Source organism: Daktulosphaira vitifoliae, unplaced genomic scaffold (genome assembly GCF_025091365.1).
Source record: "Daktulosphaira vitifoliae isolate Bord-2020 unplaced genomic scaffold, ASM2509136v1 Scaffold_3, whole genome shotgun sequence".
NCBI classification, from domain to species: Eukaryota; Metazoa; Arthropoda; class Insecta; order Hemiptera; family Phylloxeridae; genus Daktulosphaira; species Daktulosphaira vitifoliae.
The window spans coordinates 20,120,118-20,192,206 of NW_026099574.1; the positions used below are offsets into that span (position 1 = coordinate 20,120,118).

Below are 72,089 nucleotides of genomic sequence, written 5' to 3' on the forward strand. Positions count from 1 at the left end.
TTTGAGAAAACAGCTGTTAAAGATAAATAGTGCGTTTCGTCAGTTTCTCCCTAGCTGTTCTCTTTTCTCTGTGTTGCACAGTGTTACTTATTGTTCAAAGACATCAAGTGAGGTACAGTGTTGCCTTTGCTCCTAATATTATTATCGAAAATCAAGTAAAAAATAATTTTTTGAGTCGTAAGCCACTTTTTCATAGACCGGGTAACATTATTATATTATAGACTAGTATATTTTTGATATACAGGGTTCACGTTGGACATTGCAGGCAACATTAATGAACGGAAAAATAGATAACCTTAATTGGGTAATGAAACCCGATCAATTACAAACGGTCGTGCCGTTTTTTGCTTTAGTTTTTCTTTTGACATTTGATTATTCATTATATCCCATTTTAAAGAAACTTGGAATAAAAAAACCGTTACAACGAATTATCTTTAGCTATTTCCTAGCTAGTATTGCGTTTATAGTCACTGCAATTTTACAGTGGCACATATTTGTAAGTACGTTTATTAAAAACTAAAATTTTGTACTATACAAACATTTTTATTAAAGGGAGAAACGACAGTTATATCTCCTAATGAAGGACTTGTTAAAATTTACAATGGATTTGACTGTAACGCAACCATATCATCTATGAAAATATTAAATATCACATCAAAATCATTAGATGTGACCGATATTAAGTATTTACCGATTTTAGATGTAACGGCAGATGATTATACACTGAGTTTTGATCCATCATGTAGTCCATTGAAAGATAGAAAAATTAAAACCAATATAACAATTCTTAAAGGAAAAGTAATTATAAATTTAATATAGAATTAAGTAGTGGCGTTGTCAGGGTTTCATCTTAAATACTTGATAAATATTTTAATATCCCCTTTAAAATACATCTTAAACATATATTTATTCTAATTTGGAAGAAATGGATTATACCCCCATATCACCTTCGTGATGTGCCCATTGGCGTAAACAGGATTCATAACAAAAGAAAGGGAAATACATCGGTAGTTTGAAAAATTTATAACAACCTAATTATATCAAATAAGGAGGAGGCCGAGGCATAGTCCTTGTATTAACCCAACTACGCCACTTGAATTATGTACACATACTATATAATTATACAATTAAATCTAATACATTTTTATTATTATTATTATTATGTGTTAGTCAATATCATATTTTCTTACAAGAAATTTCGAAGAAAATGTTGTTTTGCTCCGCGTGAATAAAGAAAGTGACAACTTTTTTAAACCTAAAAATGGAAACCCCCAATTAAGGTATAGTTACATTATTTTTGAAAATCAAGATCAGATTTATTAAATAACACTTCATTGTTCATCACATTATAAAAAATGTTATGTGGTAAAAGTGTAACAAGTACATAGTTATATAGAACCATATATTATCAATCGTTCATTATAAAAGTATATAGAAATTTGTACATAGAGTGATTTTTTATTATAACCCATTCAATTACTCACAGAATAAGAATATTCTTTTTGGGTACCCTTTTAGATACATATTATTCTTGAATTATTAGCTACGTAATACTTTTTAAGTTCATCCCTTATGTTTTCTAAGGGTGTGAACTTTGTTTTTCAGATGGGAATAAATATTTTGAATTTAATAAAATGTTTTAGATTTTATTTTAATAGTAAATAGTATTTGAATTTTTAACATAACTTTATTTGTTTATTAGATATAAAACACTAGAGTTACAAATTTTTAAGCTATATGCATGTATATTATACGAAGAATTACAAATACAGGTAACTAATTGGATTTTATGATATTGCTATCACAGATACGAAGTGTTTATTATAAATCATTACTTTATGAACAGATATGCTTAAAGTGCGCTTGTAAGGTACATTATTGGGAGAGTATTGAACATTTATTAATACAATAGTTAAGTAAACTTGTAACTAAATAAAAAATATTCGTGAATTAAGTCCCAGGGGCGGCAAATACTCAAATCTTTCCTTTAGCTCCACATAGCAAAGATATAATAAATTCAAAAACATATCTAAAAAATCAAAACAAAAAAAATTAAATTGTGAATTTGGACATTTTAATGCGATGATGTATGACGATTCTTTCTTAAATATTTTGTAAGCATCCTTTCTACGTAGCATTAATTATAATTTAGACAATTAAATAAAGCTAAACCGTCCAGAGGCAGCAAAAAATGTTTTTGCAGCCATCTTACGTAGTTTTGCAATAATAACTTACTTAACAAAGTAAAGAACAGTAATAATTGAAGTTTTAATGTGTTTATAAATCACTTTTAAAAATAAGATTATGCAAAAGGTTACCTATATAAAAAAAAAATTAATTTTGAAACATTCATATATAAATGTTTAACTGTTTTAATTTAATTACTGTAAATTATCAATTTAGACTGGTTTTAACTTTATTTAATAATAACTTAAATTTCACACGTGGTGTTTAATGCTAAAACAGAAATTTAAATTTTTAAGAATTTATGTGCATTTTATTTTATTTTTTTAAGGATTCTAACAAGTGAAAATATTCATAACAATGAAACATTTGAAATAGTTTATGCAGATAAAGATAACATGAAAACAACTTACAGCTTATCTATGTATCTTAATGGATTTTTTCGTGGAGTAAATCTTGGAAAGTAAGCTAAACAATTTTTTATCTTGCTTTGATATTTTTTTTTATATCTCAGAAGTTTCAAATTGGTGATTAATAATAATATAAAATTAATAACTTTAAATTGTCAAAAATTTAAACCAATTAAGTCATCAAAACTTAAAAATTTTTAATAATATTTTTATTTTTTCAATCCATAAAAAAATCCACACTTTACTAGTAAAAATTATACTTACTTAATATCTAAATATAAACTATTAAAAGTTGCATCAGGTCTACAGCCGGCATAAAACTCTGTCAAATCGTTAAGGGAGTTCCGATTCTAAATAGTTGCGATATAGGCTATAGTGACCCGCAAGGCCATTTCTTAGAGTGACAAATGTAACAACCCTGCGGACCCTAGTTGCGTTGGGCCCCCCATTAATAGAGGTTGGGCGTAGGGCTAATTACCCTGCCCTTTAAAAGACTCTTTGATTTCGGAACAACAAACATTGCTTCGGAACGTGGAGCTTACGAATTTATGTATAGAACTGGAACCATGACGATAATCATATCGTGTCTTGAGCGATACAAATTGAATATAACAGCAGTTCAAGAAGTAAGGTGGAACGGAACTGGTAGTATACGGTCATAAGGAAACATAATTTTTTACAGTGGCGAAGAAAAACACAAAAGGACAAAGTTTTACCAGGTGTTGTCAAGTTTGAACCAATAAGTGATAGAATATGTTATGTGGAGTTTAAATCCAGATGATTTAATATTATAATAGTACATTGCTACGCACCTACAGAGGATAAAAATGAAGAAGTTAAAAATGCTTTCTACGATGAGCTAGACAGAGTATGTAATGAATTACCGTCGGGAAAGCTAAAAATCATTATTGGTGACTTCAACGCAAAAATCGGATGAGAAAGGGTATACAGACCAGCTATTGGCAACAACTATTTGCATAGTGAATCCAATGAAAATGGAAACAAATTGATTACCTTTGCAGCAACAAAGAACATGGTCGTAAGCAGCACAATGTTTCCACATAGAAACATTCACAAACAGACTTGGATATCACCTTGTGAGAAAACAAGAAACCAAATAGATCACATAGTCATCGATTAGCGAATAAAATCAAGCATAGAAGTTGTAAGAAGTATGAGGGGTTGCAGTGCGATTTCTGATAATTTCCTGGTAAAGGCAAAGTGCAAATAAATATTTCGACGGGTTGGCTACTAAAAGTAAACCAAGCCAAGGAATATCAGAAAAAATTAAATAAATAACTTTCAAATTCTGTACACAAAACAAATATAAACGAGTTGTGGGAAAGAGTTGAAACAGCGATGAAAAGGACCGCAGTAGAAATATTGGGTCATGAGCCTCCGAAACGAAAAAAACCTTGATTTAATGATCAGTGTTAAAAGGCCACGGAAGAAAGGGATAAAGCCAGATTAAAAGTATTAAAGAACCCAAGAGAAGAAAATAAAAGAATACTAGCCATAAAACAGCGAGAGGTAAAAAGGACAATAAGGATGAACAAAAGAGCATGGGAAAAAGAAAGAATACAACTCATAGAAAATAGTAGAAAGAATAATGTGCGGATTTTTTTGAAAAAGCGAATGAAGTTAAACATGAATTTAAACGTAAATCATTAATTATTAGAGAAGAAGACGGAACGTTATTAACCAAAAACAGAAAAATAACAGAAGAATTTAAAAAAATATTTAATGCACTATTAAACCAACCCAGTGAAAGGACAATTATAGAAGAATAGACCTTAGTAGAGCAAAACATAAAACCACTTTCAAGAGCAGAAGTAGAAATTGGTTTGAACATGCTCAAAAATCGAAAGGCGACTGGAGAGGATGAAATAATTTCTGAATGCCTCAAAAAAGAAGGACAACAATTAAAAAATCAGATACATAATCTGATTATTAAAATGTCGGAACTTGAAGTAATACCATGCTCGTGGCGTATATCTATTCTATGTCCTACTTTTAAAAAAGGAGACCCTATAAACTACAAAAATTATATGGAAATCTCGCTATTGAACACAGCGTATAAAATACTATCTAATACACTAATTTTTAGAATAAAAGAAATGATTAGAGATTACCAGGGAGGGTTTATGGCAGAGAAATCAACCCAAGATTAGGTACACGTCATTTAGCAAATAACTAAAAAACGTCACGAATTTGACAAAGATATACACCTATTATTTATAGATTTCAAGGCCGCCTACGATTCGATGAATACAGAGAAGCTATGGAGCGTAATGTACCAATTCAGGGAAACCTGAAAAGTTTGTTAGAATAATCCGTGCATATGTACAGGGATCAAAATGTAAAGTGAAGATCAGAGATGTCGTGTTGGAGGACTTCGGGGTAGGGACAGGACTTTGGCAGGGTGATGCATTGTCCCCAGCTCTGTTCAATGTAGCTTTGAAATCAGTTGTAAGAGAAACCCTAGTATCAGCGAGTGGAATTAAAATTTGAATTGACAAACAATTAGTAGTGGCTGCATATGCAGATGATTAGTCATAATGGCAGAAAATGAAGTGAGTTTAAAGAATACTACAAGAACTTTGCTGGAATATGGGAAGAGAATTGGGTTAACAATAAACGAAGATAAGGCAAAATACATGGTCGTAACTAGGAATAATCACAGAATAGGACACTTAGATATTAGTAATTATTAATTCGGAAGAGTAAATAATTTTAAATACCTCGGAGTAGACATCAACTAGGACGCAAATAGCCACGAGGAAATAAAACTTAGATTAACAGATGTTATTGTGGATTGATTCCTCTATTTAAATCAAAGATTTTATCTTGGAAGTCAAAAATAACTCTTTACAAAGTACTAGTAAGACCGGTAGACTTATATGCGTGTGGGACGTGGGCCACGACAATGTCGAATGAATGTAAACTGGCGAACTTTGAATGGAAGGTATTAAGAAGAATATATGGCCCAAAAATTAACAATGAAGGAGAATATGAGATTAGGACAAACCAGGAAATTCATGACCTATACGGAAAAGCAAATATCATCGGAGTTCTAAAAAGTAGTAGATTGAGCTGGGCCGGACACGTATGGTGATCGGAGGATACAACTGCACAAATGACGAATTGGAAACGAAACACGAAGAAACCTAGGGGACGTCCTAGACAAAGATGAAAGAATAGAGTAATCAGTACTTGAAAGAAAATGGGGAAGAATTGGCAAGAGACAGGGACCGATGGAGGCAAGTGGTTGTTGCGGCAATGGGCCTAAATGGCCCGTAAAAGCTTTAAAAGAAGAAGAATAGGCTATAGTGACAATCATATTTATTTACTTAAAATATACTAGATAATTCTTTTTCTTCTTGAGCTTTCGCTGCCTCTACTACATTTCGCCATCTATCTCTATCCATTCTGTCTACTATTGTTATTACCCGGGTGCACTTTTATAAATAATCGTTAACCCTGTCTACCCAGCGCTGTCCAGGATGACCCCTAGGTCTTTTCCCAGCGATCTTTCATTCCAAAGCTTTCTCTAAAATTCCATTTCACCTCCATACATGGCTTGCTCACTCAATTCATTTACTCATGAGATACCCGTTGAAACTGTGTTTTTGGTAAATTTGTTGTACTTCTCCATTAGTTCTTTTTCTGTACACTTCATTTTCTACAATAAGTCCGTATATTCTTCTAAAAAGTCTTCTTTCAAAACAAGCCATTTTTCCTCATTTCTTTTAGTAGTCGAACATGTTTCATACACGTATGTTAAAACTGGCCATAAGAAACCTGAGTACAGGTGTTCCTTTGGTCGTCTAGAGAGAAGTTTTGACTTAAACAGTTTTTCCAAAGCATAGAAACCCTTATTAGCGCAAATATCCTCAGTTAATTAAGCATGTTATTGTGTTGGTTTATTTTACCCAAAGATATTTGAAATTTTCGACTTGTTGGAAGGTATAGTTTTCCACTACCAAGTCCGAGTTATCATCTCTTGTTCCCCTAGTTATGACTAAATATTTAATTTTGACCTAATTTACTTCTAGGCCAAATGGCATCGCTACTTTTATTAAATCATTAGTTCTTGTCGTGTATTGCCTTTTATAACTATATCATCTGCATAAGTAAGGAGCGTACTATAGTAAAAATATCCTTGCCTTGTCACATTGGCATTACCCTGATCACCTTCTCAAGCGCTAAGTTGAAAAGGACTGATGATAACGTATCGCCCTGTTTAAGTCCAGTTTTAACCTCAAAACTCTCTGATGTACTGTTATTAAATTTTACATTGCACACTTTGTGCGTGTTGCACGCTTTTATGAGATCGGTAAGTTTTTTGGGTATTCCAAATTCTTCTAGGGCCACCCACAGTTTATTTTGAACTATGCTGTTGTTTACCTGCCTGAAGTCGACAAAGAACATATGCCGTATAATAAATTATACTTTCACTTTCCTCTCTGTCTTCTTGATCGATATTTAAGATATTTTCAATAAGATAAATACTAATAAAAGATATATACTAGATAATACTCAAATTAATTTAAATGTTATCGAGTTTTGTATTAAAAGTAATATTTTATTAATATATAATTGTTTTTTTTAGTTATAAGCTTCTGCATAATGGCAAATCTTTAAACGAAAGTTTAAATTTTACTCCTACAACTATTTACACTCTTATAGTTCAACGTAATGATGATAAAATGGTAATCACAATAATTTTATTTATTTTAAATAATATTAATTTTTAATTTTTTTTTTGAAATGGTTATCAATTTTTAGCAATATATTTTTTTAAATGTATGTTTTATATATTTTTTTCTACTTATCTAATAAATATGTAAAAACTATTCAAATCACTAATTTAAATTTTTTCCCTTTCGCCATCTATTTAGTTTTTTTATAAAATTAAACTCTTGATAAGAAAATTTAATTAATTGAAAATGATATTTTACTTTTCATTTTTAATTTATGACATTGAAAATTCATAGAACATAAAACTACTTTCTATGGACAACGGAAATTATCTGCACATATTATGGCAATCGCCACAGTACTTATTCATGATTACAGCAGATGTCATTTTTGTGGCAACAACTATTGAGTTTTCATTTACTGAAGTAAGATTTAATTTATAAAAAATTTACTTTATAATAATAATAACTATGAATATAATATATTGATTACTAGGCACCACCAAGAATAAAATCGTTTATATCAGCATGTTATTCGTTAACTCAGTCTGTTGGTAACCTGTTGGTAGTCTTTGTATCTGCTTTGTCATTTAAAAATCAAGTAAAACAATTCTTAAGTATAAATTTTCAAGTTATATAAATCATTATATATATTTTTATTTTACAGGTGCATGAATATCTGTTATATTCTGGTTTGATGTTTATTAACACACTTTTTTTAATTTATTTAAGTTTAAACTACAAGTACAAGACGTTTAGTGAAAATAACATAAAAAATACTACAGAAAATTGAATACTATACATTAACTCTTCACATAACACTTCATAATGATGACCACTAACTTATTCGAACGAACTTAGAAGAGTAGGCTCCATCCATTTGACTAGCTAAAACAATATTTTAGGCAAACAATCACCAAAAAAAGTTTATAAAGTTACATTTTATTGTATTAGCCTAAACACTAAAAAATCCTGGGTACTCCACTTTTTAATAATCTATTCATATTTTTGTAGATTGATAATGTGTTATCGTTTATGTTTATGTACAGTTTTGTAATTAATTAAAAATATTATTGGTAATTTTTAAATTTACAAATTGAATACATGATAATTTAATAAAATACATAACATATATTTAGTAAGAAAGAAAGACAACATCTCATTTCTTTCCTAGCAAACAAATTTTTAAACCATATTTTAAATTAAACTATACCAATAAAATAACAGTATTTTTATTAGTACTCACAAATAAATACCATGGAGTTTTTTGGTGAAAATAAGAAAATACTCTAGGAGTACAAAGTCAATTGATAACCAATTTTTCTTTATTGAAATTTTGCAATTTAACAAGGGTTAACGAGCAAAAAATACACAATATAGTTAGAACCCAGCATAGTGGATAAGACCAGACTGGTCACGGTAGTAAGAATCAATGGTCTCCTGAAATGCTGTGAATAGCGATTTTCAATTAGTAAAACTTATTTTTTTGTTTAGAGGTATTTTTTTTTATGAGGAATTCAAAAAATAAAATTTCTGCTATCTAGAATCCCTCTTCTATAGATAAGGTTTTAATTTAAAAAATATATACATAATAAAAGAAACATATCTAAAATATTTTTACAAAAATTTCGATTATGCTATTTGTTTTACAAAATTGTGTCGCAATTTAAAATCAGAAAAACTAAGTTAACAAAAAAAAATAAGTTAATTCAATATTTTGTCTTTGGTCACAATCAAATTTACATGAGCATGTTGCTATGAGCTATGTATATTTAGTGAAAGCAGCAGATAGTGTGTTTAAAGAGTTTTTTTTACCATTCAATATTCAAACAACGCCAAAGATATTAGAGGTGATAAAACCAGAAGAAGTGGCTGATCGTTTTTTAAATTTTTTAGCCGAAGTGACGCTTAAAATCGACAAATTAGATATATTTTCGTTATAACATATATAAATTTATAAATAAAATAAGCTATGGTCATTATTTCTCCTGTACGAGTAACGACGAGTTAAATAACATTACTCATCATATTGTACACTTATCAATTTACGATAATGGTTGATAACAAGATGATTTTATAAATACACCTTGTCTTATAATTAATAATACACACTTCTAAAATAAGACTAAATTATTACATACATATATTGGAAGTTTTTAGGGTCAGTTGTGCAAAAGAGTGATGGTATTGACGAGGATGTAAAACACAGAATTAAGTGCGTGTGGTTGAAGTAAAGAGAAGAGTCTGGCGTCTTATGTGATAAAAGAATTCCAATGAGGTTGAAAGGTAAATTTTACAAGACTGTAGTGAGGCCAGCTATGTTGTATGGTTCAGAGTGTTGGGCGGTTGATAAGAAAGTAGAGCAGAGAATGAGTGTATCAGAGATGAAAATGCTTAGATGGATGAGTGGAGTGACTAGAAAAACTGATGTACACATTTGTGGAGATGATGTGGGAGATCGTGTCAAGTGGAAGTTTAGGATAAGAGTGGCCGACCCCAATTAATTGGGATTAAGGCGAGAAAGAAGAAAAAGATATTAGAAGTTTTTAACGTTTACAATTATTAAATTTATTATTAAAATTGGAAATTTTTAATAAATAGTGTTTAAAATGTTATATTTGTGTATGAATTTTCAATACTTAATGTCAAAAATTTACTACTTTTGTATACAATTAACGTATATATTAAAAATAGCTGCCCTCCTTTCTTTTTTCCACTTTTGTGTTCGGACTAATTTTAAAATTATGTTTTCGTTTTACTCATTAAATCTAGCTATTTCTTTTTAACCACCAGTTCTTTATCAAAATCTATTTTATTCATCAGAATATTAATTAATCTGTAAACCATACTATTAAAAGATGCCAATTTGTGTTGCCAGGTGTGGTTCGATGTGTTCGGGATTTATCTGAACGTGTGCGTGTTTATCCACTTTTTTATTTTGACTCATACATAACTTTGTTACATTAATAAGCTCATTTATTTTATCTTGTTCTATGTTTTGTTTCTTTAGTCAGTCTTTAAGAAAATCAATTGTTATATTTATTGGAATATTCGGAAATAAGGCTACTACGTCAAAAGAAATTAACCTGTCATTATTTTGAAGTATATAAAAGAATATATATACTCAATTAATATTTTTTTTAGAAATTACAACATCTGTGAAAGTCAAATTTTGTAAAATTATTATTAAAATTATTACAAAAATTATTTTTATAATTTTATAATAAAAATTCTTCTTCTTCATCCTTCACAACTTATTGACCCAATAAATGCCTTTGCTATCATTACAAAACCTCTCCATTTCTCTTTATCATAAGCATCCTCTAAATTTAACTATTCTTCTATGATATAAGGCGCAGTTCTTTATTTTTTCCACCTCATCTAAAAGTATTATTATTTCTGATTTGAAACCAGCTTTGATACTTCCACTTTTATCGATAACTTTCAACTAGCGTTATGGTGGGTGGACATAATCTAGTGGGGGGAGAGGCGTGGTCAAGGTCATACAGTGGGCGTAGTTCTCGATGGTGGGAAAGTCTTATGATAAGGGGTCTTATGATAGTAGGGGTAATTGATGGCGTTGTCTATGGTGAAGATGGGGGTGTTAAGGTCATTCAAAATGGCGGTTATAAACTGTAGTGCGCATGTCTGTTGTGGGGGAAGTAGCCATTCGAAAATGATTGTTCTCCTCCTACGGGCACCGTTTAGTCAATTACTTAATATTAACGCTACATGGGTTTCCGTCAACAATGCCTACAGGGGAAGGGGGTAATGAAACATAACATAAACAAACCTGTAATGGGTTGGGATGAATCAAGACGTAAACTAATTTGCCGCACATCTATAAATTGTATATAATAAATAATTTCTCAGAATTTTATCATTGGCTACCAGACGCATAGCTAAGCATATTTCCAACATCTAAGGTACTGCCATATTATAACGCAAATTAACGTCTACATTTTATAAGAACAAAGACAACGTCTGTCCTTATGGCATTATAATTTCTATGAATTTTATCATCGGTTACCAGACGCATAGCTAAGCATATTTCCAACAACAAAAGTACCGCCATATTATAACGTTCATAAGCGTGAACATTTTTATTTTTACGTAGTATTTTATCATTGCCTACCAGATGCTTAGAAAAGCATCTCTTTAATATTAGTATATTTAATTATCTATAATTAATATAATTACTATAATTGGTAATATATTTTTAGAATTAACTATGTGTACGTTCATCGTTGTCGGTTGCTATAATAGTATAATCGCTATTATTATTATTATTATTTTCTACTGCGCCTTTAAAATAATAATTTAAATTAATTTGACAATTTTTTATACCTATAACTAGCGGTATTACATTTAAAGTCGCACCCCCACCACCAGAACCCTTTTTTTTTTTAACCTCCTTTTCGACTTTAATGTGGACCGTCCTGGAACTGTCGTTAGGCATTGCTTCAGGGCGGCCCACGTCGCCTTAATTACTTCTTACCACCGCGCTGTGACACGGCCCAAGTTTACACTAGTGCCGAATCCCAGCACGGCGTAGCCTCCCCCGTTAGCCGGACCCCACTAGAGGGTCCGTTGCCCGGGTTGGATCACGTGGAGGTGGGGGTAGGCCGTCTTCTTTCTTCTGGTTTCTGGTCGGAGCCCGACCTTCTTCCTTTCTTCTACTTCCGGGGCAGTCCTTGGAAAAGTGCCCCTCCTTCTTGCACCTGAAGCACCGGTCCGAACACTGAGGACCCTTGTCAAGAATCCTCAGCCTACAGGAAGTCCACCCAACCCGGACTCGGCCTAGGCCTACCAGACGATGAGCCGTTTTGAGGGACACCTCGCACCTCGCATACCGCCCTTTACCGCCGACGATCGTGAGAACCGTGATAGGTCCCATTCGCGGCGGCAATTCTCCATTAGGAAAATTCAAGGCGGCGCTCAGTGCTTTGTGCACGTCCTGCTCATCCTGCCACTCCTCCACATCCAGGAGGAGTACGGTGCAGGTCATCGAAGGACGGTGCACACGCACGACCAACTCCTGCAGGGCCGCCAGAAGGTCCACTTGCTCAACTGACCCCCGGACCTCCAAGAGGACAGCCCCCGTCTTAGTTCTCCGGGTCCCGGACACTTGGATGCCTAGGGCCTAGAGGTCAACTGCAGCCATAGCTGCGCCCATCACCGTGGCGTACTTCTGGCCTTCCCTTAAGGGGCTGATCACCACGGCTTCTGTGCGCAAAACTTTCGACAGCAGTTTCGCTGCCTTTTGGTTGCTCGTCATGAGTGGAGGTTTGGGCTTGGCTGCCGCATCCTCCCTCCTCTTTACCCCAGCCTTCCATCCTACATCTTGGGTCCATAGCGGTTCAGCGGGAACAGCTCCCGCATCCCCTTCTACAGACCCTTCATAGTTTGCCCGATTCGCCTCCCTCTTATCAGTCTGGCTCTGGGTAGGCAAGATGACTGGATCGGAGGCAGGGCATGGGACAGTAGGCCGCTTCCTCTTCCTCTTCCTTTTTTTCTTTTCTGTCTCGTCGGCTCCCTTCGGCGTAGAGGCCGGCGGGTCCTCGACGACGGTTTGCGTCCCGACTTCTTTAGTCAAATTCACAAGCGCTATTTCCGGCGCCCGTGGTTTGTCTACTACCTCCGCTAGAGCTTCCAGGGGGTTCCTGGACGGCGGAGACGCTCTTCCGCGTTTCTCCCTCTCCAGGATATCCTCCAAGCACTTTGTCGCGGTTTGCACCTCCCTGTGCACACCCATACCTCGTCGTTTGTCAATAACACCTCGAAGTACCCGAAGGTCACTGGAGAGTGCCTGCTTGGCACACCCTCCGACAGTTACTTGGGCGCGAACGCCCCCTGGACCCTGCCTCACCAGTCCAACGGCTTTGATGCAGTCGCTTGATGACGACCAGGTCGAGCCTGCAACGGCACTCTTCCCAGCCGGCCCTGGAGTCTCCGAAATTCCTGGAACGGTAACCGTATTTTTACAATGGTGTCCTTCCATGTTTGGTTTTACGGGTGACCTTCCCTGCGTTTTACCTGCCGCCAGGGGATTTGTTTTCGGTGTTATCTTCACCTAGGTGGTTGCCTTACCAGGCTATCGGGCCCACCCGCCCGTTATGAAATTACCCTCGATCGCTACCGCTTATTCGTCCACTCTAAAAGTAGCTTATATCACGGCTACCCTGCATATCTGCAGGGTTAACGAGCGAACGAGGGGCTCGCTGTTCGCGACCGCTTATTCGTCAGTCCAAATTAATGGACTGCTTATTTCGCGGCTAACCTGCATATCTGCAGGCCGTTCCTCTATCCGTAACCTGAGGACGCACCCGATTCCCCGAGCTAGGGATACTGCTTTCGTAGCCCCGTAGAGCCCGATCACGCCAACACTGTAACGCAGCGAAACGGGCACCACCAGAACCCACGAGTCTTCACTACGTTTAACAATATAATATAATATAATACTAATAAGAAATTTTTCCTTTGTTAACTGGTCTACATGTCAATTTTAAACTTGTAATTGAGCTAAAAGTTATGGTAATATATTCAATTTTTTTTACTATAAACTTTCATAAATTTTTTTCAAAAATTTTTCATTAACTTTAAAGAACCAAAAAAATAGGTTAAAATTGAAAATTTGGACTGATTATTTTTAACATATTAAAAATCAAATCAGTAATAATTTGAAAACAATTTTTTTTTTCTTTTAATTATTTTTTATATGTAATTAGTAATAATATAAAAAATTAGAACTGATAAATAAAGTCTTATTGCAGATTTGAAAACAACGCGAAAATTTGATTTAGAAAAGTATATTTTTGCTTCTGATGAAAATTCCTTGAAGTCCAGTGCATTCATTTATAGTAACAAACAGTTTTTATTGAAATTTATTGTATCAAGCCCTTTAAATTTTTATACACGTAAAAATAAAGCAAAATACAACTTCTTTATTATTTTTATAATTTCTCCGTTTAAATTACAATATTAAATTATTGAATATCAATTTTATACTAAATTTAATAATTATAATTAGTATTTATTCATATATTATGTTTTAAAATTAAAGAACTACTAATTAGGATATAATCAAAGAAATAAGAGTTGATGTTGCTTTTGGAATAATCCATCAATTTCTCTAAATGAAACACTATCTACAGATTTGCATCGAAGCGTTTCTTATGATCGTGATTTTAATCACTGTCAGATATCATCTATACTTGTCCCATCTATGCCTTGTCTACACTGTGCCTCGACCCCACTGTGCTACCGTTTTTTTTTTAAACTTATTTATATTAAACAAAATAAACGTATTATTATACACTTGTAAGATTTAAAATTCAATAAAATATAATATTTTTTTTTATACAAATTTGTCATATTTATATACACTATATGTCTTTGTGCATAATGATAAGAATATTAAATATAAGTTTGTATTACTAAGTAGTACAAAGAAGAGTATTACTCATTAAATATATACAGAAAATTATAATGTCCAAAAGATAACGGTTTGTTTGGAATTAAGTGTTCTTATCACCAAAGTGATAATAATATCACTAACAAGTCTATTATGTTCGTGCATAATCAAGTCACAGATAATAATATTGATAATTAAATCTGTATAACAAAAGAATATTATGCTTAATTTTTGTATTTCTATCCACTCTATTGTTATATCCAATGATCTTTTAATTTATTATTATTAAGATTATTGTTAAAATTTTTTATAAAATTGTGCACTTTTATTCCTATTATGAAATTGTCATAGATTTTTATGTTATGTTTCATATCAAAGTTGTGATTAAAACAATATAAAAAATGTATATGGAACAGTTATCCAATTTACAACCATATGAATTACATAAAAAACTCTTGGACCAATATTTAAGTTTTTGTAAACGAAGAGATGCACAAAAGTATGTTTCCATAATCACAAGTGATCTATATATTTCTGCCACTTAGTAAAAGCAACAAAACTTTTTGTAAATTGTGAAATTGACCCTATTTTTAATCCATTTATTTAATCTTACATATATTGAATTTCAGAAATGAAAAACGAGATATTGATGTTATACAAGAAAATCATAAATTTGTTTGGGAAGATGATGATGAAATAGTTACATGGGAACAAAAGTTAGCAAAAAAATACTATGACAAATTGTTTAAGGAATACTGTATTTGTGATTTAAGTCTTTATAAAAAATCTAAGGTACATAAAGATACAAATAGAAAAAATATGCATTACCATTGTTTTACAATCATTAAAATTTCAATTCTGTTAAACTTAGTGTTTTTCTTTTTTTAAGCACGTGATACTAAGAAATTATTTAATTATTTTTGTAATAACTATAATAATATATATTATTAATGTTACATAGTGTAAAAATAAAGTAGTGAATGAAATATGAAAAATGAGACAGTTTTTATTTTACATAACTTAATTTATGTATTAATAATTTTAGGTAGCTATGCGCTGGCAAATTGAAAAAGAAATGATAAGTGGAAAAGGACAGTTTATTTGTGGAAATAAAATATGCAATGAATCAAATCACCTACGTACTTGGGAAGTTAATTTTGGATACATGGAACACGGGGAGAAGAAAAATACTTTAGTTAAATTAAGTTAGTCTATACTTAATGAAAAATTTTAGCAAAGAAATAAATTATAATTAATTAATATTTTTTTATAGGATTATGTCCTGATTGTTCAAATAAGTTGAATTATAAACAAAAAAGGAAAGAAATAAAACGTAAAGTTTTTAAAAGTACAAGAAATAAATTTAGTGAAAAATCTGTAAAGGACAATGATATAATAATTTATCAAATACCTACTTCTAGTAATACTCAATCAATACCCAGTAATGTTAATGAAAACAATGTTTGGAGTGAACAAATTCAAGTGGAAGATGAAAAACCTAGAGAAGATGATTTTGAAGATTACTTAGAACAGTTATTTTTTTAAATAAAATTTATTAACAATCATTTTATAACTACAGATACATGTATATACATGATAAATAAATAAATAAATAATGCCAATTTTAATGTTCTTCTTGTAGAAATAAATTATCTTTAGCATGGTTATCTCCTTGACCTAGTATATTACGTGCTGAAATCTTTTTCTTTTTTCTAGTAAACACTCTTGCAATTTGCATAAACTTTTTCCTTGAAGCTGTGAAAGAAAACAAAAATTATTATTAATTAATAATATATTTATTATTTCACCTTATCTTACCTTTTCCCATATTTTTCAATCGTTCTTTAAATGCATCATCATCATTTTGCATATTAGTAGTCACAAAAAATTTTTGTTCTTCCAAAGGACTATCTGTAAAAATATAATGTAAGTAATGTTAAAATTCCTAAGATATTATTATACACAGAGTGATCTTGCTTCATGTTCTGACAAATCATATAACTTTTGATTCATTTATTTTGAATTTTCTTTAAAATAAAAAAATATTTCACATTTTATTATTATATCCCACATGTATGACAATTATTTATAATATAATTATATTTGTACAGAATTTGTAGACTACTTAAAAATACATTAAAACTTTTAATATAATAAATAAATAGATAATAAATCAAATTAAGGTCCTGCATCTTAAAAATTTTAATTTAATGTAACTCAAAATAGTACTATTTTAATAGAAAACATTCGCACCTTTCTCTAAGCTAGAAAGAAAATACTCGTTTTCTCTTAGTTGTACAATAAATTCTTCATTTTGAAGTAAAATGGCTATTTGTTCATCATTGAGTTCATTATCTGACAACTATAATGATTGTATTGAGTATTAAATTTTGAGCAAACTACTCTCATAAATAACCCTTATTATAAATATTCACCTGAGTATTACAGTTAATAGTGAGTCTGAGGAAATCTCTAGGTAAGGGTCCTAATAATGGAGGATTCCAGCGCTTTGAATCATGATTATGCTCGTTAATTTGCGTAAGATTATGCAAAACATCTGGTAACCTAGAGACATTTTTTTATTAAACTATTGATTTTTATTTTATTTTAAATAAATACATAGAGTCCATAAAATTTTGTTGAGGTTTAGCATCTGGTAAACCACCATCGTCATTAGATATCGAACCACTTGGTTCGAAATCTATTCTACAATCATTGCTCATTGTAAGTAGTTGGTCAATAGTCGGATTGACACTTCCTTTATTAGAACGTAAAACATTTTCGATTACATCATTATCCAACGTTGGGAACATAAATCTAAAGTTATTCATCACTTCTTTAAAATCCAATCCAACAGCTGCTGCTGATTCTGAAGAACCTTTAACCTCTCTTTGCACGGTAGCCATTATTTTATTTACACTTAAAATTTATTTTTGAACAATTTAAACAATAATTCAAGAAGCAAATTTTAATAAAGTCCAACTAAGTTTTTCAAGAAGAATGTTTATTGAAGAAATAATAAGCAAGTAGTAAAATTTAACACTGGACACACATGACCAAAAAATCAATAATCCGCAGTGCTGTCCTCTAGGATTAGAAAAGTAACTTCATATTAAAGTGTACAATCCACACACTTCCATATGTGACATTGTTTATTATTTCTGACATTGACTGACACTTCTGACAGTAAAGTTGACAAAGGCTAATAAAATAAATAACTGAAGAAGTGAATTTAGTACAGAAATACCCTCTCAAGAAACAAATAAAAATCTATTCAGCATTACAAGCTCTGAATTATTAAATAAATAACTATTAATTAAATAAGGGTTGATATAAGCATAAAATAAATAAAGTCATTAAATTGAACAACAATTGTGAAAACAAATACACAATAATTTAAAATCTTCTCACTAAAATTTTTAAATATCTTATGAAAATTGTCATGAAATAAATAAAAATAAAACTAAAAGATTAAAATTTCATATATATTTGTAGGAAGAAAACTTAATTAAGAGTATCTTATTATATAATATAACAAGGAAAAAAACGCTTTTCTGGGAAAATTACTTAGCGTGCTCGGATTTTCAAATTTTTTTTTTTCAACGAAAGTACTCGGTCACCAGACTCCGGGAAAATTATTGGCGAAAGTCGGAAAATTTTTGCCGCTCGCCCGCGAGCGTTTTAAAATTTCGACCGTTTTCGAGAAAAACGCTCGCTGACGTCAGCGTTTTACGACTTAAGGTTTGAAATTTTCATCAGACCCGCCCAATGACATTCCTGAGATATGATAAAAAATCAATTCAATCCGTTCATTTTTCACCGTTTTACGAGCTTTTTTTTTTTTCATGCGCTCGTGACGCCAGGGCACGCCTCCCGAAATTCTTGCGACACTTTAAGACATGAAAACGATTTTTTTTACGATTCGCAATCATACCACGGCGTTCTGTACGTGTCGAGGAAGCGCCAAAAATCGGAAAATCCGAAATCCGACAAAAACTCTGGCCTCTACGAGCGTTTGAAATTCATCAAATTTTAACGGAAAATGACGATTTTTCTGTTTGCTAATAATACACATGTACGCGTCCTATTATATTATTTTTTTTTAAGTCCACGCGCATGGTTGTAATATGAGCAGTGATTCATTTCTGCTCATACGTTCATTATGAACCTTAATTATATGGTGTAATATGTATTATTATTAGGACACTATTTTGCATTTGCCCTATATTTATCAAGGAATGTTATATGTTATATATAAATTTCATGACGTTATAATTATATAAGTTTGTACTTTCATTATAAGAACAGTACTAAGTACAGAGTTAATAATTTTCTTTTTTCTCATATATGATGTATGAGACTATGAGTTTATCTTTTGAATTGAGATTCATCTATGATAATTATGATGTTCATCTATAATATAAACACAATTATTATAATTAGATTATTAATAATTTTTGTGTATAACAGGGGTGTATTTAAGAGAGATTGGGCCCTCTTTGAACAAGCGCTATCAATATTTTTTTAGGCAACTTCTAATATATAAGGACCTAATATCCTTTTTTTTTCATCATTACTTTAATTTTAGCAAAAAAATTTCTATAACATGTTTAACAAAGTAAAAAATATTAAATTTCCTCCTAAAATAATTTTTGAATAGGCCTAAAGGGAATACCTCATTAAGATGCGTCAACCTTATACCCAATACATTTTACTATATTCTCTTTTTGAATTTTCCTGATTTTAATAATAACATTTTTAAATATAGTTGTGTTACACTGATTCTGAAGTAATATATTTTCTGAAAAACACTTATCGTGCCCGGTGTAGCCGGGTACTTCTACCGGAATCAGTGGCCTACTTATGATGACGGCTCGAAGAGGCTTACGCGCCGAAGGCGCGTAAGGCTCGAAGGGCCCCGGGTCTGGGGCGGAGCCTAGTAATGTTATATTATAATATTCTCAGACAGACAATTAAAATTATAAACTAGTTAAGGGAAAACTTCACCTCCACACATACCTGACTTTAATTATCAGTTTATTCGATTAAACACTAATTATTTTTAGGCTTTTTATGAATTATACATCAATTAACTAATTAATTAAGCTGCCAATAAACCTAAAAGATATTTAAAAATGCAATTTTCATATTAGGAAAGCTGACCATAAATAGTTGTAGATAACATACATGTTATGTATTCCAAATACTTTTTATAAATGATTTCTTTTACTTCGCCTTAATCCCAAGTACTTGGGGGTCGGCCACCCTTATCCTAAACTTCCACTTGGCACGATCTCTCACATCAGCTGTCCTCATATCGCATTAAATAATATCCCTCCGTCCCTTTTTTGGTCATCCTCTACCTCTTCTTCCCTCTACATACTTTATATAAATATTAGAAAAAAAATGTTTATTTCACAATTTATATTTATTATATGTTATCATAGACATAGTATAGAGCAATATATTACAGATGTATTAGAACAATATTACAACTACTTATAATAAATATATCTGTACGAAAAACTTATTAAAGACCCGAAGTAGGCAGTTAAATAAATTATTTTATTTATTGTATTAAATATCATATTACTGATTTTATTAAGAATTAAGTTTCTTAAGATACTTTTTTTTTATTTATTTATATGCTAAATATGAATTTATTTGAATCAAATAACTTATATAAAGTTAAATTCTAACAAGACTTGTAAAGAAACACAGTAAAATTTTTAACTGACAAACTACAATGAAAACTTTTTTTAATCATTTTTTACTCATATTAAGCTAATTAAGGGCAAAAAAAGGTCAACAAAATTTTTTTATTAGCATAGCACTGCCAATGTAGGGAGGAACACATGTCATTATACTAATTCTAAATATGCAACTGAATTCACTAGATTCATTAATGTAAATTTTATACTAAAAATAGAGTACAAAATACATCTTATTAAATAATAAAATATTAGAAAATTAGCCAATGCTAGAAAAATTACTTAACGATGTCCAATTTTCAAAAAATTTTTTTAAATGAAAAGTTCGGTGACGTTATTCTCAGAAAAATTTTTGTAGAAGCATTTAAAAATTTTGTCAAAGACACATTATGTTACCGCCAATATTTTTCGATTTAAAATCTAAATTTTTTAACAAGCTTGCCCAGAGACGTTCGAAAGGTGTCCTGAAAATTTCATTGATATTTGTTGGTTTTTGACCAACTTATTAGTTTTTTTTGTTACTCTGGGCACTCCGTCTGTGTCGCCCGAATTTTTTGTGGGGCACTATCTCCATGAAAACTATTTTTTTTGGCTCATATATCATTATATATCATATATCATAGATATCTACACGCTACAGGGAAGGTAGAAAAATCCGAATATAGACCAAAATTCTACCCACTGTGAGCGTTTAAAATTTACATACTATTATCTAATTATATAATAAAACAGTTAAAAAATTATTTAATAATATTAGGTAATTAAATGAAAACGATTTTTTAATCCATGCGCATAATTTTTATTTGAACACTATTTTGAGTGTATGCGTTATATAATTAATTAGTTTCCAATGAGAAAATCACAAGAAAAACCTCGTCGTTGGCTTCCTGGGAATCGAACCCGGGACTCCTTGCACCAAAACACTGTTTCTACTTACAAAACTTTTTTTTTTTTTTTCCCCACAATCCGGCATACTATGGACCGCCCTGGAACTACCGCGAGGTATTGCTTCAGGGCGGCTACTTACAAGACTAACCCTGTAATATAGGTCATTATTTTGTAAAATTGAAAACAAAGCATTTTTGTAATGTTTGGTTTAACTATGAATTTCTTGATCTATTATTACAAAAATATAATATAGTCTATTATTTGTAAACCTAGATGTAGAACACTTTTGTAATGTTTAGATTAATTGTAATTCCCAAATTATTGTTACTATCAGGAAGTAAATATTTATAAACATTTTTGAAAATGATTACTATATGAATTTTATAAAAAGAAAAACAAAATATGTTAGTATATAAGATGAAATGGAATGAATTGAAGAGAGGTGAGAGAAAGAGAAGACCTCGGGAGACCGAAGGTAATCTCTTTCCGTATGGTACGTTTGTGACATTAAGTTTTTATTTTGTGTATTATTTATTTATCCGTTTTTAAGTGTATCAATATTTTATATGTTTTATTTTGATTGATTATATCTTTATTAACTACATTTTGCGTTATTATTGAACTACTATAACTATAAGTTAGAACAAAAAGATTGTTCCATATATAAATACAACAACCCCTTATACACAATTTCAAAAATGAAGTTACCAAAGATAGTGTGTTNGGAAACACTATCTACAGATTTGCATCGAAGCGTTTCTTATGATAGTGATTTTAATCACTGTCAGATATCATCTATACTTGTCCCATCTATGCCTCGTACACACTGTGCCTCGACCCCACTGTGCTACCGTTTTTTTAAATTGTACTCATTTTAATAGTTAAATTTTTGCTATACTAATTGTGAAATAATACTTTTTGTGTAAAAAACTATCGTGCGCGTCGTAGCCAGGAACTCCAACCGGAAACTGTGATTTACTCAAAGGGCTCGACAGATTGAGGAAGAACTTATTTTTTTTTAAATAAGTTCTTGCTAAGCCCCCAAAATAAATGAACGAATTATTGTAGATGACCTTTAAATAATTAATTGAAATATAAATAAAATTACTTTTTATTTCAATAATAGTTATTAACAATAAGTATAATCTAGTATTACTATAAAATAACATAAATACTATTTTTGTAACTATAACTTGTAATTTACGTTACTATCAAGCAACGTTACAAGTTACTATCGAACACTGAACTATAGGCGTTAAAGTCAAAAATAGTACATAGGACAAACATTTTTTTAATGTTATAGTCTCTATCTATTTCTCGAGAATCGCTTAACCATTTTTTTTGCTCTTCACTTCAAATAATAATCTTTCAATAATTGGAAAAAAGGGATAGAAACATACATCTCTTAAAAAACTAGGTTATTTATAGTTGGATGACTTTTTTAGTAATTAAAGAAAATATTTTTGAAAATATCCCAAAAATAGATTGCATTTATATATTTTGCAAATAAAATTTTGAAGCTATTATGAAAAAATCTATTGAATAGAAATTATTAATCAGGTTATAAAACTTTATAAACTTCAATAACAGAAGTTTTTAGTTGTAGCTAAGAGGTATACAAGAACTGTCTATGAACTCAGATCTTTAGGTCCTTAATGTGCACATAAATAAATTATGTCTTCAGTTCACATTCATTTATCTTTTAATTACTTGATTTACATACCAAATATTTACATGATAAATATCAACTAATCACCCACCCACTCCTTTTGAAGGTAGGGTTTTTTTTTACCTAGAACATATTTTTAATTTGTCTATGTCAGACAAAGATACTAAAAGAGGACTTAGATGTAATGCCTCCTAAAAATTTGAGTTAAAACTTTAGATTAAGTCCTCTTTTTCAAAAAATAGTTCTCACTTTAACAGAGATAGTGAAATGTCCCTCTAAAAATCTTTTCTAAATACCCTTTTCCCACCAAAAATAACTAAATTTACTCCTTTTTCAACTTATTAGATAATGAAGAATTAAAGATTATTTGAATATTGCAAGGAGAGAAAAATGATAAAAGTAAATTTTTTTTGATATTTTATTATAATTGTTATTATCAAAGAATAAAGAAATAGTGAATTGTTAAAAAAGTTATTTATTCTTCTCCATTTTCTTGATTCTCAACCTTCTTTTTTTTAGATTTCTTTTCCTTCTTAGATTTTTTACGTTTAATAATTGTATTTAAACTTTCATTCTAAAATAATAATAGCAAAATTATTAATAAGAAATAATTTTAATATTAGTCTATGTACTTGTTGCTGTAGAACAAGTGATTCTTGTAATGCCTCATGCATGACATCAACATTTTTAGGAGGTTTTTCACCAGTTTCAAAATATTTTAGTCTATCTTCACATTGTTGTTTCATTTTTTGTCCAAATATATTACATGGATTTTCTAAAAGTATTTATAAATATAAATCATTTTTTAAATTAAATAGTTAAATAAAAAATACCTGCAAACGCATCTATACGACTTGCAATACTCAATTTGTTAGAAAGGAAACGAGAAGCACGACCTTTAAATTGTTTCCCAGCACGACCAATGAACGTTGAATGATAAATTAAACCATATTTCGGTGTACTAGTTTTAGTTTTCATTGCCCTAAAATATTTAAAATTTTTTTTTCATTTCAGTTTAAATACTGGACAAAGTGAAAATATGTAACTGCTTAACATATTAAATTAAATGTAAAATTACTAAAATTAAAAACAGCCATTATAATACATACCTAAATAAAGCCTTTTCGGCACCTAAGATTTGAACCGTAGAAGCTGGACATTTCGCTAGATTTGTCAATGAACCAGCTTTCGAAATGAGACGTGCTCCTACTTGTTCACCAATTAAAGCAGCCATATTTGGAGCAACTGTGCACATTTTATTTTTCAAATATTCAGAGAGACTCTTTCTATACTCAGATAATGATATAACACGTTTGGTGAACAATAACACATTACACAAATCAACAGGAGAGATATCCATTCCTTTAAATATTCAAATAATGAGGATATAAATACAAGGTGTGACATAGAATCCTATCATATTTAAAATCTTTAAAACATCTCATAAGATTATCATACAAATTATATTTTTTTTTGTTTATGAAAAGATCCTAAAATTCACTAATTTTTATTTGACATAAAGTTACAGGATCATTTTGTTTTAAAAAATTACTTCACATAGATACCTCTTCAAAGTTTTACACAATTCTCATTCTGTAATCCACAATCACTCTTTTGGTCATATTTATAGAAACTTGGACAGATTATTTGAAATTACTTTAAGCTGAACAAAATTTCTTGGCTTATTGGCATAAATTTTGGATTTGAGAAATTTCCATAAATAGAAGTTTCAACAGGATAAATCCAGGGAGCATGGCAACCAAAGAAAATTACACGTGTAAGAGATTATTTAATTATTTATGTTTTAATACCGGTTTCCTACACAGTATGGTTATGTTGTCATCTTGCTGAAATCATTTCACAGTTTTTGTTTTCTCAATAAAAATATGGCCAAGATAAACTTCTGAATCATTCACTGGTAAATTTCGCCATAAACATTTTTACAATCGAATCGAACACATGATTTTATCTGGCTGACATGCTATGAGAATGCATCATATTGTGACTTTTTTCTATGGAATTTGTCGAATCCAAAGTGTAAGTGAATAAGCCAAGGAATCTAACACAGCTTTGAGCGAACATCAAAGAAAAATTGTTCAAAATTTCCATTAATATGACCAAAAAAATTATCGTTAATTTCAGAGCTGAAAATTATGTAAGACTGAAGACATCTAAATGATGTAATTTTTAAACGGGAAATACCTGTGAACATTTATTTTTTTCTTTTAAAAATTCATTTACCATCTGTAGAATGTATTTTCAGTGTTTGGAGCCTAATATGAAGTCTAAAAAGTCCCTATATAGTTCCCATAGTGAAGCCCTCTAAATCTACTTAAGTAGGTAAGTGCACGCTCACTCTTTACGACCTTAACCAATTCATTTTTGGACTAAACAAGTTTTCTAGTTCTCTTTTTGAAATAAGGGGTGGTCATTTCTAACAATTATGTGGCTTGTGTAATAGTCATTTTGCATAATGACTATATAAAAATCATTATAAACTATATTTTTCACAAACAAAAACAAGTTTTTTTTGTGCAATGTAACTCAAAATGTAATCAAACACTAGACCTAAAATTTTTTTTACGAATATTCCATAACTTATGGGCCTCTGCATGAATCTAAAATTTTAATTTAATAAATATTGTTGTAAAATAATTATTTTATGCAAAAAAAGGTTTTTTTTTTATTTTTGTCCTTTAATTTTTATTTTTCACTTTATTTGCTAACTTTACGTTTATGCAAAGCAGAATAAAATATTTTAATGAAAAATTTTTTAAAAAATTGATAACATAACATTAAAAAACCTGGGAGTTGCACGGCACAAACCCGAAGAGTCAACTTTAATGAGCTGTGACTCATTATCAATTTTTTATTATACCTATTAATGTCAATAATATCATGTAATTTTCAGAATAATAAATGCTTTTAAATTTTCATAAAAAAATAATTGAAAAATGTCATTTACAGATATTTTCCCCTTAATAACAAAATTATATTGTTGTAACTATTAATGTCAAATAAAAACTTATAATTATATAAAAAATATTTTGTATGATAATTTTATTAGAAGTTTTGGAGAATTTAAATACAATAGGATTCTGTGTATCATACTGCATAGGACTTTTTGATAATAATTTTATAAAAATGGAATTTATAGACTATCTAACATATAAATGACATCAATTACCCATAGATGATTTAGCAGCACTAAAAATAGCAGCTGCTTTTCCAGAATCCATAACAATTTCTTCTAAACCTTCGAACTTTTCATCAATGAGTTGTTTACGATCACCAATATATTTTACAACTTTAGCAAACAAATAGTTTTCAGGTACAATTTTGTAAAGTTCTGGGAAATGATAAGAATACCATTCTCTAAGACACAAAATAATTAATCATAACAATTAAGTACCTTCACAACAAATAATAAATTTTCAACTTAAAATTATTCCATAAAAAAAAATAAAAGTTAATTTTTATTATTTGTCAATTAAAACTTTATAACTATGTATTTAGAGTTTAAAATTTGTTATTTATTATGGATATATTATATAATACTTTATTATACCTTATACGCATAGAATATGTATTTAAATCCTTGTCTAATTGATCAAGTAAAGATACACTATGAATTATCATATTATCAACTTTGTTAACATTGAACTTTACTTTAGCTCTAGAATAGCTATGACCAAGACCCAACTGAGCTATACCTTCTAATTTAGGAGCAAATCCCTTCATTAGAGAAGGAAAATGATATCTTATCCCTACACAAATCAGACAGTTTATAATATAGTACTTACAAGTTTCATAAAAGAATAATAAATAGTATATTAAAAAACTTACCTGAAAAAAATAATTATAATTAATATTGTTATTTATTTAAAAAATATATATATAAATATTACACATTAATAATGATAAGCAAAAATTAAATGAACTCTGGATATGTTCAACTATATAAACTTTATTATAAAGCGTTAAAAATTGAACCAAACACACCTCTCAATATTTCAAGTACATAACCAGTATGTTGAATCTTAAGACCAAGTTTTTCATTTATGCTTGCCCCTAATTTGCTGTCAGATACTCCCAATAATACTTTTGACATTTTTCCCACTTTAGGTACATTGGTTTCTAAAAAAACTTGTAGACTCTCTGGCAATAAACCTACGAATGTTACAATAAATAACTTGATGAAATCAGGATACACAGCTATTGGTCATCATTTGTAATTGTACCTTCTGAAATGCTATTAATTGCTTCCAATGCATCAACAGATGTTTTGAAAGGAGCAAATGCCAATAACTCAACAATTTTTGTAAAGCGCTGTAAATCACGTACAGCTTTTTCAACTTGTGCTAATTCTGAACCTATATCTTCAAATTCTTTAACTTTAAACAATGTGAAGCCAGTGGCGTGCTCGTAAAGGATTGTTAGCTTTGCCTGTGGAAACGAAGACATTAGAACGAATATCCTTCTTATTTATAGTTTTTTTAAACTTAGCCAATATAAGTTATAAATATGTTATATCACCAAAATCCCATTTATACAATAATTATATCAAATTATCTGATTTTTTTAAAAACACTCATAAAGTAGTTTTCTGAAATGTTATGCATTTTTGAAAAATGATATAAATAAGTAAACAGTCAAATTGTAAAATATATAGTTTACAATTATAAACAAAAAAAGATTACAATGTAGTTAAGTTATAAAATAAATTGATAAAGCTATCAAAATAAGTAACAAGAAAAACAATAAATTTATAATTTAAAAATGTAGTAGTTATTGAATAATAATGAAGTTTAGTACCAAGACTAAAACTAAGTTATTAATAGTTAGCAGTATTCATAAAAACAATTATTTTAACAGAATTAGCAAATTATACAAAATACATTAATTTATAATTGAGCTTATTAATAAATCAATGTATAGTAATACTCAAGCAACTAACAAATGTACCACACTAAAAAATAGTTTTTACGTTGTGTAGCAAAATAGCTTATTTAAAATTAAAAACTCATAACTTCATTGAAGATCATAAAAAAATATCCTTAATAAAAGTATACATGAATGTATAATATACAAAATGCACTCAAAATTATTGTAAACTTCTTATTCTTTTATAAAGTTTAGATTCATAACATGATATAATGGAATCAGGATAATAAATTAAGGTATTAAACAAACATTTTATTAGTATCATAAAAATAGTTTATTGAATGATAATTTATTTACCAATAAGTCATATTAACACTCATTCATGGGTATACTATTAGATTCAATGTATTGACAATTTTTCATAAAATTTACACCATGTTTAAAATATACACTTCCATCTCAATGTTTTAATGAATAACAATTTTCACTTAGGCAATACCTTATATGGTTTAAACATATTATGAGATGACTTTTTCATAAGAAAGTATAAAAATACTTTGCAATTTTAACTATACCAAATCACGGGTATATTAAAAAATTAGAAAAAGGTAACATTGTAATTCAATGAGGATTATATGAAAAAAGTAACAACTATATTAAATAGTTGTACAATATAATTACAAATAAATCAATACAAGACTATGTGACATTTATTAGTGCATTAAAAAAAAAATTGAATTTTAAACATAATAATGTCAACTAAAGATATTTAATTAAATTAGTAGTAAACAGACACCAAAAAAAAAATATATATATATGTATTTATAAATAAAAAAGAAAAATATAAATATATATTCTTAAACTGAAGTCATGCCACTAATTTAATTGCGAATAAAATAGCATACCTATACTACAGACATCTGTCATATCATTAAGGCAATAAGGTGGAACTAAGAAGATTTGTGTATTTTGTGCAGATAATTAAATTTGATCACAACATTTAGTGGAACTATATGAAATATTTTTCTAAATAAAAATTTTAATGAATTATTGAGGCATTGTAAATTTAAGTATGAAAATAATGAAACATTATTTAATTTGTTAAATTTTCAAGAAAAAGTTAATATGAACTGTCATATAATAATTAGTTTTTATTTCTAGATGGCACCAACAGTTTTGTAAGAGAAGAAGTCTCTGGAAACAAATTGTGATAGTTTGCAACGGGTACATATGCTGCAGTGATCACTCTTCCACCAAACCACCTTCCATGTAATGCAGCAACTGATGCAAGTGCAGTTTCAATAGTCGTACATTTGACATAGACATTGCCCTGTGGTGATGCTTTATCAACATAAACGTGAAGGACTCCACCATGTTTGTTACATTCTTCAATAACATCATCTTTTATTTCATTTTCCCAATTGGTACTTTCAGCAACATCTTCTTTATTTGGATCAAACATATTAGCCAATAAAAAACACTGAGTAGCAATAGGAGGTGTTACTTGAACAGTAGGTGTTGTTGACGTAGGAGTTACTCCAGTAGCAACTTGCAAGGCATTAGCAGCAGCTTGAGGAATTGGAAAACCAGTACCTTCTGCTAATTTATACATTAATTGTAGTCTACCAGTAGCTCCCAAATCATATCCAGCTCTATCTAACTCATCAACTTCAAATGCAGTTTTATCATACATTGAATGATTTTCTGTAACATGACCAACTTTCATTGGACGTCCAGCAATTTCAAACCCATTTAAATGTTCAAGAGCTTTTTTAGCATCTTCTGCATTGCGATAAGTTAAAAAACCATATCCTTTTGATCTTCCAGTTTCAGAATCCATCATAAGCTGTATATTATCAACATGACCAAATGGTTCAAAAATACCCCTTAACATATCTTCTGTGATGTTATAATGCAGTGAACCTACATATAATTTCATAGGTCCATAATGAGTACGTTGTACCATATTAGGCATAGAATTAGCCATTCGATTTTTTTCAGCTTGAGTAGGTTGTACTACTATAGGAACACCAAGAAGTTTTTGTCCATTTAAACCCATAGCTAAAGGTACAGATTCAGGATCTTTAAATTCTATATATGCTATTCCTTTAAAACGTCGTGTTTTATTACAAGTAATCATTCTAACATCTCTAACTTTGCCTACTGATGAGAAAAATTCTTCAAGGTCTCTTGCTCTAATAGTTTTAGAGAGCTGCATACAAAATACAGTTCTAGCATCTCTTTCTTCTGGTGTTAACATACTAGCTGGTGGTACTTTAGATGCAAGAGGAGATGGTTTTCTACCATAACGAGGAGGAGGCAAAGGAGGTCCATATTTAGGTAACTTAATAGGAGATTTCGTTCGACTACGCTTTTCTTTAGATCTTCGACGAGAGTGTCGATCCCTTGAACGACTACGATATCTATCCTTAGAACGACTTTTATGTCTATGTTTACGATCTTTAGATCGACTTCTTTTACGAGATTTATCACGAGATCTAGATCTAGAACGATGACGGCTTTTATGTGACTTTTCTTTACGAGATTTGTCTTCAGTACCGTTACTATCTTTAGGTTGTGATTCAGGTTCTTTTTTGTTATAAGGGGCTTCAAGCAATGCTTCTATGTCAAAATCGTCTGCCATTATCAATTTGACTGGAGATGAAAGGAAATGGCAGGAAAAAAATTGTGTAACAAAACAAATAATATTAGTTCGACTAAGCTTCGGACTTAAAAATATGGTTTTCTAAATGATTTCAAATAATAAGACGTGATTATGCAACTCAAAATTTAAGTTCAATTTAATTAATTCCTGTATATATCAACACTACTTAGTTATCGAATGCTTATAGTTAACACAGTATATGCACTTTTAGAACACATTCTACAGACCATTACACATATTGCTTAAAAACCAAATCATCTACCTATAAAGTGTTTATAAACTTTGAATAATTAAAAAAATCCTTTGTTTTTTATATCAAAGTAGGAGAAAGCACTGAACTGCATAATCACCGAATGTTAACAAGATTATAATTCTTTACTTACCATTATCAATAGTAAAGTGAAAATATACGAAGAAAATGTATAGAACTTCAGTTAGAGGTGATGTATTACAATTAACAACATAATACTCACAATAAATTGATTTAACATAGAAAAATACGTGCACTAAAAAAACCACAAAACTGTATTCGACAAAAACGTGTTTACAGACGCCTCACATAACGCCTGCTTAGATATCTAAATAATTGAAAAAATATGGACCTTGTAAAGTATAAAATGATGAGGGGGAGTACCAACAACCTAACTTCATGGTAACACCGTATATACATAATACGAGAACAAGTTAACCTAAAATATTTTCATTGTAGTTCTTCTATAAACCATAGTACAAATTGAAAATAACTTGTTACCAGGTTTAACCATTTAGTCAACAGATAAATGTATGTGATAGTGATTTTATAGCAAAACAGAACTACAGCCACATAATAGCGCATTAGGCATTACCAAAGATTTTTACAAGACATCATATTAACAAATATTATGAGAGTTTTATAATATATCTGTAGGTAGTACACACATAACGTATCACTATTTTAATAAATAAAATATTATTACATTATCCATAGGTTCAAATTAAGGGGATAAGCCCTCGCTAATTCTTCAATAGCTTTACTTCCCAAATATTGACAAATTATAAATTTTACAAAAAAAAAAAAAAAGCAAGGAGAAAAGTTAAATTAAATATTTTCTAATGCTACAGCAAAGCTATTACCCTAGACTTTGATCACGCGGGGATTTAGAAAGAAAAACATCAGCCGATTATATAAAAATATATTAATTTTACTATAATGCGTTTTTTCTTTTCTTTTTTTTGTCTGTCGCCACTTTTTCTCAGCTCTCACCGAACTGATTTCTTTCAACGATACGTCAAAAAAGAACAAATCATATCTAGTCGAAGACATTACGCTAAAAATTTGATAAGTTCCCTTCGTTCCTCGTAAATGGGGGATATCTCCAAAAAAATGATAAAATTTAAAAATCGCTAATTTTCGAAATTTTAGCTTCGATGCGAAGCTGAGAAGGTATTGGTTTTACTATGATGTGTTTTTTTTTTTTTTTTTTTGTGTCTGTTACCACTTTTTCTCAGCTCTCACCGAACGGATTTCTTTCAACGATACGTCAAAAGATCACAAATCGTATCTAGTCGAAGACATTACCCTTCAAAATTGAAAAAAATTCCCTCGTTCCCCGTAAATGGGGGAAACCTCCAAAAAAATTACAAATTTAAAAATCGCTAATTTTCGAAATTTTTTCAATTTTTTTTACTTAAAAGTGCCATAACTTTTTCAAAAATAAACATATCAATATAATTCTTTTTTATATAGATGCATAATATCATTACCTTTCATTTGGTATATTTTTTTCATAAATTTAACCCTTAACCTGCCCACAAGGGGGGATTTAAAATGACAACTTTTTCACAAAAAATTAATTTTTTTAACTTAAATTTTGAAAATGTTCCGGAAGGTCTGACACTTTTATATATATCTTAAATTAAAGCTAATGTAATATGCTTTATCATGAAAAAAAAAAATTTCGGACTTTATCTTATCTTCATGGTGAAAATGGCTACCGAATGCTATTTTTGTGTGAAAATTTTCGATTTTGTATTTTCCATTTTTAACTTTATTATGCTATAACTTTTTGAAAAATGTATGAATCATTACAATTTTTTTATGAGAAGTAGTATTTATATAGATCTTTCATTCGACATACTGTTTTTTTAAATCGGACCATTTCCCTAAATACAGGGGGGATTCAAAACATAAAAATGCATATAGAAAGTAGAACTTTTTCAACGTAACTTTTGAAAGTGTTCCGGAAGGTCTGACACTTTTATATATATCTTAAATTAAAGCTAATGTAATATACTTTATAATGGTAAAAAAAAATTTCGGACTTTATTTTATCTTCATGGTGAAAACAGACATTAAACTTAATAAAAAAAATACGATTTTTGTAAAAAAATTCTTTTTTATATTTTTAACTTTATAATGCTATAACTTCTCGAAAGATGTATGGATCAATATAATTCTTTTTTTTGTAGATGCATGATGTCTTTACCTATCATTTGGTATATTTTTTTTATAAATCTGACTTTTTACCTGCCTACAGGGGGGGATTCAAAATGACAACTTTTTCACAAAAAATTGACTTTTTCAACTTAAATTTTGAAAGTGTTCCGGAAAGTCTGACACTTTTATATATATATTAAATTAAAGCTAATGTAATCTACTTTATTATGTAAAAAAAAAATTTCGGACTTTATTTTGTCTTCACGGTGAAAATGGCTACCAAATGCTATTATTGTGTGAAAATTCTCAATTTTATTTTTTACATTTTTAACTTTATAATGCTATAACTTATTGAAAAGTGTATTGATCAATATAATTTTTTTATGGGAAATACTATTTTTTAATAATCCCTTTTTCATTCGACATACTTTATCTTAATCAGGATATTAATAAGGAACTAGCAGTTTATGAAGCTTTTGGAATAATCCACCAATTTTTTAAAATTAAACACTATCTAAAGATTTGCATCGAAGCGTTTTTTTTTTATAGTGATTTTAATCACTGTCAGATATCATTATACTTGATCCAACTATGCCACGTCACCACTGTGCCGCGACCCCCCTGTGCTGGGTTTTTTTTTTACTTAAAACTGCCATAACTTTTTCAAAAATTAACGAATCAATGTAATTTTTTTTTAGAAATGCATGATATCTTTACATATTATTTGATATATTTTTTTATAAATTTGACCCTTTACCGGCCCATAAAGAGGGATTCAAAATGACTTTTTCACAAAAAAAATAACTTTTTCAACTTATCTTTTTAAAGTGTTCTGGGAACATACTTTTATATATACCTTAAATTAAAGCTTATATAATATACTTTATTATGAAAAATAAAATTTCGAACTTCACGGACATTTTGTCTTCACGATTTAAATGTGTTCCGTATGCTATTTTTATGTTAAAATTCTCCATTTTATATTTTACATTTTTAACTTTATAATGCTATAACTTTTTGAAAAATGTATGGATCAATACAATTTTTTATGAAACATAATATTTATATACCTCTTTAATTCGACATACTTATTTTTAAATCGGACCATTTCCTTTAATACAAGAGGGGTTTAAAACTTAAAAATGCATATAGAGAGTAGAAATTTTTCAACTTGTTTTTAATTAAAATATATTAATTCCCTTATTAAAACACTTAAAACTTATAAAACAAATAAAGTATCAAATAATTATAATACCAAAAATCATAATGTTATGTTAGTAATAAATGCAGGAAAAAAGATAATATTTTCGGTAAAACTATTGCAAAATTTGATAAAATAGACTAATAATTAGTCTATTTTATACTACTTACAATTATTGTAAATAGTACAAAGATATGAAAATACTTAAGTTTTGAGATTTGATTAAATTAAACACACTTCAAAACTTTTAATTGTGACACAGTATTTCATGAACTCTTGATATAAAATTTTTAAGTGATTGAAGCGTAATTAAAATTTTTTATCAAAAGAGTACTACACTATGACATCCCTAGGGGTGAATAGACACCTCTATGACGAAAATAACTACATATTCCAATAAAAACCCTAAGACAAAACTTTAATAAATTTTTAAGTTAGATTAAACCGATACTATCAGAATTTTTAATTAGCAAATTTATTCAAATGACTGAATTTTTTTACAAATTTAACAAGAATTGTTTAGCTGTAGATGTTTTACTATTCCAAATTCTGTTATCATTTCATTATCCACTGTATAACTAACAACAAACTTTAAAGGTAAGAAATCCTACAAAAAACAAAAAAAAAAAAAATGAATATTAAACATTTACACATAAAATAGTTTGTTCAAAGACATAATTTGAAGCCAACCTTCTTACGAGTAGCAATTAAAAAAATTTGTACTATTGATACTTGAGGTAAAAATGTATTGTAAATTGGTAAATCTGTCCTTGATGGTGACAACAAACGTAATCTGCAATTCTAAGAACACAGTAATAACTAATAAAGATTTTAACAAAAAAAATCTTAGTAATATTTTAATTTATTTAAAACTGTTTAATTTAATAATAAATGAAATAATATATTATGTACTATGCTTCACCTAGCTAGGGTTCTACGAGACTCACGGGCCTTTAGCACGTAAGCCTCTTTGGACTATCCTCATAATTAGGCCACTGATTTCAGAAGGAGTACCCAGTTACATCAGGCACAATAAGTGTTTTGCAAGAAAAATATTACATCACAATCGATGCAATAAAAATATATTAAAAATTTAATTATTAAAATCAGGAAAATTCAAACAATAAAAAGAAAATAGTAAAATGTATTGGGTATTAGGTTGAACTTTGTTTACTGAGGTATTCACCAGGGGCATATTCAGAGATTATTTTAGGAGGATACTTATTTTTTTTTACTTAGGTAAACATGCTATAGAAATTGTTTTGCTAAAATTAAGTGATTATCAAAAAAAATAGTTAAGTCTAATATGTTACACATAACTTTTAACCATAAAATATTTAATTTTTTTTTTTTTTAAACCTTTACAGGTCAACATATCATCCAATAAGATATAGATAAAACTTAAAAAATATGATTCATGATGAAAAATTAAGTTGTGATAGTACAGATTTATAATGTCTTTAAATAAAATATTGAAAAACTAAATAATGTATCATTTATACAATATAAGTATATAAAATACTTACATTTGGGATTATTGGCTGAAATAAGAAATTATTAATGGGTTTTTTATTTTCACTTTTTGTAGTAACAACATATACACTAGTGTCATCTCGAAGTTTATTAGCTGCCAAATGGATATCAGTAATGATATCATTTTTGTTAAATACATTAACAAAAACTGGTTCATTATCTATAAACATTTTTTTAAATATTTAGTAAGACTCTGATATTGTTTAAAATTATCACATATGAGCTAACCATTTCAGAAAGTTAAAATATTGATCAATAAAGAGAATTAATTATGTAAATAGAATTAATTATACAGGATTTTTTTTTTTTTTAAGTTTAATGTATAATTACAAGAAATAATATTTTCCAGTTCAATCTCCAGATCACTTATGGGTTTCAAAATGTTATTATCAATTTTAAGATTTTCTATTTGTTCTGATTCATTTAATTTGAATGATACCACATCTTGTGAATCACAGTTTTTCATAGCAATAATGGTATCTAAGCTTTGAGCTGAAAAGGTCCTACAATAAAAAAAAAAAAATTATTTATACTTTAATATAATATTAAAATATTTTTCCTTGTTCTATTATATAATGAAATAATTATACTTTTTTCAATAAATTATATACATACTTTACTACTTTATTTGGTTTTTGTAATTTAGTTAACAAATCTTTTCCGAGATTATTAAGTTCTTCAAACAAATTATTCTTTATTATTTCATTTTGGCCATTTTTTTCATTGTTAAGTGAAGAATTTGGATTTTCTAATTCTATAAATGTTTTTTTTTTTTGTGAGTTTTAATGAATAATGGAAAATAAATAATTATCTTACCATTAACTACAGAAACTGTAGGTGAATTATTATTAGAAAATAAATGCTTAATTTTTGTATTACTAGTTAAAGCATCATTTATACAAGAACTAACAATATTTGTGCTTCCTAATAAATCGTGAGAATCTAAATAAAACAGAAAAATAATTTAATTATTTTTTAAAGAAATAATAACTTTAAATACCTGGAGCTACTGATAACGAATTGAAATCTAGTAGGTCTTCAATATCTCTTTGGCTATTTGATTCTTTATTTAAAGATTTTTCTATTGTATCAATATATATATTCAAAATTTCATTTATTTCATAACTTAAATGGATAATGTTTCCTGTAAATTATTTTTTTAATATTAATTTTCTATAAATATAAGTTTCTTCTTTTTAATCTAAGCAATAGGTTTTAAGAGTGAATTTTAAGCATAAATATAAAAAACCAAAGTATTTTAGTTTAAAAATACTTAGGGTGAAATTACTATGTCAATGTGTAAATCCTTCAATTTGTATGTCTAATAACATAAAGTTTTGTTTACGATTTATTTATTATATAACTTAAATACTATAGTAGCATTTTAATGATAAAATTTATAAGAGTATATTTTTATACATTTATTGTAAATATATAATTTTTTAGGGAATATTACTATTATTTTTTAAACAATTCAAATAAATAATAATATAATTCTTAAATGAACTTACTGACAATAATTTCATTATCTGGTATTTCAATAGCTAATATCATTTTTATGCTTGGTTCTAATTTTTTTACTTCAGTATAAAGTTCTTTGATAAGTTCCAAATCATGAGGTGAACTAGATTCTTTGTTATAAGACTTCAGCATTTCAGATAATAATTTTACACTGTTGGAAGCTACATCAATATCTGTGATCATTTTATTTAATTTTTCAGTTTTTTGCTCTTCCTTTAAAAATTATTATTATTTATAATTTAAAAAGCATTAAATAATACTATTAGACAAAAAGTGAAAGCGTATCAGACAACACCAATAAATTTAGGACAAACAACTACAGTAGGAAAAATGCAGTATTATTAACCCGCTTCAAGACATTTAATAATCTTTGTATTTCTTGACAATACAAAAATTATTCCTCAATGCCTCATGAAAAAAGATAACCTCTACAATATATCCAAAATAACCTTTAAGTAATATAACTACTACAGTAAAACAAATCCTAATTCTGTTCAGACAAAAAAATCCCATTTTACACCACATGTTAAAGTATTTCTAATTATAGAGAAGATAATAAAATAATTAATTTTCTAACAATATCTAAATAGTATAGCCTAATATAAAATAAAAATTTTAATAAGAAACCAACAACTCAAATGTAATAGCTAATTTAAAAATAAAAATAATATTTTTATTACTGTTATAATGTTATTTATTTAATTTAAATACATTTATTTTAGGTATTTCAACTACAAGATTTCCAACTTAAGATTTGTCATGTATTATATAATCAATGAAATTATTAAAATTATTTATTGTACTAAATTTATATGTACAGATTGTAAATATTCATTTTAAAAAAATATTATATAATACACATAATGTATTAAAAATGTATGATATATTATTATTTTATTATTAAATATTTAAAAAAAGATATAACTCATGTGTAATACCTCTTCTACCATAGATTTTATTAATTGATTAGCAGCTTTGAGGTCTTCTGGTTTTTTACTCTTGAGTAATTTCTGTAACAACAATGACTTTTCTTCATTTAGAATAGATGCTTTTTTTAATTCAGTGGATGAGGTTAATTCACAAGGGGGGCGATTCACATTTTTCATATCCTTAAATTGAAAAATTATTTTCCCATAATTAATGATATATTATAATTATATTTTTAATATTAATTACATTAACAACTCCTTGTTTTTTTAACATAGTAAAAGCATCCTGGATTTTAACATTATTTGGAAACTGGAATGACCACATTCTAAGGAGATCAATTATTTTATTTTTTAGTACTTCTGAAGTTTGAATTCCACTGTATTTAGGAGACACTAAACGTATTAGTTCATTCAAAAATTTAAATTTACCCACTTCAGCTTGGAAAGTTGAACTGCCAGTCTGCATACATATATCCAATAACTGAAAAATAGAAGTTATAATATCCTTTGTATTTATTTTAATTATTATTAATTTACATGAAGAGCTTGTAAAGCTTCCCATTCTTGCAAAGAATGAATTTTTGATAGAATATATTTAGCAGCTATAGGAGCACATTTTGAATCTTTTTGAACAAAACCACTAAATGCTAGCAATGCAGCACTATCCAACTTTTCATTGCTATTTCTAGTAGCTCGCTCTAAAATTTGATCAAAATTTATAAAAATAACAATTAAGTAAATATTTATTAACTGTACTTAATGTTAATATATTTTATGTGTTCTAAATACTTCATCAATTAAAGTATTTACAAAAACGTATTAATTAAAAACACTAACTACATTCTGCTTTATTTTCATATTTTTTCATTGCAAATTTGGGATATTTTTGATACCTGGTACTAAATGGTTAAGAATTAATACTATTTTATAAAATTATACCACTAGTAAATAGTACATAGGATAATATTTAGAGTAATAACACCAATAGTCTTAATATACATAGATTAAACCTATAATGATGAATAGTTTTTCAAAATGATTATACTTTTATATTAAAATTATGAGCACATAGGAAATTAGATAAAAAAAAATAAATAATAACTTTATTGTTAACCTAGCCATTATCGTGTCATTCAGTGGATTTTGAAATTTTATTTTTGAAATATTTATAAGAAGTAATGTATTTTATACATACATTAATATAGCATAATGAGCATTATTATTTAAAAAAATTTAATTATTACAAAGTAAATCAAGCTTTTGAAAAATTTTAATATTTGTTCTAAAACCAACTTGACCATATTATTAGAACTTAGATTTTATTGGTACTCAATATATAACATTATACATTTTTTATTTCACAAATTTTAGGAATTCTTAAGATTATTTTACTATAAAATTCCTCAAATCAGTACTCAATTAAAATTTTTTAATAAATATCTATGAAATTTATACTTTTAGCTATAAAATTTCCTTATAATGACAATGTAATAATTTTTTGTTTAAATTTGTAGTGCACATTATCATTCAACACAAAAAAATACATTTAGCAGCTTTAACTATTTAACATTAGCACAAATAAATTCATTTTAGTTCAATTTTCAAATGAACAAGAAACAAAAGAAATATAATAGTATATGTCAGGTATTTTTACTGATGCAGATATGCAATTTTCATCAGAATAATACTTAATTAAGTATAATTTTTATAAAATGAAAATAATTTTTTCTTATAATTTCATTAACTTTTTTTTGTTTTGTTAGTATAAAATTTATTTTATTGAATTCTTAATATATTAATAATAATAATAGTTTCTATTCTTAAATACTTAAAACAAATATATGTAATATATTAATGTAGTTTTGTAACTTTTAGAATAATTTTTAATTTGTAATCTAAAATTTTAAACTTTGCTTTTGTCTTTTGGTTGTTTTTTGCAAATAATTGCCTTTTCTACATGTTTTTCATTAAAAAATTATTATCTTAATTTTGGAAACTTTGCAAGTATAAATTTTATATACAGCTTCTTTTTTGAAACTTGATAGATATTTTCCAATTATTTTGCCACCAACAAGCTAAAACAATAAAATCATTATACATAATGAGAATAAATCAAACAAATTTTTATCTAAAACTCTAACATTAAAAAAAAATATAAAAAATAAACAAATTCTTCAATTGTTTTTTGTTAATTTTTTAAAATTTGTTATAATCATCATTTTTGATATACAAACTCATGATATTTTAAAATTAAAAACACTTACATATAAAAAAAGCAAATAAAAGTAAAAAAATAAATCAAATTTTCTATATCTAGTAAAAATATATCTAATAGTATTTTAAAATTAGATATATTTTTTTTAATAAAAAATTTAAGTTATGATTAAATTTAATTATAAGAAAAAGATGAAATTATAAGGTAGGAAAATTGATTTACAATTTTTCTTTGCATACAAATCAAAAAAAATAAATATAACATAATATCAAAATTTTTTTTATGAAAGGCTATAAAATATCTCAATCCATTTTATTATTTTTATATAAAATATTTTGAAGCAGTTATTTTACATAAAACTTGTACTCAAAAATAAATAAGTTTGAGTAATTTTTAACATATAGAAAATATTTATCACTAATTAAAAATTGTTAGTTAAAAATAAGAATTTTTTTTAAATTCTCATTTAAAACTTATCATTAAGGAATCAAAACAACACCAGAAACTTTTAGACTAATAATTTAAAGTTACTAAAATTAATAAAACAATTAAAATCACAATATAAAATACTAATATTTAGAACCATTAATTATATTCATTCATATAAATTTGTTTGAGACATTTCTAAGACAATCAACTTCAATTAAAATTACTTTAGGGTAGTATAAAAATATATTTTGAATGGGAGTGCATCTTTCAAGCCCATATAATTATAATCAGTAGTGTTTTTGTAAAATAACTGTAGAGTGTATACAATAATTACAGGAATACACAATTTCATTAAATGGTTAATAAGTATGAGGTATAAATTTCCTGCATAACTATCAAAACAACACTGATCATACTCCTAATAAGTGGCAAAATTTCACTCATTAAACCGGAAGACACTTTCAAAAATGTTGAAATAATTTTCTGGACCCCTTTCTATATTATTTAAATTCAGGACATTTTTATTTTTATTTATGTATTAAAGATATTGTGTTTTTAATATTATAACACACCACATAAAAAAGATAACGAATTTGTGATTTTTATACAGTACCTTGAGATATCACGCTGTAAGTATTGTAGTTTAGTAACTTAAAATATACCATACTAATGCATAAAATGAATTTATCATTTTCTGTTATTGATAAACAATTATATTTAGTAATATACATTTTGTCAATTTTGTAGAAATGACATAATAAGTTATTACATTATAAAGGAATTCTGTATTTTTACAATAAAAAAACATGTATAAACAAGTTGACAAATTTTGAGTTACTACAATAGAATACTTACAGTAGGATATGCCTTATTGAAAGAGATAACCCCCATTTCTTTCAAATTCCTTAGATTACACCTTGAATAATAAGACAAATTCTCATACTAAGCACTACCAACTATGATCTATAATTAGTCTGTGGGTATTTTAAGAAATAAAAAGAGTATAATGCTAAAGTGTTTTTAGGATATTGTCTTAAGAGAGAAGGGCATGAACAAAAAATATTTTTACTACCAAAATTCTAATTAAATCCTCCAGAATAATTCTTCATGAAATGTTTATTTTTGTCAAGGAGAGGTTATATCCTCCAAATTTCTCATAATAATATTTATATTACAGTAGTATTTTAAATGTATTACATGAAATTCAAATTTTTAAATTAATTAATTTTTTAAGTATAATAAAAGTTAACCAATAGAATTTTGATAGTCTCTTATAATACTTTGCAATTGCCCTAGTTAAAATACATTAATTTTAAGTAACATAATTATGAATGTGTACTTAATGTTAATGTATTTAGAATGACAAAAACAAAAATTATAATTGCATATAAACCTGGATTCTACTAATAATTATAATCAATAATAATACATATATATGTGTCACTTACCATTTAAGACATATTATTTAATGTAATACTAGATTAAATAAGAAAATAATTCAAATATTATAACATCAATCACTTTAATACAAAATAACTTCAATAATTTTTTTTTGAATATGCATAAACAATATCAAATTACAAATATATTTTTCTTCAGTAAATTGTAAGCACCACAAATACTGAAGCTTTTTTACCTACAGACCATTTACATTCCTGTTATTCCTCCAACCTAAATTTAAAAACTAAAAAAAAGTACTAATTCAAAAAAAAATTTCTATAAAATTTTATAATATTTTTAAAAATTTTAGTTAATATAATTTTATGATGGGGAAAAGAAAATAAAACTTTCTAAAATGAAAAATATGTTTTCTCTTGTAACTTTGAAAATATTTCTTAAAAAATAATTAAAAAATTTAAGGATACAAGTTATTTTTTCTGATAAGTAGTTAATTATTTTAATATTGTTTTTATAGTTTAGTTCAGAAGTCTATTAGATGTAGTATCAAGTAATGAAATCAGTTTTTATTTTGCTAATAATTAAATTTTTTTTTTCTTTTTAATTATTATAAGAATTTACAACTTTGTTTTTATTTTCTTGAAATTATTTAAACATGGACTATCATTTTTGTTCCATGTATCCCTCAATCGTTGAGTACATCAGATACTAAATTTAAAGCTAAAATAGACTATTATAATTTATTAAAGTAATATTAACATATATATTAAAATTCCTATATTTGAGAAATAAATCACTATATGACACATAATGGTAATTTTAAATGGTGAACTCAAGAAGATATATATCTATTTATATAGCTTCTATAATTTTTAAATTGTATAACTGTTAATTTATTATACAACTCTAAAGAAATTATAATCATGGAAACAATTATCAATATTTTTTAAATTAATAAACATGTTTATAATTATTTAACATTTATATAAATCTGAAAATTAAAAATTGATTTTAAGTTAACAGTATATTTATTTATTAATAATACTCATCAAGTTATAATGTTTAATCAGAACCAATATTAATACATACATAAAGTAATGTCGAGTTGGAATAATAAATGAATACCCAATATAAATGAAAAAAAGGTACTTAAAATATGCACTAGAAAAAATATAGCTTACCAATTAATGCTTCTAAGCTTGTTGATATTATATTAATATCAATGTCCATCCTACCAATTCTACTTTGATCTTACATTCTGGATTCATATATTGAAAAATAATTTGAAAATGTGTAATCACAATCCACAGACAATATATTATATCCCCTAATTTTTAACTCGGAACATTTACTGATTATAATTATAATCACAACTAGTTATATAGTTGTTTTAAGTTTCATAGAATTTATGAAAAAGTTATCTATACATAGTCTGTTGCCATTCGCTCTGATTTATACAAATATCAGTTTAATTCTGCTAATACAACAGATAAGATAAAACTAGATAGTGAATTTTCTATTCAAGACGTGTAATTATCAAAAATGTAAGCAAACCAAAACCAGCTTTAGATCAGTATTACCACTCATAGGAAAAAAAAGTCTTTATGAGGAATTATTTTTTAACTATATTTATCACAGATATATAATAAAACTATATATATTCTATGATTTATCTTATCTGTGTTAATATATTATTGGCTATTTATTTATTTTCAAGCGACTGATTTGTATTGATAACAATTTTTATCTAATGTTACGTGGTAAGAATAGAGCACAAACTTTATCATTTTTTAAAATTTTTCATGAATATAATAAGAATTCATTTATTCATTTTATTAGTTAAAATTTTTTAGAAAATATAAATAAAAATTATACAGAGTGATCAATTTAAATGTATAATAAATTATAGAGATGTTAACTATATTCTTTTAAGTAGAAATACGTACTGAACTAAATTATAAAATAGGAATTTATCCAACTAAGAAAATTTTGGGTCAGCTAACAACTTTTAAATCAGTAATTCAGAAGTTATAACAATTTTAAAATATGGACTGAGAGAGAGGCCCGTGTATAACTACTTCTATCATTAAATATTACTCCTAGACATAAAAATATGACCATTATTAAAGGGATTTCACAATATGATGTCAAGTTATGCAGTCCCTACAAAATTCAAAAATCTAAAATAATAGCTCTCATAACTAGGAAAAATAAAAATAGAAATAATTTGATACATAATAATGGATCCTATAAGAACAATCCTAACTATAAATTAATAAGAATTACAATACAGTATTCAGTTATTATCATAGACAAAAAAATAATAATTTTTGTTTGTTTTAAGAGAAAAAATGAGATACTTGAATTACAAAAATTAATTTAGTGGTTTTTAATCAATTTTTTTAGGCACCTAGAACATCTAAGTAAAAATGGGTGATAATTAACAATTTTTCATTAAAAATGAATTCTTTTAGTTTATTAGATTAATTCAATATATTCTGAAAATTTTATGCAGATATATACAAATAAAAAATTTGAAATATGTAAAAATATGCAACAGATGTTAATCATTGATTTATAAATGACAAATTTAATCAGAATAACATTTTAAGAATTAAGTATCATAAAATAAATAATTTTTATAATTTTATTGTAAAGTTTAAAAAAAGTTACATCAATTCTCTTATAAATTATATATTGCATAAATAAAATTAAACTAAAAAGACATTAGATAAATAAATTAACACAGTAACTTTGAAAGTTGGAAACAAATAAAGAAAACACGCAAATACACTCACACAAATTTGTTCACAAAAAAAAAATGTCTGCGTTCTTGCATAATATGAATTTATATGAGAGTTAATAGGTTTAAAAATAATACCTAACTTATAAGCTAATAAACTTATAAATACTTAAGTTAAAAAAAAATACATAATAACAATAAAATTGGTAAAGGGTTGAACTGACAAACTTGTAAAGATAATATTAATGGTTAAAAAATGCCATATGAACTCAATAATTCTAATTTACCATCAAGTATTTAAAAACAAATAAGGTGAGCCAGTTCAAAAAGAAGAAAGTGATGATAAAATTTAATATGCAAAGGCAACTCTAATTATGCATAATGTATTACTTAAATATAAAATATTCAATTAAATAAATTCAATTTATGAGTATAAATTAGTAATTACATAATCGACCTTAAATTAATATACACAAGTTTTAATTTTTAGTGATTATTAAGTGAATTAAATAATCAGATCTTTATACAATACATTTTTTATTTACAAGGTTTTTTTCAAAATTAACCTTCAGTATTAACCGATTCCCTAGCATGATGTGTACGGACATGCTTATTGTGATTAGATTTTGAGCTGGTTGTTTTTCCACAAATATGACAAGTATGAGGCTTTTGCCCTGTATGTGTTTTCATATGATCAGAGAGGTAATAACTTCGATGGAATCTAAATAAAAAAAAATATGATAATACACATAATATTAAAACAAACTAATAATTAAATACTTTTTTCCACATTCAGGACACTCAAACGATCGATTCCCTTCTTCATGTTCAGCCATATGTCGGATGCAATGTTTTTTTCTAATAAATTGTTTACCACACTCATTACAAGTAAATGGACGAACGCCATTATGTGCTCGAACATGAGCATCCCACTCATGTTTTAAATAAAATGCACTCTTACATTGTGTACATTTAAATGGTTTATGTGATCTTGACATATGAGTCCATTGATGCATCCTTAAATTCCATTTAGTTCGAAATGCATGATTGCATATATTACACGAAAAAGGTCTTAGATCTTTATGAATAAGCATATGAGTGGCAAATGATTTTCTTAAAAATGTGTTATTACATATTTGACAGCACATATTTTCTGTATCTCGATCCTTGGTTGGCAAATATCCAGGATCATGTGATCTCCGTATGTGTCTAGTCAAAGAAGTAATATGTATAAATCGTTCAGAGCACCAAAGGCACTGTTTAGGTTTTACTTCATGTGTTTCTTTATGCCAAGTCAATTTTTTTAATGATGAAAACACCTACAAAGTATAATTCAGTTATCTATTAATTTGAAGGTATGGAATTTTTAAGTACAATATATTTAAATATAATTACCTCTCCACAGTGGCAGTAAAAATCTTTTTGACTTCCAGAGGGTTCATGTAATTTTCGTATATGGCTGTTAAGATTAGCTCTGCACCTAAAGGAATGTTCACAGCGATCACAATTATATGGTTTAATATTGAGATGCCCGTTTACATGATCTTGAAGTTGAATACGACTAACAAATGATTTATTGCAGTGATCACAGTTATATGGTCTAATTTGAAGATGGCGTTTGAGATGAGCTGTTAAAGAAAATTGGGAATGAAATTGTCTTGAACAGAAGCTACAAACCAGTGGATGAACTTTTAATATATGATCTCGAAATTCTGTGATCATAGGAAAAACTGTATCACATGTAGGACATAAGTTATTCTTATCTGAAAAACAATTTAATTAAAAATATAATTTATTTCAAAATGTAAAACTAATAAATAAATTGTCAGTTAATTTATGCTATAATTATGTTATCACAGTACTTTAAATTTATAAATTTCAATGTCAATAACTATGTTGATTACCTCACAATACTTGTTTATAAAAATAATGGAATATTTTATAGAAATAGTATATAATATTTCACAAAACGCAAAATACAATTATCCTTAATTAGAAATGTTTTTATATAACAATAAATATATTTTTAATTAATTTAAAGTGATTAACACCAAAAAGTTATCCTTTCAGGTTTTATACAAAGTGTGGACAAAAAGTTTTGGTAATTATTTTTTTTATCCTAGTTTATAATGGCAAAGATGTCCAAAATTATAAGCAGACATAACCAACAGTCAGCAATCATTAGAGTATATAATTTATTGGAGTGGAGATGAAAGCATTTCTATGCAAGTTTTGATATAAGATTGTGTGGTTATGTCTTAAATAATACTATGTATATAATTAATTCATGTTACCTTTATGAGTATCTATAAAATGCAATGTCATTTTAATATAATCCTCAAATGCTTGACCACATATACCACATTCAACTTTTAAATTTTCAATATCATTACTAACTATCTCGTTTTCAACTTTAGTTAGTGGTTTAATATACATCAAACCTTTTTTAACTCCTTCTTCATTTTTGTGTTCCTCATCTATGTGTGCTTTTCGGTCCTTAACACCATTAAATTTTAATTTACAATAAGGGCAAGTTAACTTTCCTAATAAAGGCTTAAATTCTTTTTTTTCTAAAATCTCATCTTTGGGTAATTCTTCCCTATTTTTCAAACTCATTAAATTTCTAGCTGCTGTACTGACTTCATGAACTGTATCATCCCATGCTGAACTGGTATGAGGCTGAGATTCATCATTATTTTTCATAGTCCATATAGATGCTAGAATAGGCTCTGGAGGTTCTAAACTTTCTTGTCCTGATAACTCACCATGAGCAGGCATAAGTTCATCAGTTTGAATATCTAAAGTTAATTGATTTTCTTGATTATTTGATGATATATATTCTGTATGTAATTCCATAGTAGTAAGTGTACTGTATTGAGGTGGATTCAACTGTGGATCAGGATCAGTATGTGAAATACGTGCATTTTCACTTGAATAAAAATAACGAGACATATATTCTTCATCTTCAATAACATTCACATTTGTTTGAAATGGATCAGTATTAAAATTTTCAGTAATAGATGATCTAGTAGTTTCTTCTAGTTCTTCAGGATTTTGAGTAGACTCAATAGAACCACCTTGAAAGCTTGTACTACAATCTTGCTGATCTTCATATTCAGGTGAATAGTGATTTTCAAAAACGCCATTATTTTCTTCAATACTAACATCATCGAGATTGTTATCAAAAACGTCTCTTAGTTCAGAAAAAACTTGACCATTTGAATTTTTAGGAGATAAACAAACAGGACCTATTCTATCATCATTCGCTCTATCCTGAATATTATTAGTTCCTGAATGGCATGACGAAGTAGAGCTACTTTCATCTGAGAGAGTTTCTTCATTTTGATCAACAACCTTAGAAATACTAGTATTTTGGTTGGTTAATGAAAGAAGAGCTTTTATAACGTGTTTTTTTGGATGAGTGTTTAAATGAGCTGGAAGAGATATGCCAGGGCGCAAGTATAGTGTACAAACTGGACAACATGATTGTGATTCTTGATTCATAGCTTGACAATTAAAATATTCAGTCTGTAATAAAATATTTAAAAATATTTAAGTTACATTTTAGTATGGAAAATATAAATTTTCATCTCATAATTGTTATTTAACTGAAATTTAATTGATAAAATTTAAGGTTAATTTTCAATTGTAAGGTATCACTTCTAGAAGTTGACATTTTTTTAAAAGATGATATTTTCAGTTTACATAATGAGTAATATCAACATTATTGTTAGTTTTAAAATCTAGTAATTATATTACAACAAAATTATACGTCAATAACTATTATTGTTTCAAAATTTAAAGTAATTAGTTTTAAGTTTAAACTAACTTTTTATAGTTCAATACCAAGTAATTTATAAATTTTTAATTACTTTATAATAAAAATGTATCAATTGAAAAATATTTAAAATAAATAATGTTAAAAAAAATAGCATAAACTTATAATATATGGTTGATAGTTTCAAATAATAAAAAAATTTAAATACTAATAAAAATAGTTCAACAAAAAATTATGTAATTCTTCATTAAAATTTAGATGAAGATATGATTAAATAATTAATAAACTAAAACAAATTTTATATATTATTTCAATTTTTTTAATAATTAAAACTACTATTTAAAAACTAGTAGTATAGAAAAACATATTTAGGTCTTTATATTGTTATACAGTTAAGCAATCATTGCTTAATCATTTTGTCAAATTCATATAGAAGGTTGGTGTATTGCCTATAGATTTCAATTACATACCTAATTAAAATATTACTAAATCTATATATATATACATATATACTTATATAAGTGAAAAAATTTGCATTGTGGCTTAAACTTAAAATAACTTGAGAGTTTAATTGATAAATAATAGTTGATCTTGACGGATGTAGTCTTATTGGGTCATTCAACAGTGATTTCATTACCTTTATAAAAGAATAGGAAATTACTACTCGGACAAAAGGATACTGCCACTGTAACTTAATTCACTATTATAAACATTATGATGCTTGAAAAAACAATTTACTTAAAAATTTAACTTAACAACTAAATGTGATTAACATAAAATAATAAATATTTCATTATTATTATATTATTTTTACAAAATTTACATGATGGAGAAAAGAAATATCAATAGTAAGCAGTGCTGCCACATTTCCAAGGCCAAAGTATACAAACATAATGCAGACTTGCCAAACTGTATACTCATTTTTATTTTATGTATAATATAAGCTCCTCGACTATTCAATTACTCCATATAATTTTAATGTCAAGAAAGACGATTACTCCTTTTTAAACTACTTATTTTTATAAAAAATTGTGTTTAAACAAGGAACATCCCAAAAACAAGGACCGTAAGAAAAAAGAAGGGGTAAAGTAGGCCAATGCTACAGGGCGTAAAAAAAACATATTTAAAATTATTGTACTTAGTAATTTTCAACATAATAATTCAAATCGGAAGTGTTACGTATCTTTAAAGTAATCTAAGAAAATACAAAATATAACAAACATAATTGAGATTTAGCATAGTGAACTCCAGTATAGGTATAAATCTAACAATGACTATCTTCACTATCATAAAAGCTTTGATGCAATGTTTTTTTTTTCAATTTTCTCCAGTGGGGCATTTGAAAAAATCGTCAGGTCATTTATATTATATCAAACAACCTCATTTTTATTAATAATTACCTTTGTCTGTTATTATGTTTATGAAAAATATATTGATTACATATTACATATTTAATTAACAGACCCGTATGAAGACCTATATGGTCCCCGGGCGATACTCTGAGATGGACTCTTATAGAAAAGTAATGAGTATAAAAATAGAATAAATGTATATCACTATTATGACAAACTAGTAAAATTTGTTAATATGTATTATACAATTTAATATTTCTTAACTATTATTAAAATATTAGCTTCAATGTGAAGCTGAGAAGATATTAATTTTTCTAAGATATGTTTTTTTAATTTTTTTTTTTTCTTTGTTACCACTTTTTCACAGCTCTCAACGAACCGATTTCTTTCAACGATAAGTCAAAAGATCATAAATCGTATCTAATCGAAGGTATTACCCTCAAAAAATGAAAAATTTCCCTCGATTCCAGTAAATCTCCAAAAAAATTACAAATTTAAAAATCTGTAAATTTTTTTACTTTTTCTTTACTTAAAACTGCCATAACATTTTGAAAAATAGATGAATAGAAACAATATATATACTATATATATACTTCTTTTATTGACATACTTTTTTTTTTAAATTGGACCATTTCCCTTTATATAGAGGGTTTTCAAAACTTAAAAATACGTATAGAAACTAGACCTTTTACAATTTAATTTTTGAAAATATTCTGAAAATACTGACATTTTTATAGATATCTTCAATTAAATCTTATAAAATGTACTTTACTATGACCAAAAAAAATTTTTCTTTGTACTTGTCTTCATGGTGAAAATGGCTATCACATATAAAATATTTATATTTTTGTGTTATAATTCTCGGTTTTGTATTTTATTTTATTTTAAAATACCTTAAAAGGTTTTTGACAGACAATTAATATCATTCATTTCTAATATTTTTAAAGTATTTTTTGTCGAATTAGGTTTGATATGATAATTAGGTTTCAACTGCAAAATTATATAATTTTTTCTGTAACTTATTAATTTTTTAACTCTATTTTGTGTGTTACTACCAGTCTATAATATTTCAAATTTTTTGGTAACATGTTGCTATATAAATCATTTCTTAAAAAAATGATTTTTTGTTTCACCTGAATTTAACAATGAATTTTTACAATTATAATAAAATGTTATAATATGCTCATCAATTGAGTAGATTTTAGCNAAATTAAACACTATCTAAAGATTTGCATCGAAGCGTTTTTTTTTGATAGTGATTTTAATCACTGTCAGATATCATTATACTTGATCCAACTATACCACGTCACAACTGTGCCGCGACCCCCCTGTGCTGGGTTGTTTTTTTTAACTTAATAATGCTCTAACTTTTTTTTCTTAAAACTTCCATAACTTTTTCAAAAATCAACAAATCAACATAATTTTTTTTTAAACTAAAACCTTAGATATTTTCCTTTCATTTGATATAATTTTTTTGAAAATTTAACACTTAACCTGCTCATGGGGGGGGATTTAAAATTGCAACTTTTTTACAAAAACTAACTTTTTCAACTTAATTTTTGAAAATGTTCCGGAAATACTGCGTCCTTTAAACATATATCAAATTAAAGCTTATTTTATGTACTATAAAATGAAAAAAAAAATTTGTCCCGACGACCTATCTTCTATGCGCAAATGGCTACCGTATTCAAAAATATGCTATTTTTCTATTAAAATTCTAGGTTTTGTATTTTATTTTATTTTAAAATATCTTATTAGGAGAATATATTGACTTTCATGAATATTATATAATTTAATTGACATAGAATAAAGTTCATAAGGCATAAGAAATTAAACTTATTAAATTTTTTTACTTTTTTAAAGTCGAAAAAGTAATTTTTAAATTTGAGTTAAGCTAACTTTTTTAGCTTCGATGCGAATTTTTTATATGTAAATACTAATTTTTAATAATATTAAAACTTAGAAGTGATAGAAAAAGTCTAATTGCAGATTTGAAAACATCACGAAAAGTTGATTTAAAGTGGTATATTTTTGTTACTGATGAAAGCGCCTTGTAGTTCAATGCATTTATTTATAATAACAAACAGTTTTTATTGAAATTTATTGTATCAAGCCCTTTAAATTTTTATACACGTAAAAATAAAGCAAAATACAACTTCTTTATTATTTTTATAATTTCTCCGTTTAAATTACAATATTAAATTATTGAATATCAATTTTATACTAAATTTAATAATTATAATTAGTATTTATTCATATATTATATTTTAAAATCAAAGAACTACTAATTANGTTAAAGTAAATCATTAAAATTAATTCAGTTCTGCATATTTCAATTGTAGAATCTTTTTAAACACCAAAAGTTACTAAGAAATAATTACTATTATTTCAATTTAAGTTATCTATTACGATAAAAATGCAAAAAAAATATTAATCTTTTCTGATAAATTTACAGTAAAGAATAATTATAAAATTTTCCAATTGATGATGTAAATTTCAAACTAGCAAGATGAGCTAAAAGACATGTTAACAAATTCAACTTTATTTTGTTATAAACTTTCACAAGGATTAACTTTAAGGACCAAAAATATAAGTTAAACAAGTTATTTTGCACTGATTATTTTTAATATATTATAAATTAGAATCATTAATATTTTTTTTTCTTATATTAGGATACTTATCTTTTAATAATTAATAATAATATCAAAACTTAGAAGTAATAGAAAATGTCTAATTTTAGATTTATAGATTCAGATAGTATTTTTAATTGCTATAATAAATATTTATTCATAAATTATACTTTTAAATCTAAAAACTACTAATCAGGATATAATTGAGACAATAGGAGTTGATGTTGATTTTATAAAAATTAGCATCGAAGCGTTTCTTATGACAGCGACTTTAATCACTGTCAAATATTATTTATACTTGTCCCAACTATCCCATATCCATAATGTGCCGCGACATCACTATGCTAACTTCTTTTTTTTAATATTATGGATAACTTAAATATTTTAAGTATTAGTGGATTTGGTTGAAAATAATGATGAAGATAGTTTTTTAAAATATATTTAAGATATCTTTATTTGAAAGATATTTAAAGGCTGTCTTGGAACAAAGAATATGAGGAAAATTGAAAATTTTAAATAATATAAATTTGAAAATTATTTTTACTGATTAAATAATTTTTATTTAATTGTGGGATATTTTAATTTTTTTGAAGCATTGAACGTTTGGCTTCGAGTAGATGATAAAATATGGTGCCACTTATGCCCCGAATTGTTAGGTATGCTAACAAAAAATGTTAGTATTGTCAAAAATACTTATTAAACCACACCGTGATACTTTTAACGCAAACCACTCAAATCTCTGAAAATAATAATTTTTAGATTTTTGGTTTTTGTGAGTAACATGTGTAACTTCATTGATCTATTATAAAACATTTTTTATTTTTTCTTAATTTTTTTTATTAATCCCTTATGTTAACTTTTTATGTGTTAATGTCAACATGCATAATTAACAAGTTTAATTATTAGATGATGATTTAGTTGAAACGATTTAGAAATTATTTAGAAAACGACAACTCTTTAACCAGTATTTCAGAAGAGAAACATTGTAACTTTTTAAGGATAATGAGCCAGATTTACAATCAGGTATGCATAGCCTTCTACTACCCCTGTAGCAATATTCAGTTATTAAGTTATAAACATTTTTTATAAATGTAGCAGAAATTCTTTACAATACTTTAACAGTAGTGTACAGAATAACGTCTCTACATGTTTCAAAAAGTTGTGAACTTTTTTTTATATGTAAAAATAGCACAATACAATGAAAATAGCAATTTACAACCCTGAAAATTACTTTTTTGTAATACATGTTTATAGGAAAAATTTTACATCAAAAAGTTAAATTTTACAATAATTAACAATAATACACTTCATTTATTAAATATAATATTTTTGAGTAAAATATTTTCAACAATCATCAATATTATACCAGTAATTTAATTTTTAAATAATGTATATTGACAGATTCCTAGAGTTGAAATAAATAGAAAAAGCTAACATTTTCAAAACAAATTGTTATTCTAAATTTAAACATTATTAAATGTATTTTTATGTTTTACTAGTGAATACAAAAAAAAATTAAAATTTATGTAATACGAATCAGAAAATAAAATAATTTGCTCGTTATGTCATGATAAAAAAAAATGTTTAGTTAATGTATATAAAACAATTAGTAATGAAATATTACAAATGATCTAACTATTTTTTAAATATGATAGCAAATGATAATGCAAGCAAAGCTAAACAAAATCATGGTTATTAAGCTGATTTTTTAATATTGAAAATAAATACCAGAATAACACTTTAACCAATGATTAGGAACTAAGAGAACAAAAGTGGGCTATATTATATCATATATTTTTGAATCTAATGATGGTTTCAAAAAACTTATATAAAAATTAATAAATTAATTAAAATTATAAAATACTATACAAATTTATATTTTACTTAATAAAATATAATAACTAAGGAAATCTGTTAATTTTTTTAAGGACTATTCTTAAAATCTTTATTTACAATGCTGAAATTAAACTTAGATACATATGTCAATTTATATTTTCCCACTTATTCATTTAGAAATCCAGTTTTCTATAAATTTTCTTATAAAATTTAATATTTATATAATTTAATTTTCCAATTCAAAAATTTTCCATCTAGTAAAAGCATATATTTTTAATCATTGGCTCTATTAATAATAGTTGCATCTTGACGATCTTCTTGTGACAATTCTTTATCTTCCCACCCCCAAATACCAATGTGGCTACCATCACCTGTTCTATCTACTCTTTTGCGAATCATATCCATAGATACTGTTTTTAGATCATATGCCCAACCAATTTTAGAGAAGAAGTCAATAAATGCTGTCGTTAAGTTAGCTCGATAATTGCCTAATTCTGCTGCTTTATAATCCCATGGGAATACGTGATGATAATTATGCCAGCCTTCTCCAAGAGCACCAATTGCTACACTGATATTTTCAGATGGATTAATAAATCTGAAATTAAAAAAGAAAAATGTAGATATATCTTGTAAAATTAAAAACAAAGTAGTTTACAGTCTTTTCTAGATATAAAAAGTCAATTTAGTCAATTTTGTAAAACAAATAATAAAAAAATATGTTAATTGATTGAATAAAAAAGGGTCAATAAAAAATGTTGGTTTGTTTTAATGTTCAAAAATTCCAAGACTGTGCCCAAATTACAAAAAATATGTCAAGTATTTTTTTTTTAGTAATTTTAGTTTTGTTCTAAGAAATTTTTTTATTTTCCTGTATGATGCAATATATGAAATAGTATTACTAGGAGTACTTGCATATTTAGAAATATTTTTGAAGTCAAGAGTTATCAACAGTCTATTGCCATTATTTACAAAAGCTAAATTTTGATTAATAAAACCTTTAAAAGAACTCCTTACAACTAGGACTTCAAAAAGAAATACTTATGAAGTCTTCAAAAAAAAAAAAAAAAAAAAAAAAAAAAAAATATATGTGATAATTTAGTAGCTATAAATTCAATTAAAAAATATATTAATTCTAGGAACCTTTTTGACGAATGTTTTAAATTATATTTTACATGGTTTAATTGAAAAAAAAAAAAAAAATTTAGGTAATAAGTAGAGTTATATTATGCATTTTTAAAAATATTAACCTATAATAACACTCACTTGTCATAAGGTCGGTCACCCCACATATGAGCAGCACTATTTACAAGCCATGTCATATTTAAGGTAAATGTATATCGGAACATAGTTGCAACAAACCAAGCATTACCCCAAGTTTCTCCCCAACAATATACAGGTATACAGGTGGGTATGACAAAACATAAAATTGGCATCAACAACATATAGTACCTAAAACAAAAAAAATTATTCATAAAAATACAACAAAACCTTCTTAATATGCTCTTAAAAGGGAAATTATATTAAACGGGATCCATCTTAATACACTTTTAAAATGTTAAAAAGTATTCAAAACAAAAATAATTAAGAAAAACTAGTGAGAGTTTGAGATACAAATTCATTTTATAAATTAATCTTTCTTTTTCCCTGTGGATAGAGGATAAAAATACTTCCACGGCCCCTCTGCCAGTCGTACGAGGCGACTAATGAGGTTGCTTCAGTTTGACAGCTGGTGTAAAATTTTTGTCAAATAGTATGAGGTATCCTGAACAAAACTTAGGTAAATTGTCCCATCTCAGATGTGCGCGGGGACAACAGGTGAGAGGGGATAAAGTAGTTAAAAACGGAAAAGGCCTAAGAAATAAAGTGTTTGATACCAGCCGGACAACTTGTGCAGTAGTTATTTCACCAGTCATGTGTACAAGTCTACTCAACGCTTGTAGTGTAAACAGTGTATGGACATAACCATTTAACTCTAGATGGTTTGGTCATGCTATGAGGAGATAAGAATCGGAAGCTGTAAGAACACTTATAGAAATGAATGTTGAAGGAAGAAGAGGTAGAGGAAGGCCAAAAAAAGAGATGAAGGGATGCTATTGAATGGTCGATATGAGGACAGCTGATGTGAGCGTACATGATGTGGGAGATCGTATCAAGTGGAAGTTTAGGATAAGGGTGGCCGATCCCAAGTAGTTGGGATTAAGACGAGGAAGAAAAAGAAGATGATCAAATTAATCTTTCTTAGTTGTAACATAATGACCAAAAAAGATATGTTAAAATTATGTATGTATATCTGTTCAATGATATATTAGATGGGACTATTCTTATGTTAAAAGATTTAAGGAGTTGGGAAAAGAGGATATATTATGCGGGAGCTTATTATGCATGATTTTTTTAAAGCTTTAAGATAATAAGTACAAGGGACCATATATAAAAAAAAACTTAAGTATAAATTAATTCACAGAAATTCAACATGATATTGTATATCAGCAAAAATAAATTTATGTCCATTTTATATTTTTTCTCTTACACTAATTCTGTATACATTGATGCAAATAGTCTAAAAACAACTTACTTTTTTTGAAAAGCAACAATAGGGTCACGTTCTAAATCACTCATGTCAATACCTCGCCCTTTTTCTCTGATGTCAGGATGTTTACGACATAGTAACCATCCTACATGAGAAAAGAAAAATCCACGTTTAGCATTATGCGGATCAGCATTTGTTTCACTATATTTGTGGTGCATTCGATGATCACGTGACCATTCGTATATATGATTCTGAAAATAATAAAGATTATTTATTAATATGTTTTGAAAGACTACAGTTCACAAATTAAATCTGTATTTTTGGAGATTAACTATCAGAAAATTCATTTTATTATTAAAATGTTTATCCTTTATTTTAAAAAAGAATTCTAAGGTATAGAATTTCAACATGAAAAAAATAAAAAGTAATTAAAGAAACTTCTTTATGAACCAATGGCTTTTTAAATAAAATTTGTTTCATTACCTCAAAAGCTATTGTGTTGAATATCATGAGAATGACACGTAAAGGAAATTTTGCTTTATATGAACGATGAGCCCATAATCTATGTGCTCCAGCAGTAATTCCCAGACCAGACATTTGATATAATAATATAGCTGAAAAATTAATACAGTTTATTTAAAATAAGGATTAACTAATTAACATTTAGTTAATTGAATTTTTTTTTATATATATTAAAACACGATTATGGAACAATGATACCATTAAAAAAAAATATTGATATTTTTAGAAGAAAATAATGTTTTAATGAAATTTTTTTTAATGACAAATCATGAATCAAAATATCTAAATTTTACTATTCATTAATATCAAAAAATCATTATACTTAAATATGTCAATTATGAGTAAGATATGACAGCATAGATTATATATTTCAATAACTTATTTCTTGTATCTAACATTTCAAAATCATTCAAATCTTTATGTTTAATTAAAGGAATAAAATTTATTCAAACACAAGTTGATAATATTTCATTTAGGTCATTGTTGATAGTTACGGCTAAATATTTATTTAAAAAAAAAAGATAAAAAAAAAAAAAATTACTGAAAAGCAATTCTTACCCCATATTGAAGTTGATATTTTAGCAGAAGCAAACATTAAATAAGCTCCATATAGAGCAGCTATGTGGAGGTATACAAATAAGGCAACATTACGCCATACTATTTTTAGTTGATATCTAATTGGTTTGTATTTATCATTTTCAACACTTTCACCTTCTGCTATCTGGTTATTATCATCAACAACATTTGGTTCAGCTGGATCTTCATTAAAAAGTACACCAGGCGCACCAACTGGGCGCTTGGTCATATTGGGAGCCATTGTTCTGAATTTTTTTTATCAAACTGAAATAGTAGTTAAGTAGTTTAAAATACATCTATTAAATTGCAATTCATTAATAAAACATACAACCCAAAAACCCCAAAAAAATCAAGTATAGAAATTTATTTTTTTTAAAACCCAACACAGGGGGGTGGAGGCACAGTGAAGACGTGATATAGTTGGGTCAAGTATCATGATATCTGACAGTGACTAAAATCACTATCATAAAGCTTTGACGCAAATCTTTAGATAGTGTTTAATTGTAAAAAATTGGTGAATTGTTACAAAAGGTACATGATCTGCTATTTCCTTATTTATATCCTGATTAAGATAAAGTATGTCGATTGAAAGAGGGATATAAGTATTATTTCTCATTAAAATGATCTTATGACTAATTTGTAATTTTTTTGGATATTTCCCCAATTACGGGAATCGAGGGAAATTTTTCATTTTTTGAGGGTAATATCTTCGATTAGATACGATTTGTGATCTTTTGACGTATCGTTGAAAGAAATCGGTTTGGTAAGAGCTAAAAAAGTGGTAGCAGACACACAAAAAAAAAAAAAACACATCATAGTAAAACCAATACCCTCTCAGCTTCGCAACGAAGCTAAAAAATGTATTCCTTTAAAAAGGCAACATCGTGCATCAAAAAAATTGCTCATTAATATTACAATAGAATATTTCCGAGTGACAGTGGGTATTATCATAATTTTAACAATTTTGCCATTAAATACTAAATTTTATATGGAAAAATTAAATACTTAAAACCGTATATTATTGTATAAATAATTACTTTTTATTGAAATCTTGTCTTTAAAACTATGACTGTGCGATGTCATCGGAATAGTATGTGTATTTTACTTTAAACATAGTAATATGTTTTGATTTTAATAATTATAGTTGGAATATTACAATGTTAAAAAAAATGTATGTCTATAATGTTATACAAATATGTTATGGTCTTTGGAAGTTGAACACCTCATAGTTCAATATACTATTTGCGCTTATGGTTATGGGGATGAATTATTTTGATAAATAAAAAATATAGAATTATTTTTTTTACAAAAAGACCACGGTATGATAATTGTTTTATTAATAGACTTATTAATAGCAACATGAAACACAATCCAGAGATAACCGGTACAAATTATACCGGTTTATTAATGAAGTTTAATTAAACTTATGTATTTATATCAAATTGTTGTTAGAAAAATATAGCTAAAAATAAAAAATTGAATAGGCTTACACTTAAGGTAATAATTATCATGAATTCGTTTTAATTTTTTGGTCATAAGTTAACAGAACGTAATAATTTTATTAAAGAGTATTTTTGATCATTGTGGTTAATTATAAGTATTTTATCTACAATTTTTTCAATTACGTAATACAAATATATAACTAACTAAAATACGAAAAATTAACACATTTCTTTTTTTGGTTAATTAATAATAATTAATGATTCAATAATTAATAAGGATTCATAAGCAGTTATTTATAATAATTAAAAATATGATTCATTTTTATTAAGAATATATTATTTTTGCGTATTGAATCATAAATCAATAAAACAAAGTACTAAATGACTTTGCCTTAGTAATATGATTATTAATTAATGAGTTATAATCTTTTTTTTACCTACTGTATAATTTTTGGGGCAAAGTACATCCAATACTATTGTTAAGCAGCAAATTTTACATTCTATATAATTATAAAACCGTGATTTACTAATGAAGAAACGTGTTTCAAAAAATTTTCGTACATTCCAATGCACCTCGTGCAAATAATAACAATCCTAATATTATGCGTGGAATAAGGACTTATTATATGTCATTTGTTTGAATAAATATGACATTCAACAAATTTATGAGTACTATTGAAATTATTTACATTTTGTTATTCATATTATGATGTAATGAAAATGTAATAATCGCAAAAATGACTTATCATTTACACGAATCCTTTCAGAAGTACTTAATTCCACTTAACGTTAATACAAGACGTAAATAATTCAATAATACTTCAAATAATCGAATAAGAAAAAAAATATGTATTCAAATCATACATCAATATTATTTTGAACATTTTACGCATTACTTTAATGAAATGATTCATAGATTTTCTATAAATATGCTAATTATTCCTTAAGAATAATATGTAATGATCAAACTTATAAGAAACTTATGTTTGTTTGTTTGGATTTTTTTATATGCTAATACATATTACTTAAGTGAACATTTACTCAAGTACTAATGATGATTATTTGTAGGGGACACACTTATGTAAAGACATTTGGTAACTGTTAATTAATAGCACTAATACGCAGTTTACCAAATATGAAATGAGTTATCAAATGTATTTTTGAGATTATGAGTTATGGTATTGTAACCGTTAAAATACTCAATACGTAAATTACTGTAATATATATATTTGTGTATGATTTAATACGACTATTTAAAATTGATTTTACTTAATTCAAATTAGTTTTAAAGGAAAAATATTGAAGATACTATTGTAATTAAAATGGAAAAACTAACTTTTTAAAATAAGAATATTAACATAAAAATATTCTTTTTTGAAATTAACTCTAATAGTACCGTCCGTGGTTCATGGTAACAGTAATAATAAAAAAAAAAAAAAAAAACAAGTATTGTAAGTATGATGTGTATACGCTTATTAAAATAATTAAAATAATTATGTTAACTATACAAAAAAAAATCATAGCACTAAATTTATAACACAGTTGATCTTATATGAATGATTGCAAATAAGATATTTTGCTGATTTTTTTCTTTTTTGGTAAAAATGTAAAAAAATTATTGATTATTTTTATGATATACAAAAATATATATTCTTAGTTAGTTAGTAATAATAATTATTCAACTTTGATAATTATAATCGATAATGAATAATTCAAACAAGAATAATTCTACTATGAATTCTTAGCCTTTTTTTATAATTTTATCTAAGATCATTGAGGTCGAACACATTAGAATATTTATCCTGTTCATCAAATTGTCTATCAGGTATAATACTTCATTATAATTACTTATTATAGAATATGAGGCAACAAACAACACTGATTAAATAATTATATATTGCTAAAAAGAACTTTATAAAGACAAAACTAATTCATTTTTATAAAATATTGTACCCTAAAAACGTATTAATATTTCACAAATTATTTTTTTAATTTTGTTTCAAATTAAAAATAATAAAATAAATTGTCAAGAAATACTTCTAGTGAAAGTTTTATTTATTTTTGAAAATATCCTTAGATAATAAGCTAATATACAATTATATATACGTTATAGAACTTAGTTTGTTCGTTATATAATAATATTCAGGAAGATAAGATGAAGAAAAATAATTATTAGTTAATCTGTTTTAACATTGGGGAAGAGGAAACAAAACAGGTCGTCGACTACTTTCTCCTTTAATATTATTAAGCCATGTAATAAGGAAGGTATAACAAATCTGACAAGTTAAAATTCAAGCAATTTATAATTTATGAATGTTTTTAAATGTTTTCAATTATATTGTTCCTTTTCTTTTCATGAAATGCATACGAAGTTTAATAAAATTGTTTAACATATCAAATTTGATAACTCAGAAGTATATAATTTAATTCAAAGTTTAATTTCGAATTTAAAGTTAGGTAAAATTATCAACTTGAATATATTTTTACATAAAAGTTTTTTCAGAATTAAATTTCAATGCAAAAAAGTAGATATTGTTAAATTTTAAGAAATAGGCGGATTAATGCAAAAGCAAAATTAACTTCTATTTCATTCATTATTCCTAATTAGTAATTATATGATTTATAAGTTTAATATATAATAAAATATTTATTATAGCAATTCAATGTAGTATAAATTGATATTTAATTGTATTGTATTGTAATTTTTACGAAGATATCATAACAAAAATTATTAAATAGTTGTTACTTTTATAGCAAACATGTATAAAAAATGAAGGGCTTGATACAAAACTTTTCAGAAGATAATTTGTTGTTAATTGAGAATAAATGGTCTACAAAGAATTTTCATCAAACTTAAAAATATACTTTATTAAATCCATTTTTCGCGATGATTTCAAATCTGCAATTAGATTTTTTTTATTGTCACCTATTTTTGATTTTATTAATAGTTAAAAACGAGTATTACATATAAAAAAATATAGGTTAAAATGATATTCAACAACATAACAGCGGACAAAATGATAGGTGAAACTAGGTAAGGAATATTTTTGAATATCAGTATATTATAGAATACTATAAGAAAAACTATACGGAATAAAGTTCTAAATATTTCAGTTGTAGCATCTATTAAAAAACCGACAGTTAAATAGAAATGATTACTAAGAATTCTATTTAAATAATTTATTACAATATAAATACAAAAAAAAAGTAGTGATTTTAACGAAATTTTGATTATAATGCAAATCTGTAATGTTTAATTTGGACTATTCCAAAAGCAAATTAAATCCTATTTCCTTATTTTATGTCCTGAAGTTTTATGATAAATAAGTAAATAAAATAAATATGAATTAATATTTAATAAATTTAAATTTATAGTACGTAATATAAGCTTTAGTTTGATATATGATAAAACAACGCAGTATTTCCGAACATTTTTAAAAGTTATGTTGAAAAGTTGACTTTTGTAAAAAAAGTTGTTATTTTGAATCCCTCCCTGTGGGTAGGTAAAGTGTCGGAATTAAAAAAAAAATGTTATCATATAAAGGGAAATACCTAAGGTTTTTATATAAAAAGAATTATTTTTATTTGTTAATTTTGAAAACTTATGGCAGTTTTAAGAAAAAAAAGTGAAAAAAATAAAAATTTACCAATTTTAAAAATCGTATTTTTTTGGGAGATTTGCCCCATTTACATGTAACGAGGGAATTTTCTTTCCATTTTTAAGGGCAATGTCTTCAACTAGATTCGATTTATGATCTTTTGACGTATCATTGAAAGAAATCGGTCCGGTGAGAACTGAGAAAAAAATGGCAACAGAGACACACAACATTTTTTTTAAAAAATACATTATAAAATTAATACCTTTTAAGCTTCGCATCGAATTAAAATTATAACACAATAATTTCTCATAAAAAAATTGTATTGATCCATACACTTCTCATTAAGTTATAGCATTAAAGTTGAAAATGTAAAAAATAAAATCTAGAATTTTCACACATAAATAGCATTTGGTAGCCATTTTCATGGTGAAGACCAAACAAAGTCCGAAATTTTTTTTTCCATAATAAAGTACATTACATTAGATTTAATTTAAGGTATATATAAAAGTGTTAGACTTTCCAGAACACTTTCAAAAATTAAATTGAAAATGATCTACTTTCTATATGAATTTTTTAGATTTGAACCCCCCTCCGTATATAGGGAAATGATCTGATTTAAAAAAAAAAGGTATGCCGAATGAAAGATGTATATAAATACTACTTCTCATGAAAAAATTGTATCAATCCATACATTTTTCAACAAGTTATAGCATAATAAAGTTAAAAATGTAAAATACAAAATTGAGAATTTTTAAACAAAAATAGCATTTGGTAGCCATAATATATAAATAATATATATATATATATAAAAGTGTCAGACTTTCAGGAACTCAGGGGTACATTATTATTAAATGCAGGCCCATCCTATATCAATATCATTGCGAGCGTATATAGTGATAGATGGCGCTTTTCGATTACTCATACATATATTGTCTTATAGTATACCTGTTGAAGCTTAGTAACCGAAAAGCGTGATCTATTTTGAAACGTAAAAACAGGAACAGGTCATTTTATAAGTAGAAGGTCTATAAGGTCAATTGTTATATAATACAGTTTATAGAATAATGTATAATAATAATTATCATTTTATACATTATTCTATTATTGGTATCATATATATGTCCCCGTGCAATTAAAGCGATTATAAAATTCGGCCATTATTACAGCTTTCATTGTGATATTTGATTTTCATCTATATAAATGATAATTAATACATAAATTGATATTGCAAACAACCATTATGTATTAAATATCTTGAATGTTTTTAGTTCCACTAATTTTTATATTCATTAATTTATTATGATTAAAACAATGGCTTGTTATATTTTTAATTACATATTTCAAATGTTTTAAATGTACCAATTCTGGATAAAAATAAACAGACCTAAGCTTCTTCACCAGTCATTATAGTAAAATATTGATAACTTCCAAAATACTAGTTCAAAAGTTGTTAATAACCGGTCATTTTCTTAGTTAGATAATTTTCTTATTTTAAGTTAGTCAAACATATTTTTCTATTTAAAAGTTTAAGTCAATACTCTATTAAAGTGAAAAGATAAGGATAGGACTACATATATCTTTCTTTTAATTATACAACTTAGGATACTATTAACTTCTAAAGAGAAAAAATTATAATATGTTTTATACTACAAAAGATATTGTGTGAGGCATAGTAAATCAATCACCTTGTATGCTTCAATATTAACTAAACAGAAAGTTTCCAGAATAATTAATAATTTTAAACTGTTTTTATTATCACACAGTTACTTAGTATGTAAATGGTATTAATTATACAAACCTCAAGGTATCATTTAATTAATAAAAAAATGAGCAAATTATAATACTCGAATATATATTTGATGGGCTTGTATTTTATTTTATTAGTTATTTTTTAACCTTAATAATATATTAAATTTAAGTACATATAACAATGTAAAAATAAAATAAAAATATTGTTAAAGATAAAAAATATATTTATTAATTTTTAGTTTAACATACTTCTTTTAAAATTAACGGGTTAATAAAATGTTATAACTTGCCCAGCTTCGGCAGATTATTAATTTCATTTATTAGCTTAAGAAATTAAGTCACTAACTATTTAAGTGTAAATTCAAGCTAGTGTAAACAAATAATCATACTTTTATAACTATACGTGTTTAATTAAATTAACATAGATAGTAAAAATTGAATCATAAAGTAGTATATAGCATTTATTATATTTATTTATTTAAAATTATGAATATTACATACTTCATAATTAATTTTAGTAGTTAAATGGTTAAGTAAAATAAGGTTTCAGCTTTCTTTTTTAAAAATTTTATAGAAGAGAAATATTTTTTAATACTAGTATAGTCTAACTCTTTAAAATATATCAGTTAATCCTCATCAGAAGAATTCGTATAATAATAAATTATGAATTATAATATGAAATTAACTATCACCTAGTTGTACATACTCAGTATAAAATGAAATGTATAATTTGCATGGTGTATAATATTTTGAATTATTATGACTAATTATCAAACCAAATATTATATAAGTATGAAAATTAATTTCTAATAATCCACTATTAAAAAAAAATAAATAAATACATTTATTTTATTAAATGTTTCTGTGACACATCAATACATCGGTTTATAATAACAACATTTTTCTTACATCAAAAAACAAATAAAAAAATATTGAATTTTATTTCATGTTGTTGTAATATTTGATTCATAAATGTTTAATATTAATATTATTGTGGCAAATACACTATTAATTCTAACTAAAATCAATAATTAGACTGAGAAACATATAATTTTAAAAGAGCGAATCAATGAACTTAATGAACGTAAGATATATGATAATCAATTAATATATATCTTAAATAATGAAAATCTCAAACATATAAAATGTGATAGAAGTTTACTAATGGTAGATGTATGTTAATTACATAAAAAAAATTATTAAATTAGGCTTTCTGTTTAATTTAATAAAAATTTTTGTATAAATACATTTTCATGTAATTTTAATCTAATTGACGTAAATAAATAATTAGAAATTTCATAAAAATTAAAAAAAAGTAACCCAATTAGCAAAAAAAAATTAATTTACCTCTTAATAAATAGCCACAAATCGGTGTATACTTCTGAGTGAAAAATAAACGCTCAGCTATTTATAAAAAAAAGACAACGCACAAACATAAAATTAAGGTCGTACAGATATCAACATCCCAATATCACTAAATTTATAATAATTGCAAGTTGTAGTTCAAATTCACCAAAAATTTTACAATAGTTTTAGTAAATAACGAACTTAAAAAAATTTATTCGTAAGTATCAACGATTATACATATTCAAATATTATTAGTAACTAAACATTTAGCTAGCACCTTGACGCGGACACGAGCCAACTAATTATAATGATGCGGCAATGGTACTTCAACTAAGCTATGAAATAATTTCATAACGGACAGCCCCTTTTGATAAGCCTGATAAGGCATACACGGCACACTAGTTAATTTAATCGGGTTAGCCCTACCAAATACGCAACAAACTGCAAGATGGCTAGGACGTGGCAAATTACGTATCAAGTGATTTTAAAAATTAATCAAACAATGAGCCACGCGTGTACGTAAAACTACGTTTCTCGATAAAAAGCTAAATGAACATAACAAATTAATTATTAATAATAATAATAAATTTAAAATTTTATTAATAAATATGTGATAGAATTCATTAATACCTATTATATTAAGGACGATATGATTAAAACCAGAATTATGATAAAAATAAGCATACACTCCAATAAAAATTTCTATATCAACTGTATCTTGAGCTTGAATATAATCCACAACTCAAACAAAACGGAAATAAAACGATATAAATGTTAAATGTTTCATTTTTGTTAAATTGTCAAATAAGTTAACATTTTTAATAATCTTAAAAGAACCATAAAAAAATTAGCAAAACTGAAACGAAATCTTACATTTAACATAAAAAATAGTCATACATCAATTTAAACTAATAATGCTAAACCCAATTTTTATTTTATTTATGATTTTACTTTTTATTATAATTTTAATTCAAGAGATAAAGTATTGTTTTTTTTTTTTTTTTGTAGCAAAATTCAAGGCCTTCAATTTTTGATGTTAAAAATATTTTATCTTCACAACACATCACAAATTATTGTGATGTGTTCCGTATAATATTCAATAACTGTAGATTTGAATATTAAGCTGATTTTTTTTTACAGAATAAATCAGAAATTTAAAAAGCAATAATTAATTTGAAATATGTCAGTATAATTTCATAATTGGTTAATTACAACCAAAGCTATACCAATAAAGAGGGTACAGAATATGTAAATAAATTTTATGTTACAAGTAATGATAGCAGCATTTAAAGTTCAAAGATAATATTTACAGCATATTTTATGTGATTTTTTTTAAATACTACAGAATTTACCATATATTGATTCAAATAAATATTTTGGAAGGCATTGGAGGAAAAAGGAATGGGCTAGCTCCTAAATATTATTATCAGTATTTTATTTTTTTGAAAATTATTATATGCAATATTATATTAAAACTTAAAATAAGATGGGGGAAATTATTAAAATATATAATTAGCTCCTTTCCAACATTTATATTCATTTTTCACTTATATTGAAGGGTTGGATTATTTTATAATTTTAATGAGATTTTAATTTAAAATAGTTAAATGCTAGGTAAGCCAAAAAAATTGAGCAAAATAAATAAAAACATTTACTTAAGTTTGAGAATTTATGTTCATTTCAGGAAATGTTTCAACTTAATCAGGGAAAAATTTCTGATTGTTAATTAAATATTTTAAGTATTAAATAAGTATATTATCAGTTTATAAACATTTACATTTAGCAAAACTAAGGTTTTAAAAAAATTTTTGTTGAAAATCTTTTATAACATACAAAACATACATATTTTTCTTAAACTTATGCCATCCTAATTATATAATTTATAAAACATTCATAAATATAATATTGACATTTTTTAGCTATAATTAAATAATGATAACTTTTACTTATAATTAAAAATTAATTTTTATTGAAAAAAATTATTATTTTAATTTTAATACATAGTTAGTAATTTGATTTAATTACAATAGAATAACAAATTTCTTAATTTAATTGGTGATTTTAGAAATAAAGAATCATAGTTGATAAAAAAATAAAATCTTATGAGCTTTATATTTTATTTAATTCCTAGTTACTTATTGCAAGTATTAATATTTGCTTTTCTTCATAATTTGTAGACATATCATAGGTCTTAATTTAAAGAACTGTATTTAATATTCTACAAAATTGATATAAGTGACTATTGTAAAATAAAGTTAATTGTAAATATCATAAAAAGTCCACGAAACATTTGAAAATAGTTTTTTTATAGTATTAGTTAAAGAATAACGACATTAAATTAATATATGTTATCTAGTTAATAGGTAAAAATGATTTTATAGATTTACAGTAATAATTTTATTTAAATAATATAAAATCATTATCGAAAATAAGATGCTAAAATAAAATTTGGTTATTCCCCAATTCGACCTAACATATTAATTTTAATATTAAGACTTAATACTAATATTTAAGAAATAAATTAGGAACTTAAAATAATAGTTACTTACCTAAAAGTTCAAAAGTAAGAAAAAACAACTAGTTAAAAAAGTATACTATAATAATAAATTTTAAAAACAAAATAAAATTTTACGAAATTGTGTTACTAGTAATAAAGTAAATCCAATTATTACAATAAATTGTTAACAAAATATATTCGGCGCATTAAAAAAAGTTTCTGAATAATGAAAATGTTTGAGGTTATGACGTCTGTTTATTGATCCTTGAAAAAGACTTTGGATTTTATCACAATTTGAAATAAGTAAGTGTTAAACGGAAATAGGTGTTTAATATCATAAAACTGTTTTAAATTTTAAGGGCATTTAGTTTTACTTTGTGTATCATTACTTCTTACCTTCTCAACGTTAATTGTAATAATTTACACGGAAAATGATTACGTCATTAAATGTCCATGTGCGTATCATCAAGTACTATCGTACCTTGTGACTTAGTACTGCTTATCATTTTAATATAACACTACTTAATTATATACATAATTTTAAAAGAAATTGATAGTATATATCTATACACTTAATAAACCAAACATAAAATATAAAAATAACTAACATAATATTAGAACAAAAAGATAGATCTTTGATTTAAAATACATATCATACATAGAATATATTAAATTTTATTTTCTAACATACAAAATGTTTATTTAATTATATTACTTTGTTAAGTATAAATAATTAAATAATATTCATTCATAATTTATACAATAAATATTAAATCAAACCACATAGAAGTATTCTAGTATAATTACTATATCATATTACCATAAATAATATAATACTCATGGAGTCTATATAATTTTACACTAACATTGTTAATGTTCAAATGTAATTTTTTCGCTACGAATTTCTCTTTCCTATATCCACGCAGAGCTTATATTAGGATATGAATTTTCATTTGCGCATAGCAATATATTTTGTATATTTTATCGAGGAATGTTTGATAAATTATACATAAATTACAACACGGTTTTAAGTATACAAGTTAGTTCATACATTTTCAGGATAGTACAGTAATCTTATTTATCTCGTATTTGATGTACAATTCTACGAGTTTATCATAAATATTAGGATCCATTATGGCATCTATGCTGTACAACATCAAATCACAGTCACGAACATTTTTATTAAAATTGACTTTTATATACTATTAGGAATAATAACCTGCCGAATTCTTTTATAATTATTCTATAATATTAATACAATTATTATAATTAGAATATTATTAATTATTATGTATACCTGGGCGTATTTAAGGGGGATGTGGGCGATTGCCCACCTTGATCCAGCGTTATCAGTATTTTTTTAGACCTACCTCTAAAGATCTTTTTTTATCATTACTTTGATTTTTAGCAAAATAATCGCGATAGCATGTTTATTAAAGCGAAAAAAAATTAATTACCCTCCTAAAATGATTTCTGAACATGCCCTTGGTGAACAAAGTTTAACCTAATACCCAATACATTTTACTATTTACTCTTTTTGAATTTTTTTGAATTAAATAATAAATTTTTAATATATTTTTGTTATACTGATTCTGAAACAATATTTTTCCTGCATATAATACTTATAGTGCACGGCGTAGCTGGATACTCCTACTAGAATCAGTAGCCTACTTATAAGAACGGCCCGAAGAAGCTTAAGCACTTTGGCCGCTTGTAAACTTAATATTTAAATTTTATAGGCCTCTCATACAATATCTAATACTATCTCTTGAACTATATATTTAACAATTAACGCAAATAATATTAGAAATACCTATCAAATTAAGTGTATAAAACTTTTTTTTTAAATACTAGATAAAAAAGAAAATATATTCAGTGCATTAACTGCTAGATTTTAATTTAAAAAAAACGGTAGCACAGTGTGGACGAGGCACAGATGGGACAATTATAGATGATATCTGACAGTGATTAAAATCACTATCATAAGAAACGCTTCGATGCAAATCTGTAGATAGTGTTTCATTTAGAGAAATTGGTGGATTATTCCAAAAGGAACATCAACTCTTATTTCTTTGATTATATCCTGATTAGCAGTTCTTTGATTTTAAAATATAATATATGAATAAATACTAATTATAGTTTTTAAATTCAGTATGAAATTGTGAGCCCAGCTATGATGTATGGTTGTTAGTGTTATATAGTGTTGGGCGGTTGATAAGAAAGTAGAGCAGAGAATAAGTGTAGCAGAGATGAGAATGCTTAGTTGAATGAGTGGAGTGACTAGAGAAGATAGGATAAGGAACGAGCAAATAAGAGGAAGTATAGGTGTTGATGGAGGGATGCTATTGAATGCGATTTGAGGACAGCTGATGTGAGCGTAGAAGATGTGGGAGATCGTGTCAAGTGGAATCTTAGAATAAGGGTGGCCGACCCCAAGTAGTTGGGATTAAGGCAAAGAAAAAGAAAAATAATTTCGGATATTCCGGTGGCAATTGACATAATATGATTGTTGTTTCGGAATGTACAATTTAGCGTTTAGTTGGGTTTAAATAATATAGCGTCAAATCAATTACCTACTCTATCGCTTGTATATTAATATACACTACACTTTAATGATACAATAAATAAATAAACTCACACATACACACATATGCATTTATAACATTGTGTCTAACGTAAGTGTAACATGATAAAAAGTAACCGTAAAATGAAAAAAATGGAATATAAATTTTAGTACTCATATTAAATGTAATGTAACTCGAAAAATATTTGTTTAAATGAAAAAATATAAGATAATTTTTTTGTTTATAATTGTCTTTTAAACAACTTTTGTACGAAACTTTTTTTTGTAAGTTAAATATTTTTTGAGAAAATTAAAAAAGCTCATATTTTGGACTTTTGCGAGGCTGTAAAAAAAAAGCTCAATTCCAATCTTGAGGACTATTAGTATGTCATTATACATATTTTAATTCAACTTTTAAAAAAACAAAATTTTTTCCGCAATTTTTCCTTTGTTGACTGGCCTAGATGTCAATTTTAAACTTGTAATTGAGCTAAAAGTTATGGTAATATATTCAATTTATTTTACTATAAACTTTCATAAATCTTTATCAAAAGTTTTTCATCAACTTTAAAGATCCAAAAAAATAGGTTAAAATTGAAAATTTGGACTGATTATTTTTAACATATTAAAAATCAAATCAGTAATAATTTGAAAACAAATTTTTTTTTCTTTTAATTATTATTTTATATATATAATTAGTAATAATATAAAAAATTAGAAGTGATAGAAATAGTCTACTTGCAGATTTGAAAACAACGCGA

The 72,089-nt window shown here is 26.4% G+C and overlaps 8 protein-coding genes across 15 annotated transcripts in view; 2 read left to right on the forward strand and 6 right to left on the reverse strand.

Annotated features, from left to right (window-relative positions):
* LOC126901602 (peptide transporter family 1-like) overlaps window positions 1-8,382 on the forward strand; it is a 20,899-nt gene extending 12,517 nt beyond the window's left edge. For 2 of the 3 annotated variants that reach the window (XM_050678188.1, XM_050678189.1), the window contains exons 8-15: window positions 245-496; window positions 553-798; window positions 1,171-1,280; window positions 2,516-2,647; window positions 7,207-7,306; window positions 7,592-7,720; window positions 7,791-7,895; window positions 7,962-8,382. In XM_050678188.1, the coding sequence (XP_050534145.1) occupies window positions 245-496; window positions 553-798; window positions 1,171-1,280; window positions 2,516-2,647; window positions 7,207-7,306; window positions 7,592-7,720; window positions 7,791-7,895; window positions 7,962-8,087 (1,200 nt within the window). In that variant the 3' untranslated portion in view covers window positions 8,088-8,382. Of the gene's footprint in view, window positions 1-244; window positions 497-552; window positions 799-1,170; window positions 1,281-1,702; window positions 1,773-2,515; window positions 2,648-7,206; window positions 7,307-7,591; window positions 7,721-7,790; window positions 7,896-7,961 lie in introns of those variants that run through there. The other variant, XR_007703072.1, reaches the window with a different exon arrangement.
* A 6,532-nt stretch (window positions 8,383-14,914) lies between these two features.
* LOC126901635 (protein FRA10AC1 homolog) lies at window positions 14,915-16,331 on the forward strand. The gene is made up of 4 exons (XM_050678262.1): window positions 14,915-15,207; window positions 15,338-15,500; window positions 15,754-15,913; window positions 15,982-16,331. Exons 1-4 carry the CDS (start codon window positions 15,110-15,112, stop codon window positions 16,251-16,253), a joined length of 693 nt encoding a protein of 230 aa, XP_050534219.1. The 5' UTR covers window positions 14,915-15,109; the 3' UTR covers window positions 16,254-16,331.
* LOC126901632 (CUE domain-containing protein 1) lies at window positions 16,324-17,909 on the reverse strand. Its single transcript, XM_050678260.1, has 5 exons — window positions 17,328-17,909; window positions 17,144-17,273; window positions 16,962-17,070; window positions 16,527-16,619; window positions 16,324-16,463 (listed from the first exon to the last, which is right to left on the reverse strand). Exons 1-5 carry the CDS (start codon window positions 17,612-17,614, stop codon window positions 16,333-16,335), a joined length of 750 nt encoding a protein of 249 aa, XP_050534217.1. The 5' UTR covers window positions 17,615-17,909; the 3' UTR covers window positions 16,324-16,332.
* Window positions 17,910-23,376: 5,467 nt separating this feature from the next.
* LOC126901619 (nucleolar protein 56) lies at window positions 23,377-31,058 on the reverse strand. Its single transcript, XM_050678236.1, has 9 exons — window positions 30,909-31,058; window positions 27,218-27,422; window positions 26,979-27,146; window positions 26,545-26,743; window positions 26,164-26,351; window positions 24,086-24,338; window positions 23,810-23,958; window positions 23,609-23,751; window positions 23,377-23,550 (listed from the first exon to the last, which is right to left on the reverse strand). The coding sequence occupies exons 1-9, from the start codon at window positions 30,909-30,911 to the stop codon at window positions 23,452-23,454; spliced, it is 1,407 nt and encodes a 468-aa protein (XP_050534193.1). The 5' UTR covers window positions 30,912-31,058; the 3' UTR covers window positions 23,377-23,451.
* LOC126901616 (RNA-binding protein 39) lies at window positions 28,547-31,051 on the reverse strand. The gene is made up of 2 exons (XM_050678226.1): window positions 30,909-31,051; window positions 28,547-30,515 (listed from the first exon to the last, which is right to left on the reverse strand). Exon 2 carries the CDS (start codon window positions 30,502-30,504, stop codon window positions 29,005-29,007), a length of 1,500 nt encoding a protein of 499 aa, XP_050534183.1. The 5' UTR covers window positions 30,505-30,515; window positions 30,909-31,051; the 3' UTR covers window positions 28,547-29,004.
* A 3,543-nt stretch (window positions 31,059-34,601) lies between the features above and the next one.
* Window positions 34,602-43,663, reverse strand: LOC126901607 (ADP-ribosylation factor-binding protein GGA1). 4 transcript variants are annotated; one of them, XM_050678202.1, is made up of 13 exons: window positions 43,349-43,661; window positions 39,995-40,200; window positions 38,663-38,823; window positions 38,373-38,606; window positions 38,135-38,305; window positions 37,187-37,409; window positions 36,676-36,819; window positions 36,492-36,617; window positions 36,291-36,429; window positions 36,006-36,178; window positions 35,669-35,835; window positions 34,833-34,943; window positions 34,602-34,749 (listed from the first exon to the last, which is right to left on the reverse strand). In XM_050678202.1, the coding sequence occupies exons 4-13, from the start codon at window positions 38,589-38,591 to the stop codon at window positions 34,648-34,650; spliced, it is 1,575 nt and encodes a 524-aa protein (XP_050534159.1). In that variant the 5' UTR covers window positions 38,592-38,606; window positions 38,663-38,823; window positions 39,995-40,200; window positions 43,349-43,661; the 3' UTR covers window positions 34,602-34,647. The 4 variants fall into 4 exon arrangements, with proteins under 4 accessions (XP_050534159.1, XP_050534157.1, XP_050534158.1 ...); XM_050678200.1 differs by lacking the exon at window positions 39,995-40,200 and having other exon boundaries at window positions 43,349-43,663; XM_050678201.1 differs by lacking the exons at window positions 39,995-40,200; window positions 43,349-43,661 and adding an exon at window positions 38,963-39,363.
* Window positions 43,664-44,991: 1,328 nt separating this feature from the next.
* LOC126901601 (zinc finger protein 569-like) lies at window positions 44,992-49,520 on the reverse strand. Of its 2 annotated transcripts, none has more exons than XM_050678187.1 (5): window positions 49,202-49,520; window positions 47,205-48,438; window positions 46,306-46,673; window positions 45,691-46,229; window positions 44,992-45,631 (listed from the first exon to the last, which is right to left on the reverse strand). In XM_050678187.1, the coding sequence occupies exons 2-5, from the start codon at window positions 48,412-48,414 to the stop codon at window positions 45,472-45,474; spliced, it is 2,277 nt and encodes a 758-aa protein (XP_050534144.1). In that variant the 5' UTR covers window positions 48,415-48,438; window positions 49,202-49,520; the 3' UTR covers window positions 44,992-45,471. The 2 variants fall into 2 exon arrangements, with proteins under 2 accessions (XP_050534144.1, XP_050534143.1); XM_050678186.1 differs by having other exon boundaries at window positions 49,326-49,519.
* A 3,745-nt stretch (window positions 49,521-53,265) lies between these two features.
* LOC126901625 (acyl-CoA Delta-9 desaturase-like) lies at window positions 53,266-68,984 on the reverse strand. 2 transcript variants are annotated; one of them, XM_050678246.1, is made up of 6 exons: window positions 68,818-68,984; window positions 58,114-58,395; window positions 57,517-57,647; window positions 57,079-57,284; window positions 55,770-55,955; window positions 53,266-55,101 (listed from the first exon to the last, which is right to left on the reverse strand). In XM_050678246.1, the coding sequence occupies exons 2-6, from the start codon at window positions 58,370-58,372 to the stop codon at window positions 54,780-54,782; spliced, it is 1,104 nt and encodes a 367-aa protein (XP_050534203.1). In that variant the 5' UTR covers window positions 58,373-58,395; window positions 68,818-68,984; the 3' UTR covers window positions 53,266-54,779. The 2 variants fall into 2 exon arrangements, with proteins under 2 accessions (XP_050534203.1, XP_050534202.1); XM_050678245.1 differs by lacking the exon at window positions 68,818-68,984 and adding an exon at window positions 66,269-66,586.
* Between the last annotated feature and the right edge of the window lie 3,105 nt (window positions 68,985-72,089).

Excerpts from the sequence above, each read along its gene's own strand:
- LOC126901635 (XM_050678262.1), top strand. The coding sequence starts at position 15,110 with ATGTATATGGAACAGTTATCCAATTTACAACCATATGAATTACATAAA. Across the intron at positions 15,208-15,337 it reads AAACGAAGAGATGCACAAAA|AAATGAAAAACGAGATATTG; the intron begins GTATGTTTCCAT and ends ATTGAATTTCAG. Across the intron at positions 15,501-15,753 it reads GTCTTTATAAAAAATCTAAG|GTAGCTATGCGCTGGCAAAT; the intron begins GTACATAAAGAT and ends TAATAATTTTAG.
- LOC126901616 (XM_050678226.1), bottom strand. The coding sequence starts at position 30,504 with ATGGCAGACGATTTTGACATAGAAGCATTGCTTGAAGCCCCTTATAAC.
- LOC126901619 (XM_050678236.1), bottom strand. Across the intron at positions 27,147-27,217 it reads AATTAATAGCATTTCAGAAG|GTTTATTGCCAGAGAGTCTA; the intron begins GTACAATTACAA and ends TAACATTCGTAG. Across the intron at positions 26,744-26,978 it reads TGTACTTGAAATATTGAGAG|GGATAAGATATCATTTTCCT; the intron begins GTGTGTTTGGTT and ends TGATTTGTGTAG.
- LOC126901607 (XM_050678200.1), bottom strand. The coding sequence starts at position 43,397 with ATGGACATTGATATTAATATAATATCAACAAGCTTAGAAGCATTAATT. Across the intron at positions 36,820-37,186 it reads AGATAATGAAATTATTGTCA|GAAACATTATCCATTTAAGT; the intron begins GTAAGTTCATTT and ends AATAATTTACAG. Across the intron at positions 35,836-36,005 it reads ACTGGAAAATATTATTTCTT|ATAATGAACCAGTTTTTGTT; the intron begins GTAATTATACAT and ends AAATGTTTATAG.
- LOC126901632 (XM_050678260.1), bottom strand. The coding sequence starts at position 17,614 with ATGGCTACCGTGCAAAGAGAGGTTAAAGGTTCTTCAGAATCAGCAGCA. Across the intron at positions 17,071-17,143 it reads CTATTAACTGTAATACTCAG|TTGTCAGATAATGAACTCAA; the intron begins GTGAATATTTAT and ends CAATCATTATAG. Across the intron at positions 16,464-16,526 it reads ATTGAAAAATATGGGAAAAG|CTTCAAGGAAAAAGTTTATG; the intron begins GTAAGATAAGGT and ends TTTCTTTCACAG.
- LOC126901625 (XM_050678246.1), bottom strand. The coding sequence starts at position 58,372 with ATGGCTCCCAATATGACCAAGCGCCCAGTTGGTGCGCCTGGTGTACTT. Across the intron at positions 57,648-58,113 it reads AATATCAACTTCAATATGGG|CTATATTATTATATCAAATG; the intron begins GTAAGAATTGCT and ends TTAATTTTTCAG. Across the intron at positions 55,102-55,769 it reads GGTGACCGACCTTATGACAA|ATTTATTAATCCATCTGAAA; the intron begins GTGAGTGTTATT and ends TTTTAATTTCAG.
- LOC126901601 (XM_050678187.1), bottom strand. The coding sequence starts at position 48,414 with ATGAATCAAGAATCACAATCATGTTGTCCAGTTTGTACACTATACTTG. Across the intron at positions 46,230-46,305 it reads TTTACTGCCACTGTGGAGAG|GTGTTTTCATCATTAAAAAA; the intron begins GTAATTATATTT and ends TATACTTTGTAG. Across the intron at positions 45,632-45,690 it reads TGTCCTGAATGTGGAAAAAA|ATTCCATCGAAGTTATTACC; the intron begins GTATTTAATTAT and ends TTTTTTATTTAG.